The sequence below is a fragment of the Micropterus salmoides genome, unplaced genomic scaffold, assembly GCF_014851395.1.
Source record: "Micropterus salmoides isolate LMB-PRFRI ecotype aquatic unplaced genomic scaffold, ASM1485139v1 Ms_hic_scaffold_2, whole genome shotgun sequence".
NCBI lineage: Eukaryota > Metazoa > Chordata > Actinopteri > Centrarchiformes > Centrarchidae > Micropterus > Micropterus salmoides.
In genome coordinates, this window is record NW_024041150.1 from 36608386 (window position 1) to 36660099 (window position 51714).

General features: G+C 41.6%; 3 protein-coding genes across 4 annotated transcripts; 2 read left to right on the plus strand and 1 right to left on the minus strand.

The window, feature by feature from the left end:
* Window positions 1-4145: 4145 nt before the first annotated feature.
* On the plus strand, window positions 4146-27704 carry LOC119913218 (OTU domain-containing protein 4-like). The gene is given in 22 exon segments (XM_038732585.1): window positions 4146-4585; window positions 4997-5080; window positions 6627-6677; window positions 6797-6843; window positions 9374-9446; window positions 9946-10027; window positions 10219-10381; window positions 12378-12417; window positions 12542-12644; window positions 13135-13199; window positions 13302-13402; window positions 14921-15015; window positions 15114-15276; window positions 15437-15569; window positions 16731-16805; window positions 18040-18769; window positions 19709-20605; window positions 21277-21317; window positions 23466-23925; window positions 23928-24128; window positions 24286-24365; window positions 25877-27704. Coding segments are annotated over 22 exon segments (4242 nt in total). The 5' UTR covers window positions 4146-4444; the 3' UTR covers window positions 26294-27704.
* Window positions 27705-29114: 1410 nt separating this feature from the next.
* abce1 (ATP-binding cassette, sub-family E (OABP), member 1) lies at window positions 29115-44990 on the minus strand. Its single transcript, XM_038732600.1, has 19 exons — window positions 44850-44990; window positions 43471-43612; window positions 43300-43385; window positions 42966-43063; window positions 42278-42395; window positions 38935-39072; window positions 38775-38844; window positions 37415-37511; window positions 37237-37326; window positions 35944-36065; window positions 35119-35243; window positions 34117-34213; window positions 32827-32886; window positions 32693-32751; window positions 32010-32120; window positions 31346-31488; window positions 31064-31186; window positions 30875-30986; window positions 29115-29507 (listed from the first exon to the last, which is right to left on the minus strand). The coding sequence occupies exons 2-19, from the start codon at window positions 43571-43573 to the stop codon at window positions 29460-29462; spliced, it is 1800 nt and encodes a 599-aa protein (XP_038588528.1). The 5' UTR covers window positions 43574-43612; window positions 44850-44990; the 3' UTR covers window positions 29115-29459.
* Window positions 44991-45056: 66 nt separating this feature from the next.
* On the plus strand, window positions 45057-47395 carry LOC119913244 (anaphase-promoting complex subunit 10). 2 transcript variants are annotated; one of them, XM_038732639.1, is made up of 6 exons: window positions 45057-45168; window positions 45715-45830; window positions 45927-46017; window positions 46213-46333; window positions 46462-46515; window positions 46944-47395. In XM_038732639.1, exons 2-6 carry the CDS (start codon window positions 45716-45718, stop codon window positions 47121-47123), a joined length of 561 nt encoding a protein of 186 aa, XP_038588567.1. In that variant the 5' UTR covers window positions 45057-45168; window position 45715; the 3' UTR covers window positions 47124-47395. The 2 variants fall into 2 exon arrangements, with proteins under 2 accessions (XP_038588567.1, XP_038588568.1); XM_038732640.1 differs by having other exon boundaries at window positions 45083-45162.
* The last annotated feature ends 4319 nt before the right edge of the window (window positions 47396-51714 follow it).

The following is a 51714-nucleotide window of genomic DNA, read 5'->3' on the forward strand; positions in this document are numbered from 1 at the left end:
TTATTTAAAGGTTCAGTGTGTAAGTTTTAGTGACATCTAGTGGTGAGGGCTGCGAATTGCAACCAGTGGCTCACGGTGCATTCACGTGCTTCTCGGATGGTCCCATTTCCCGAGTTGTGAAGTTGGTTTTTCCGACTTCAGTGTGTGTTCATGTGCTCTTAAGTTGGAATGTGGAATCCACGTGGACGCTACTACAAAGATGTGTTGGATTAGCATTATCAGAGTGTACAAACAAGTCCAGAGTGGACATCACATTGGGGGGTGGTGGAGCAGTGGGTAAGGCACATGGCTTTGGTGTGAGAGACCGGGGTTTAATCCCCACTATGACACATCCACCAATGTGTCCCTGAGCAAAACACTTAAACACCCTTAGTTGCTAGAGGCGTGCGACCTCTGACATATATAGCAATTGTAAGTCGCTTTGGATAAAAGCGTTAGATAAATGAAATCTAGTTTATCCTTTATAACCACATTACAAATGACATGTTTGCAAAATATGTACATGCAATACATAATTTTGCACTAATCTAAGTTCTGTATACTTCTTTATGTCCCATGTGCACATTATTTCTCTTTTTGGAATCAAGATTTAAGGAGGAAAAAAAACCCTCGTCCATGTGGTCAACACGCTCTATTGATTCTTGTGCTAAATAATACGTGTGGGCCTCCATTTGCCCAAATTTCTCATCTTTTCTTAATTCTAAACCAGACGATTATAACTACTACTACAACTTGTTGTTGTTGTTGTTCTTCTTCTTCTTCTCCTTCGTACGTACTCCTAAATATTACACACTGGACCTTTAAGTGAAGGATCTGAATACTTACTCCCCATTCAGATATCCATCCAAGACTTCAACCTCTTATTTACATTGTTTCACTCTCCTCCTGTATTTTCTCCATCCTTCTGTAGTTAGGCTAAACTCTTCCTCCTACTCTCTTCTCCTCTCCTCCCTTTCTCTCCTGTTTCCGGCTTTCTGTGGTTGCTCCATCTCGTCCTGTCACACACAGCAGTATTGATTTTCAGTCCTGCAGAGTGCAAAGAGGCAAAGAGAGATTGGGTGTTGGCCACTGATCTGGATTCAGCTCGTCCTCTTCATCTAGTGGACTTCTGATATTCATTTCAGTGTGATATTAAAAATTAGCACATCCAATCCAAACCAAAAAGGCCTCAATACTGTAGGTGAACACAAAGAAACTTCACCAGCAGGTGGCGCCACATCTCTAAATGTTTGAGCTTCAACATAACTTTTAGCTACGCCAGCGATGTGGGATGTTTAAATATTTCAAAAACTGTTGGATGGATTGCCTTTAAACTTTATACAGACACTTGTGTTCCCCTCGGGATCAATTATAATAACATTGGTGATCTTTAGTGACCATGAGGCTATCTGTTTCCCCTTGTTTACAGTTTTCATGCTTAGCTAAGCTAACTGGCTGCTAGCTATAGCTTCATAATAATCTGATCATCTACTCTCACCAAGACAGTGAATAAGGAGATTTAATAATAAGTATTACTACTATTATTATTATTATTACCATTATTTTATGTAAAAGTACTAATACCTCACTTTTAAAATAAAATACTCTAGTACAAGTCCTGCAGTGTTACTTAAGTAAGTAAGCATCAACAGGAAAATGTACTTTAAAGTATTAAAAGTAAAATACTCAATGCAGAAAAACATCCCATTTGAGTTTTGTCATGGAATAAATCTGCTGGGTCTTGATCAACCTATTTACTGTTTGGTTTGTAAAACTTAAGCTAAAGGGAGTAATGTGTCACAGTTATCCAGACTCAAATAAAATATATAAAATACACTGCTCAAAAAAATAAAGGGAACACTAAAATAACACATCCTAGATCTGAATGAATGAAATAATCTCATTAAATACTCCTTTTACATAGTTGAATGTGCTGACATGATGTCCCAGATGTGCTCAATTGGATTCAGGTCTGGGGAACGGGCGGGCCAGTCCATAGCATCAATGCCTTCCTCCTGCAGGAACTGCTGACACACTCCAGCCACATGAGGTCTAGCATTGTGTTGCATTAGGAGGAACCCAGGGCCAACCGCACCAGCATATGTTCTCACAAGGGGTCTGAGGATCTCATCTCGGTACCTAATGGCAGTCAGGCTACCTCTGGTTCTGGGCTGTGCGGCCCCCCACTCCTCTGTCTGGAGTTGCCACATGTGCTCAGTGTGAACCTGCTTTCATCTGTGAAGAGCACAGGGCGCCAGTGGCGAATTTGCCAATCTTGGTGTTCTCTGGCAAATGCCAAACGTCCTGCACAGTGTTGGGCTATAAGCACAACCCCCACCTGTGGACGTCGGGCCCTCATACCACCCTCATGGAGTCTGTTTCTGACCGTTTGGGCAGACACATGCACATTTGTGGCCTGCTGGAGGTCATTTTGCAGGGCTCTGGCAGTGCTCCTCCTGATCCTCCTTGCACAAAGGCGGAGGTAGCGGTCCTGCTGCTGGGTTGTTGCTCTCCTATGGCAATATATATATATTATATAATAAATATATAATAAAAAATCTCAAATCTACTGAGATAAATGTAGTGGAGTAGGCTACAAAGTGATGTAGAAAGTGTCATGAATGGAAATACTCAAGTAAAGTACAGATACTTAAAATGTGTACTTAGGTACAGTACTTGAGTAAATGTACTTATGACGTTCTTCCTCTGAATGAGCTTTAAAATGTCCGGGGCCCGAGGGCTCACTTTTTTTCATTCCTGATTCTTTAACAAACTAGATTTTACTAATGCCAAGTCCGATCTTATGTAATTTGGTGACAGTATTTTGTGTGATGTCTGTGGAGAGGCGTTTCCGTGTGGATCTGTAGTGCCAGGAAACTTTGGGAAACTTTCATCTCCAGCGAGTACTAAAGTGCAGGATCTGTTTTCCACAAAGCTCATGTTAACCTGAAGAACTACCACAGAAGAAAGATGGAAAAGTGCCCAAGGGCCCATTGTCTCATAATCTCTTACGAATCCACTCGTTCTTCAAAATTTAACCTGGACTGAAACATGAATTACAGTTCAGACGCTCAGTTACATTTAAAATACTTGTGATAATATTTGAGAGAAACCAGTATTTTACTCCTGCGTTCATTTAGCAAAAGGTGGAAGTGTGTAATTTTAGAGGTGATGCCTTACTGATCCTTGTATGCTGTGTTATATATATATATATATATATATATATATATATATATATATATATATATATATATATAAAATAAGTTTCCTAAAGGGTTTCCAGGAAACAAGAATGCAATTTTGCACTTAATATATGGAAAATGGTTTTCGTCTATTATTGGAAACTGTAGCTTTCATATAGGTTGAGCTGCATAATTACCTGTAGACAAAACAGTGTACAGATTTATGATGTCTCTTTTTTCCCTCATATTTAGTACTAAAGTCTGTATATTTGTGTGTCTGTCTAGAACACGTCCAAGGCATTATTGGGGATAGATTATTCTATTTCAGTATGCAACATTTTATTCTGTATTCAGTCCATTCAATTTCTGTTCCTCTGCCCCATTTGTTTTTCATGAATGCCTGTTTCCGGTGCAGCTTGACCCAGCCCACAGTGGGCGGTGTCCTGCCGTGTGATGACCACATGGTTATTTCGTCTGACCCACCACGTGGGGCTTAGGATTTCGCGGGACTTCTCCCGCATGTGACAGTCCTGTACCGCAAGTCAAACACACCATGAAAAACAAACAGATTGTAGTTGTGGTTTCATTCAATTCACGTGTTACTTTTAAAATGCATGCTTTATTAAGTTATCCTTATGTGTGTGTGAAGTATTACAAGTAGGCAAAGCTTTTATTTTGATAGCATATTCCGGGGGTCTTGTGACATCTGACAGAGAGGGTTTTATTTTGAAAAGTGTGACAGTTTTTTGTATTAAATAAAATTCAGTAAGTCATTCATCTTCTCTATTTATGTTGTTTTCATATTTAAGGTCTTGACCATTAATTGTATTGTATTCTGTTTGATGGTAAACGTCTTTATTTTGAAACACACAAATCACAGTTTTAAATTTTATTTTGTTTAGACTTTTATTTTGGTAGATTAACAGGAAATACTAGACGCGTAGCTGTCTACTTGACACCGTAGAGGAAGAAGGGGGTGTGTTGCTAGCTGTTAGCCTGCCTGCTAACTGCCAGCTAAAGTTAACTGCACTAGTTTCACTTTCTGACAATCAGGAATACAGTCTCTGGCATGAGCAGGGATTCCTGGAAAACGAAACTAGAAACTGGTGTTGTATTTGACACTCGTTAGACCTTAGATGTAGAAATTTAAACTCACTCGGGGCGATATTGACAACTTGTAGCCGGTGGCGTCTAAAAGATTTAATCGCTAACGTTAACCGTCAAACACGCAGGTATTAGCAAACCAGCTAGCTTTAGCGGCTAGCTGCTAGCCCCCCGCTAGCATGGACGGCGGCGGAAGCATGCAAAGTAATGAGGAGAGAGGAGCAGAGAAATTAATGGATGACTACTTGAAATCAATCGGTTTGCATCGGAAGAAAATTGCCAAAGACGGGTCGTGCTTGTTTCGGGCTGTCGCCGAGCAGGTAAAGTGGTACAACTGAAGAAAAACAGCTAGCGTTAACTTTCCAACTAGCTTACTGAACACAGGTGAAAAGCAGGGCTTGGTCTGTTTGTTGTGCTGGTGCAGGCTAGCAACTGTCTTAATGTTAGCCGGATAAAAGTTAACCTTAGTAGCAAGGTTTTAGGCGGTGTTTCAAAGCCAACTGTTAACATTTATGAACTTACGCTGTAAAATATTTACATTTGTCACTTTCTAGAATTGAGTTCTTAATGTAGTGTGGTTAAAGGAGCGTGAGCTCAGGCAGCAAGTGATACAAGTTTTAAAAACTTGGTTAACAAATCATGGAAATTATATATGTACATGTCTGCATGTTGACCGTGTGACCTTAATTGTTAATGTGCGTTTGACACTGTTGACCTTTGACCCCGTCTAGGTGCTGCATTGCCAAAGCCTTCATACTGAAGTCCGGGCCAAATGTGTGGAGTTCCTGAAGCAGAACAGAGAGAGCTATGAGGCGGTATGTGCACCATAAGTGACCCAGTCAGAGCATTAAACCTAACCAACTGTCATTAAAGTTGTTTTATTTAGGTTTGGGGAGGGTTGTTTTTTCTCTTCATAGCATGACTAAATGAAATAATATTGTTGTTTGTAGTCTGCAGTGGGATGTGATAATATGACAAAACATAGATATTGAGAATTTCTCTAAATGAGTTATTTTTGTCACAAATTCAAAGTCTTTAGTGGTAGCTGCTGAGTACATTAAGCTTCTCTCTATGAATCTGCAGCGTTACAAGTAGCTGAAAATGAGATGCAAATCTTGCCGTAAATTGTAATCGATCCAGGATTACAGAGAAATGTAAAAAAACAGAAATGATTGTGAACCTGTGGGATGAGACAGCAGGTTTTGTGTCTGTGTTTTTGTGGATCTGAACCGAAAGCTTCATAACTGAAGCTGAATGACAGGAGGAGGAACTGAAAGCAAAAGTTAGTGTTTTTATGACAGTGAAATAGTCATGACGCCTAAACTACAGCAGGGCTTTCGGACATCTCCCAGAATGTTGGATAAAGGTGACTGTTTTCAAACATGAGGTGTCATTATGAGGTCTTTGTCTGAAGACCTGCACGCTGCTGCATTGTGGTCTTTTTTTGAGCTCTCGCAGGTTTAGAAATGGATCGTTTAATTTGCCTCTTTTCCAATTTAATTAAACCCCCCCCCCGTTTGACTCCTCCTTTCACCTTGACACTCTTAAAGTTTCGAGTTAATGCGGCTACCTTGAAAATCTGTCGCCTGGTAATGTGGTTCCAGCAGATCGAGGGTTTACCAAGTATTTTCTGAAGTCAGACTTCACTGAAGCTACTTGTAAAATGATCTGGATGTGTTGTCCATATCATAGCAGTTATCCACAGGAAGGAGAAACAAACAACAAATAAATAAACTAGAGCCAGAAATACAAAGTAATGTAGCAGCAGATGATTGATGTTTGATTCTATAAAAGATCAGTTTGGTTGTGTTCAGTAAGACCAAAACCAACAATGTGTTTATCCGCATCTCAGTACTTTCTGATTGCCACTTCAAGCTCATTGGTTCTTGCTGAAGGCCGGTATCTTTAAAAAACAGGTCATTATTTCTTAAAACAGCTGAACACCGTAGTTTTTAGCAATCGGTACTCAAACATATAGAACATCACCAGAATTTTCCTCCTTCATCCATTGGTCACAGTGGCTGATATGAGCCAAAGCAGACTATTGTAGCAGCCAACTAGACAATCACAACAGACCAAAGTGTGCGTGAATGAGCGTGAGGTTAAAAGAGGCATCATAAATCATGAAGATCGAGGTGCGCTTGACACAAACCCGACTGTCCGAACACGTCGAAAGCTGAAGGTGGGATGAAAAACCTGCCCTTCATAGAGGCAACGCTAGCCTCCGATTCAAAACGCAACGTTTAAGACTTGTAGTTGATGTGAGACGTCAAAGCCGAGACTTGAGACTAACTTCTGAGTTAAAACAAGAACTTTTTCTTGTTTGACTGTGTTGTTTCACTCGTGTCTCCTTCGTTGCAGTTCATTGAAGGCGATTTTGAGGATTATCTGTACAAGCTTCAGGACCCACAGGTACGACTGTTTTAATGATTCGTGGACCCCTTTTTTATTTTGGTGAAATATTTGATGCTGTCTTGTTTGCTCTCTGTGCTGTGATGACAGTGAGATTAATGGTACTGTCTGTTTTCCAGCAATGGGTCGGAGAGGTGGAGATCAACGCGCTGGCTGTCATGTACAAGTAAGAGACGTCTTAAATGTGCAATTCTTCTATGTAACAAGTTTCCACATGAAACAGGATGTTGAGGTGTTATTTTGAAAATCAGTGGTCACAGAATAAATTTGACTCACAGTTTGTAGCGATCGTATTTACTGTCTTCTCGGAAGTGATTGTGATTTGAGCCACATGAACAGGAATGAAACCTGACCTGCATGTTAAAATGATGGGATACAATCTGCAGTGTCCTCTATACACCATATATGTTAGGTACTTTGAACAGAGTTCCTACACGGTATGGACTTTGATTTTAGTCATTTCAAGGACTGGATAAGTATGGAAAAATATTGTTTCCAGACTGTTCTGTTTTCTAAATGAGTCTTGATACCGAGTACCTATCTGTTACCAGTGTAAAATGGGTGGTGATGAAACAGTGGATAAGACACCTGCCTTTGGTGTGAGAGACCTGTGTGAGTGAGGGCGAGCCAGGGTGAGCTTGACGTCAACAGCGAGGCTAGAAGCACGGCGTGTGACTGAACGTGCCTGTACGTCACAGCCTTATATCTGTATTAAATCCAGACATCACGAGCAAAGTCATTTGAAAGAAACTGCAGCAATATCTTTGAATTTAATACATACAGCGTTTTTCCTATGTAGAGGAATTTATGGCAAAGAGCCAGAGCTTTTACCCAGCACCGAAATGATACAAGTTCCTTCCAGCAGTCAGCTGCTGTATTTTACACAACAGCTGAGCTGCTGAATGCTCCTGGTGTTAATGGGAGACAAGACCTGCTGGGATTTCTCATAAAAGCCGCAACTCTGTTAAAACCGACCAGGTTACGTCGATGTCTCTCTCCTCTGCTCTCTGTCGGCCTCGTGGACGTTTTAAGAGCTGCAGGTCTGTGTACTCCTTCCCACACGGGTGTGAGGAGGTGCGGCTGCAAAACAATTAGAAAATAACATTTTATTTCTCTGATTCACGTCTTTGTTCTCACTCACACCGCTCCCTCTCTTCATTCAGTCTCTCTCTCTCTCTCTCCGTTTAGAAACAGCAGCCTTCAAATCCTGCTCATTCTGCCTTTCAAGACCAACTCAGTTAATCCCATGAAACACTTTTATGGAAACTGAGCATTTAATTTGAATGTCACAACAGATATTCAAAGCTTCATTCTACCGATCATGCTTACTGTTGTGTGTAGTCTTCCCCACAGGCCTGTTCTGGGCCAGGAAAAACCCTGACACAGCATCACAAATAACCAAACAGAGCTTATCAGAACAGTTATGAGTTAGAAAAGTAAACGGACTATCTTTTCCGCATGAGGAAACCTTTATGGCTGCGTTCATGCTGTGGAAATGAAATTTCTTTTTTCCTACTCATTTTTGGGTTTTATTTATAAAATATGGGGAGAACACTAATTTATAACTAATTTATTCAATATGTTAAGGGGAATTAACGAGCAGGTAGTTTACATCCGGTTTGGGCAGAGATGTTTGACTTTTCTCTCTGCTCAGGAGAGTGGACTGAACCCAAAATGGTTTGGTGTGTAATTTGTAGGAGCTGCAGTACAATTTTCTGGCAATTATTAAACAAAATATGAGCAAAAATTGACTAAGCATTAATTTACATAATAAACATCCACATATTTGTAGCTGTGGTATTTTGAGTCTGGAAAATGTGCAGGACCCCTTGTAGACAGAGCACAACACCTGCGCGCTATCCACACCTAACACTCCAACTTTTAAGATAAGTTACTGAATAAAAAGTTACGTTTTCATAGTAATGTAATATTAATGTGATATAATAGTTTAGGTAGTGAAAAACATTCACACTACTGTTTACTGCTGCATTACACATTTATTTAATGAGATGTTTTGAACACGACACGTACATGCTGTGCTATAAAGTTAAAAACATACAGTATACCTTTTTTATTTTATTTGAGCCCTGCCCTCTGACCCACCTGTCACTCTTTCAGATGTGTTGAGATATTTTTTTTCTGTTATTTAATGATATAAAAATACATTTTTGGACGTTCAGCGGCATCTAGTGGTAACAATATGGAAAGACTGAAACGTCCCAATTCTCTCAAATAACAGATGATTTTATACCACAGGAGAGTTTAAACTGAACATGAACGTCTCTTACCTTTTGCGAGGAAGCTGAGATGAAAACATTGTAATCACTGAGCTGTAGAGTCAGCAGCTGCTCCGTTGATTGGTTGGTTGGTTAGTTAGGACCTTTTATTGTAGATTTTGGGGTTGTGGAAAATTATGTATTTGGCTTCACCACACAGCGTTAAAACAACACAGGACGATGAGGACAGACAGCAGGGACACATTAACAACAAACAACATGAGGTAAAAGTACTGGGAGAGTTGTGAACCTGCTGAGTTACTCATCAAACCTTCCTAAAATACTACAACTAGTATTTCTAGGGATAGCCATCGCAATATCTGGCAGAAAAATTCCCAAATCGTTTAGTCCTAATTATTTATAAAATATAGAAACATCACTTCATGCAGTGTTTGTCTCGGGCTTTTTGTGTTTCTGCAGGAGGGATTTTCAGATCTTCCAGGAGCCCTGCAAACCACCTGTCAACATCACAGACAACAACTTCAAGGACAAGGTGTGACTGCAGCCCTGTGTGTGTTCCCACCACTGCATCTCTCTTTCATCTGTTATGCAGCTCTGTTTTCTTTAAACTCTTTAATATTTCCTGAAACTGTTGGCCCGTATCATTTTCTCGATTGATCATTTGGTCTATGAAATATAAGAAAATATTTACCAACGATAGTCTGTTTTCTATAATACAAAACAAACAGCAAATACTCAAAACTGAGAAGCTGGATGAAGTGAGTTTTTGCTTAAAACATGACATGATGAACTTATTTGTTTCAGCTTAACCTGCAGTAAATCACATCACTGTGAAGCCTGTAATGCTGACTTTTAGTTCTCAAGTATTTGGTAATTTTTGAGGTGTTGATTTATAGACTGTTCTGTTTCCAGTTTTATTTCTAGTAAAAAGTAGTCAAAATAATTGTGTGAGCAAGTCGTTAAAGTTTAAGCGCCTCAATTCCCGACAGAAACTATTTCACACTGATCTCTTTCTTTAAATTTTTTTGCAGGTGCGGTTGTGTTTTCTGAACGGGAATCACTACGACAGCGTTTATCCCGTCAGCCACATTAAGAGCGCCGCCCTCTGCCAGTGTGAGTGTTGGTGGTTACATTCATCAGGTCAAATGTTTCCTAAGTCTCTGGACCTAAAGTAAGGCACAGCTCGAGTCAGGATGGCAGAATGATTTATTCTCCATGTCGTCCTCTCCTATGAGTCGTGTAGTTCAGTGTGTTAGGAAACTCCCAGCAGCTCGTTAGTCACTCTCTCTCTGTGTCTCTTGCAGCCATCCTGTACGAGCTGCTGTATGACGATGTGTTCAATGTCGACCGGAACTTTCTGGGTCTGTGCCAGAGGCCTGCCCGACCCTCTGATTTGCTGAGTGACGACAACATGCCCGCCTGCGGTAGCAGTGACGAGTCTGACTTTGACACTGGCGAGCCGCTCTGGTAGGAAACGTTTCAGCTTCCTCAAAACTAAATCAATTATTTACATGCATACATCATAAACTATATAGTGAACAGAATCTAAGCTCTGACGTCGTCATTCATTTACCACACATTGTAACCAAAAGGTCAAGAGTGAACATCCACACACAGATACATAATCGAACTATCATTATACTCAGCGAAATACATTTACTGTATGTAGTTGTTGCTTGGCTTACCTACTTATTTTTTTTATTTATCTATTTATTTGATCGTTTGTAAACTATTTTTATTATTTATTTAATTACTTACGTTCTTTTCAACCGCAAACAATTCTACATTTATACTTAGGCTAATTGAAGCATCAGCTAAAGCGACACAGCAACGTGAAAGTCTGGCCGCTACTGCCAGTGATGGTTGGACTCATCGGGAGAGAGTGGCGTTATATCATCCAGTAATAAGTAGAGTAGCTAATATTACTTTTTAAGGAGTATATGCTAAGTAACTAGTAGGTAACGACTATTATTTCTGAGTAACTCTCCCAAAACTGAGTTGACAATAAGGATCGGATAAATTGGGTATGTTTTGATTATTACTTGTTATAGGCTATCTCTAATGTTTACTTTGACGTTGATGTTGATTGATCACTCATATAGCCTGTATACACTTTGCTGTATGAATGGTTGCTTTTTAAATCTTTATGTCCTTATGTTAAAGGTTTTGGCACGTTATAAATTAATTTCTTGTGAATGGTTGTGACAGGTTTTATATAAGGCCTTGTCATACGGCTTGGATCCCCGGGGTCGCTCTGCGCTCCTCACTGACAGACAGGCAAACAAGCGCTCCCCGAGGTAACCATGGCAATGGCTTCTGTGTAACTGGCGGGAACTCGTGAAACTGTCGCGGTCGTTCTTGTCTTACGGACGCGCCTGCTGCCAGAGTTGAAATGTCAAACTTTTTCCTACAGTTTATCAATAGACAGAAACTTATCTGCTGTTTGATCTGAGTTTCCTGAATAATATAAATGTTTCTTTAACAGTCAGGCCACCAGGTCTTAAACAGGCAACAACCTTTGCTGCTGTCTCTTATTCATTAAAAATAATCTAACTTCTACTAAACAAATTTGAAAGTTTGTAGTTATATTATTTAGTTATAGAATCAATTATTTCATGTTGCACATTTAGCTGTTGAAGTTTGGTAAAAAATTAATACAAAATAATAATTACTATAGAGGGGTGGCGATGATTGATTTCCACTGCAACACATCCACCAAATGAGTTATTTTCATGGGTCCTGCTTTACCATCCATGTTATAATAGAGCCGCTGCCAGTTTTATCAGGGTGTGAGGGGGGGTCTCAGTATATTTTCCTGCCTTTTTGCCCTTTGCCAATCACATGCCTGTTTTTTCAATTTCACTCAGGAACAAAAATCAGCACTTAAACCCGAAAGAAATAACGATTTGATACTTATCGTGATAATTATCAGTATCGAATGATATGAAACTTTTTATTGTGCCATATTGACCAGCCCTAAGCTTTTAGTTACTTTTCAAATTCCAAATATTGATGTCCAGTGAGAACCATTCGTCTCCAGATGTGGTGATTTTGAATGAGTTCCTTTTAAAGGTTGAGAAAATTTTCCTACTTCACAAATAAATTAAATAAAATGTATTTATATAGCACTATAAGAGAAGTTATCACACTGCTCAGTGGTAATGATACAAATATCTTCCAGAGCACCTGCAGATAGCAGGAGGAGAGAGGAGAGGGACGAGAAAGCACAAAACTACACGGGAGGGAAGAAGTCGTGTTAGTAACATAAATTAATGGGATCAGAATGCATAAAAATGGATAGGGACAGGAGGAGAGGAATTTTACTTGTAGCGGATTATTTCCACAGTGTGGTGTTAGTACTTTGACTTCATTAAAGGATCTGAATACTTCCACACTAAAGAAAACACTGGAAAACTTTACAACAACATATACAATGTCATGATGTGTTTGTTTTATGATGCAGGGTAGAAAATGGAACAAACACGACGGCTCCGAGACACAGGGTAACTCACACACACTCTCAGTCCAACAAATGTTATCAAACCACGTACACACCTGCTGAACTGCCTTAGTTGTTGAACACTATATCGGACAATGGATAACTGTGTGGGTGTGTGTGTGTGTCAGGGCCGCGGGCGTGGTCGGCAGTTGCCTGAGAGGGTGAGACGTTCACTGAACCCGACTCTGTTCAGAAACATAGAGTACGACGTCTGGCACAAGACCAAGAGAGGTGACACAAAGGAAACACACCGAATGGTTGTTATTAAAATATGCGCTGCTGATCAGTCCGTTGATGATGTGTGATATGTTGTAGACATTTCAACTTTTATTGATCTCCAGAGAGGAAATTCAGATGTTACACCAGCACAGAGAAGTATAGCACGTAATAAGTATAGAAAGTAAAACTACACAACAAAAATAAACTTAAAATTACAAGGCAAGAAGTGGTGTGATTAGTAGCTGCAGCAAAGTTGTGTGTACGTAAACGATGTGTAGTATGATTAAGTAATGATACTTAATAGAAATTATACGTAATGTAATGTAATGAAACACTGTAACATTAACATAGTATGGAATATAAGCTAGTATAAGGTGTGTGTATGTAAAAAAAAAAAAAACTGTTATTCATTAATCTCAAAGATAGTTGATTTAAAATGAGCACAAGTTGTGGAAAAAAGGGATTTTGAAGTTGTTGATTTTTTTTTTTTTTTTGCTTTCAGCACAACAGAAGATGGATTACCGTATCGCTGCCGGGATGCAGTTCACTGTCGGAGACCGCTGCCAGGTGCGTGTGATGTGTTCAGTGTCTGGATTTAAGCTCTACTTCCTCACCTGCTTTTTTCCCATTATGCGTGTGTGTGTGTGCTTGTGCTTGCATCACCTGCAGGTTCGCCTTGATAGTGGTGGGCGGAGCTACAATGCAACCATCAAGGAGGTGCCACCCAACAACGGTCCAGTGACCGTTCACATAGAAGAGCTGGGCAGGAGGTAGGGTGCACACACACACACTCACACACTATATTGTACGTTAGTGCAGTGGTGGACAAAGTTTTCCACTACAAGTAAAGGTCCTGCGTTGAAAATGTTACGTGAGGAACGGTATTTAAGCCCTAAGCAGCTCTCCATTCAAACTGTTTTGTTGTTTTTGGATAATTTATAATAACAGTTTTACAAAAGGGTTGCGCAGATGAGTTTCTTTAGGATAATTGCAGAACAACTTCCAGTGTCACTGCTTGGGTCCGTTGGTAGAGCACAGGACTCACAGTCAACGGGTTGTGAGTTCGATCCCCACTTCTTTTTTTTACTTTCTTCTTCAACAAAGTTCTTATGAAGAGATTCAGGTGAATCCAATCGCACATTTCCCGACAGCTATTTCAGAGGTGTGTCATGAAAGCCACAGACTCTTCTGAATGACTTTCAGAACTTTTCAAAGGTGTTTAACACACCTCCGAAATAGCTGCCAGGAAATGTGATTGGATTACCCTGAATGAGAAGCGCAGGAATTTCCTCTGCCTGGAGATGACGGGGAAATGAAAAGTATATAGGTTGGTGGATGTGGACCAATCGCCAGGAAGCACACACTCCTGCACATGCTTTATTGTGAGCACGTGAAACTCTTCACTTTGTTGAGGATGATAGTAAAAAAGATGGAAAAGAACCAAGTGAGCCAAGACGTGACACTGCAAGTTATTCTGAAATTATCCTAACTCACCTGCCGACTCCTGTATTAGACTATTGTTTTATTATCTCGTCATCACGGGGAAACGGTAAATAAAAAAGTTTGAATGGATGGGCGCTGGAGGATTCCACATTTAAGACTTAAAGTATTTTAAAGTAAAAGTGCTCAGTGTATAAAAATGTCCCCTGTTATTGCCACATATTATATCGTGAGATGATTATATTATTGTAAAAGCAGGATTTTACTGCTGTAGTCTTTGAGGTGGAGCTCATTTTGAACTGTTCAGTATCTGATGATGATTTTCATTAAGGATTAATCTTCTACTTAATTTATCTATTGATCGATTTGTGTGTTTGGTTTGTAAAACTGGAAACTGTAACATTATAAAATAAATTATAAAAAGGGAGAAATATCGTCACCTTAGCAACGCCCGTTTTGTCCAACAAACAAAAATAATTCAAATGAAAAGCAGAAAATCACGTGTTGGAATCTGGAACCATCAAATGTTTTACATGAAAATTGCTGTAAATGATTATCAATTTATTTTCTGTCAATGGATCAATTTATTAACTAATTGTTTCAGCTGTATAAACTGTTGGGTACAAAACATAATTTTTTATAAGCTCTTCATGTTTTTTCATGTTATTTGTAATGTAGCTGGTAACTAAAGCTGTCAGATAAATGTAGGGAAGTAGGAGAGAAAAATACTGAAGTAAAGTATCTCAAATTTGCATTTAAGTACAGTATGTGAGTAAATGTACTTCCACCACTGAGTGTGCAGACGCTGACAGGTGTGTGTGGGGGTGTGTGTGGGTGTGTGTGTGTAGACAGGTCCCTCTGTGGAGTCTGCGTGCTTCCAAGGATGAGAACAGCTGGAGCACCGTGGTCAACCGAGAGAAAAGGCTCAGCAACGGACATGGAGGTGGTGAACACACACACACACACACACACACACACCACGTCACATTAACACACATTTATAAACTCTTAAAGTGAAACTGAGCCGTCTCTCCCCCTCAGAGTGGGAGGAGAGGGGTAAAGGCAGAGGCAGGGGGAAGCAGGTCCCTGCGTCCTCCTCTGTTTCCCCAACAACCGCACCGGGCCCCAGTGGGCGCGTGCATAAGCAGCACTCCTGGCCCCCGCAGGCCACCGTAGAGGAGCAGGGAGGCGTGAAAGCCAACAGGTCAGTACATCTCCCAGAGACCGTCTGTCATCACCACTTCATCTATCACATGTTTTTATTTGAACATTCAAGCATGAGGCTAAAATATTCTTGCTATCAAGACACCATCTCAGTGAAGGAGGCACACCAGTAAACTTTGTGTTACTTATTTTATTTATAGGAAATCTGTGAGCTCGGTGGATTCTGCCTTCGGTATATCAGAGAAGGAGCGTTTGGCCAGGGAGGAGGAGGAGAGGAAAGGGGTGTTGCTGGAGATCCAGCTCCGAGACGAGCACAGCTTCCCCGCCCTCGGGGTGAGTTCAGAGTCACTGATCATGTGGTCAGAAAGATCTCTACTTCACCGGATGTGGAAAAACCAAGGCGAACATACTTGTTACATCATCCTCACACAGGATGAGATGACAGCATTAAGGCTGGCTCCCACCTGAAGACCCAAAGATACACATGATGGATTAATTCACATTATTTAAATATTAATAAGACATATATACTGTGTTTGATTATCAGTGTGTACAAAGCTGCATCTGTCCTCCTGAAACTGGTTCACAGCAGAATCAGAATCACTTTTAATGGTACACATATGAGGAATTTACTCTGGTCTTACATTACCCTCAGTGAAAATACACAGAACAAACAAACAGGACAACAAGGTAAACAAGGACACACAAACTGCAGTTTACAGTAAACACAACCAAAACAACAACATTATTTGTCCTCCTTAATGAGAGACAACAGGTGAAAGCAGTAAAAATGATCTTACATTAAGACAATATATATATATATTTTTTAATAAAAGGATCTATTGACAGAACTGCAATATAATATCCATAACTATGTCTTCAGTGGTGTATAAACACCTTACATAAGGAACCATTATGTTTTTAATACCTTAGAATGAGCCACTTCTGTCTACGTACACCGCAGGTCCTCTTACATGGACGTCGCCATGTTTCTACAGTAGCCCAAACTAGGGCTTCAACTAATGACTATTTTTGTAGTCGACTGATTAAAGATACTATTTATTATGAAATTCTATACATTTTGCAAGACACTATGTGAATGAGGTTAACTAATGGATATCACCATAAAATTTACCCCAGTAATAATTACTTGTATTACGATAAATAATCATTGTCTAAATATGCACATGAGGCAGCATCTAATGCTACCTCTTGGTGAATTCAGGAGAAATCTCCAAACACAAATGGACAAAGTGCAGTAAAATAAAGACCTAAATATGTATTTTTGGCAGTTTTTCCCCCTCTAGTCGTAAAGAAAACATGATATCATGACAGCAAATTAGCCCAAAATCTCAAAATTGACCTGTGCTTGAAAAAAGTCTTTGCCTGTAGTGTCTCTTATTTAAAAGCTTTTGTAAGGATGTTTTAGTCTCTTTAGTAACTAAGTAGTAAGTAAGTATGTTGTTTTTATTTTTTTTTTGCCCCTCCCCTCAGGCCCAGTCTGGGATGCAGGGTGAAGTAGGGAGGAAGAAGGGAGGAGAGAAGAGACGATCCCAAAGGAACAAGACAGTAAGTTTGGTTATTAGTCATGAACATGATAACTTAGACGGTGATGAATGACCACTAAAGAGCCAGATCAACATGTGATTTCACTAAAGCACAAGTTCTCCAACTGATGCAGCTGCTGGCCCTCAGAATGACGCACATGAGTCACATCTGGTGACTCTACAGGCGTTCATATTTTTTATCTGTCAGGATATTTGTTATCATCAGTTAATCTTTAAATTATTTTTTGTAAATAGCCTGTGAAAGGTTTTACTGCTCGTGGCGCTGTTTAATGAGCTGCTCCTCATTTTGTTGGTTGCGAGGTTGAGCAAGAAACGCAGACGTGTGTCAGGAAAGAATTTTATACTGTTAGCCGAATGATCAATGAATACGTATCAATCAGCGTATCACAGACAGTTTGAGAGTGATGCTACAGTTTGTAGCTTGGTGATAATGTGCTGAACATGTTGAGGAGTAATAGCTTTTCGGCCAGCAGGGGGGGCGACTCCTCTGGTTGCAAAAAGAAATCCGGCTCCATTAGAAATAATGGTAAAATGACCCTAATCCTCAGCTCATTTATTACCTCAGTAAACACATATTAATGAGTTTATAGTCTGTCGCTGGTTTCAAGTCTTCTGCAGTGCAACATGATATTGATTTAGTAATCTATGGTCCCATTTAGAGGAAAATAGACCATAAAGCAAAGTATGCTTCAGGGTGGGATTATCTATTATTGACAAGCCGTTACCATGGACTCGTACCCACGGCACTGTGTAAATTTAACCGGTGCCGTTGGAAAAAGGAGTCAGCTGTTCACATTCCCTGTTGAATACATTTAGTTTTAAGACTGTTGTTCACTAAACAAAGTTGTGAGTCCTGTTAAAATGACAGTGAATTAACGTGAATTACAGATGCACCTAGCTAAGCAAGCTTGCTAGCTCCACACACAGCCGTTAGCTCCACCGTCTCGTCCAAATATGGTCACGTCCGGTGCCGCTGATTGCAAAAAAATTAACATGGCTGCGGCTTATCGGCCAAACTTCAAACTTAAAAACGGTAGTCCACAAACCAACGGGTGACGTCACGAGAGACGGAGATATAGATCTATAACAACAAATAAGATGTGTTTTTTAAACATAACAAGTCACGTTGGGAGAGAGGAGCCCTGGAAAGTTTTTAAGGGGAAGGAAATGTTTTAAGTTCATGCAGGTGAAAATACTCTTATTATAATATTACTTCTATGCTTTAATTTTTTAAGGGTGCCGCTGAAGACATCAGGGCACCGTCTCCCTCTGCTGGTGAAAGACCCAAATCCTCCACCCCGCCTCTTGCAGCCGCCGCGGCTGCTACTACGAATACTACTACACCCACCAACCCCACCCTTCATGCTTCCAAACCTTCTGCGGCTCCGTCTGCAAACTCCGAATCCAATCCTGTTTGGCTGAGCTCGATCAAGGCTGCAGCATCCAGCCTGCCACCCGCCTGTGGTGCCCCGGCAGCTAAAACAAACACACCGTCTTACGCTGTAGCTTCGGCTACGCCAAGTTCTCCTGCTGCTGCTGCCGCCCCGAACACTAAAGCCTCTGTAACGGGCGGCGCCGCGCCTCACTCTGTCTCACCCTTCCCCTTCCTCACCCCTAATCTCCCCGCTGCTTCATCAACCACAGCTTCCCATGTCCTCCCCTCGTCTTCTCTTCCCCCCTCTTCTTCCTCTCAACATGGCACCTCCACTTCTTCCTCTCTTCCTCCTAAATCATCTGCCTCGCCTCCTGCTTCTTCGCTGCCCCCTCTCACTTTCATCGCTCCCATTGCTCCCTCTCCTGCGGCTGCGCAGGGCTTCCTCTCGACCTCCTCCCTCCCCCGTTCCTCCCCGCCTGTGTCCTCCCTCCCCCACTCCCCCAGTCCTCCGACCTTCTCCTCCTCTTCCACTCCTATCCATCAGGCAGCTCAAGTCCACGAGGCTCCAAAAGTTTCAGCACAAACTCCAAGTAAGAAATCAAATATTTTTTGTTTTTTTTAAAGTGGTGTGAGGTTTCAATTTCTTTAAATCTTTCAAATTCACTTTAAATCACCATTTCTGTCAGTTTTCACGTATACTACGTCAAGCAGTGTCTGGAAGTGCGCTCTGTTTGAATGAGCTGTGGTGGTCTGTTGGTCTGGTATTAAATTTGATTACTGTTCTGAATTCTTTTTTTAAATAACATGCTTTTTAAAAGGCAATTATTTTGTAATAAAAAACCAATATGATAAAGAACAGAACTAATAAATAGTATCAATAAAATCCTAACAATGTAAAATAAATAAATATAAATGGCAGCCTTTATGATGATTTATCACTCATAGTAACAAGTCCATCTCTGGGATGGATCTCTAATTTTGATATTTATAAAGATTAAACATGACAATGAACTTTAATATTGTTATTTTTAACAAAGTTTTGTGTTGGAGTTTGTGTTATTCTAAATTTTGACACCAAGATTAAAAATTTCAAAGCAAATTTATCTCTCTTCCAAATATCGGTCTAATTGGTCAGTATCGGGATCGACCTGGAAAAAAAACATTTTGGTCGATCCCTATTCTTTAGATCAGAAGGCTTCAGGCCACAGGAAAAACATTGGGCATCGGACTACAGGTTGTTTTAGGCATCTGTCTTTCAAACTTAATTACACTTTGGACTGAAGCCTTTTAGTTTGAGGAAAGATGCCGTTTTTTTCTGGTGTCTGAAACCGACAGTTCGATCTGAGGATGTCTGTAAATGTGTACCGACCTCCTGCCACCGCTGCACGCCACGATAGGTTTTGGTTAAATAAAAGGTTTGGTGTCACAGCAGGAATTATTCTGGCTCCTTCATGTGAGACGGTGTTAAGACTCTGTGTACGTACTGGATCTGCTCCGGGTCTGACTCCATGTCTGTTCTTCTTCTTCAGATTGTTTGCCAAACATTGGACCTCAGACCTTCCAGAGCCAGGCCTCGCTGCCCCCGATTCATCCTCAGGTGTGTCTGCCCCAAAACCACGGCCAGATCTCTGTGTCCCAGACCCAAACCCAGACCTCGTTAACCCAGAGTGATAACCAAACTCTGCCTCCTCTGCCCCAAAACCAAATCTTGATGCCCCAGATGCAGACCGAGGCCCATGCCACTCTCCCTCAGTCCTGTCCTCCTCAGATCCAGCACCAACCTCAGTCCCACACTGAAGTGGCCTCTCTGCCACAGACCCAGATCCAGCCGTCTGTCCTACAGACCTCCCTCCCTCAGTCCCAGGCCTCTGTCTCCCACCTCCCGCCCCACTCTCAGGCTCAGTACCTCCCACAGTCCCAGTGTGAGGTGGCCCAGGTCCAGTCCTCTCACCCAGCTCCAGGAGCTTCCTACCCCCACGCCTCAATTCCCGTCTCTGCCTCTGTGCAGCCCCAGCCATCTGCCACCAATCCTCACCTCCATGTCCAACCGGCCCAGCCTCCTCACCCCTCCCAAGTCCCGCATCCCTCCCACACTCTCTCCGCCTCCCCGACCAATCCCTCTCTCCAATCCCAGACCCCCAACACCCAGAATCCAACAGAGGTCCCACTCACTCCCACCCAGCCTCAGCCTGAGTCTCCGGCTCATGTCCCTTCCCAGCAGGCGCACCTTCCTCACCCCCCTCATCATCCCCAGTCTGCACATCCCCCACCCCCCCACCAGTCCATCCCAGGAGCCGTCCCCCTGCAGCAGTTGTCCCAGCTCTACCAGGACCCCCTGTACCCCGGATTCCCCCAGGGGGAGAAGGGCGACGTGGCTCCGAATCCACCCTACTCCTCCAGCAAGTCAGGGGACGACCTGCCCCAAGGTGAGCTGGACCAAAGAGATTTCAAAATAACTAGGGCTGCAACTAACGAGTATTTTATTATTAATTTATCTGACCATTGTTTTGTCGATTTGAAAGATTTATTTTAGTTTATCATCACGGAAGAGAAATAAAAGCATGAAAAAGCTGGAAGCAGAGGATTTTCTGCATTTTTGCTTAAAAAATGATTTAAATGTTTTCATTTCAAATTTATGTTGAACAGTGTTTCTAATCGAAGGTGGTTGTCATAGTGATTTACAGAGTGACAGAGGGGGGAGAGAGAGGTTTAAAACACAGAAAGATTATTTGTATTTGATTTAATCGTTTTTTCTAAACAATGTGAAAAAAGTGTGAGAGATGCCATTTTAAAGTTCCCAGAGCGCAAGTTGATGCCTTTTTATATTAACGTGCAATTCAAAAGTATAATAAAAACTGTCCGTCACCAGAGATGTCCAGAGGCAGGATCGTTTATTTACAGCACGTTCTTCAGCTGTCGCAACACACTGTTTTCTAACTCGGGAACCGCACAGCGTCATATGATAAATGTCAGATTGGATTCATTGTTGGTGTTGGCTCACATTCGTTAAATTAAAGAATTTCATGTTTATTTTTGAGATTGTATCTTTTTTATCTGGCAATTTTGACCAAACTGTTGGCTTGATTTGTCTCTGCAGATATCAACATCTTGAGATTTTTCTTCAACCTTGGTGTCAAGGTAAGAAACCAAACGGTGCCTGAGAGCACAGAAACGTGTCAAGATGAAAACGTTTCAGCTCTTTGTTTGTAGAAGGAAAACCCAAAACAAAGCAGCTTCCACTTCAGTGCATCACTTGATGTACAGCCAGAACGTGATGTTTGAGGCTTATGACAATAGAGACATTTGAGAGTTGAAAAAAATCAGATATCTAATGTAAGCACGTAGATAACTTTGTTCGGATTGGACAGATTTTTGAGATGTTTTACAGTGAATTTGTTCAATAAAATAATGGTTTGCGAAATGTGCTCATTCACATTCTAGGAGAGTCGTGCTGGCTGCACGCTACAGCAGCAGGTCGGCAAATAAGTCTGGCATCGGGCCAAATTATTTTCACTTCATTAGATGGCAATTATCATTAATGTGTCATTTATTGTGTGCTTTTTAGCTCAGTCAGTAGTGCACAGGACTCCTGTTTGAAGGGTTGTGGGTTCAATCCCCACTTGCGGTTAGGGTTGGGCGATGTCTACAAAATTTCCATCGTGCAATGTCTACAGTGAAACATCAGCAGTTGCCTTATGTGCATGTGTTCTCGCACAGACTTCACTCGGTGAAAAAATTCGTAGACTGTTAACGTACCAGGTAAAGCAGCATTGAACACACAGGGTGCAGATGTTGGTTTCAGTTGATTGAAAGGCTGCGTCATTAATAAGCCGACGTGCGGCTCACCTGCTGCTGTGATAACGGATTGCGGGTGGACAGAAAAAAAGACGAGTTCTCAGTCTTTTAGGTAACTTTATAAAACGTACTGCTCTGTGTTTACTTGAGGTGTGTGGGGAGAAGAGAATTCTGAGGTGTAACAAAACAATAATAATGTTTGTGGTCATTTAAAACCTACTTTCACAGGATGTTATAATGTGATGTCTGTCAGCCATGGATGATGGCATCGTCTGTCAGCCCAACCCTACAGTTATTTTTCTCCCTTTTCAACAAATTGATTATGAAGAGGTCGTTTTACACGTGTGTGGTTTAGTGTGCGCCTCCCGGCACCCTATGGACGCTTATGTTTGTGTCCGCAGTATCTCCAGGCAGAGGAAATTCCTGCGTTTCTCATGCAGGGGAATCCGACGGCCTTTTCACTCTTTTGAATTTCCTTCAGAACTTTTCAAAGTAAAAGCTCTCAATTAAACATGACATGAAGTATTGCTGCAAAGATGTTCTTGCGCTTTTATTTTGTAGGCACAATCACTTAAAAGAAGGTGATTATGTGAGTAACTTGTTGCTGTCATGACTGAGATCTATTTCAGCACCAGCCGCTAGACGCTAAAGCCGATGATACATAGAGCAACTTTTAGAGCAATCGTGCAGGGCAACGTTGCAGTCAATGGTAATGAGTAAAGAATACTACAGTAATCCCCTTCCCCCACCACTCCACAACCCGCCCTGCACCGCCGCTATGCGTTCAAAACATAGTCGGACTTGCCACTAGCAAGACTGCCCAGCAACATTGCTCAAAAAGTTGCCCCATGTATCATCAGCTTTATAGTAACTTGGCCACGGGCCAGATATTATAGCTTATCTTTGGCCCGCAGGCTGCTTCTTGCTGACCACTGCACCAGAGGATACCTGGGAGGATTTTTGGGTCCGATTTGCTCTTTCTAACAATCACGGAGATGGCGGTTTCTGATTTGAGGCTGGTTGAAACAGATTATTGACCCAAATGATCCTGTTGTGTGAGGAGTTTCACCGACTGGATTGGAGGTTCCCTGATTTTAAATCGCGGTGCCTCTGATCAGTAACCTGCAACAGCGAATGAGAGCAAGCTGACCGGGAAGCGTCACCAATGTGTTGTGTATTTGCCAGACACAGGTGCAAATCGCTGATGACCACTGTCACGTTTGATGATGTGAATTCCTGTGAGATCCCAAGTTCCTGGAACCGCCAGTATGTGGTCCTGGGTTTTGACTGAACCGTCTGGTGTGTGCGTTGTTAGGATTAAAATATTAAAATCCGGTTTATTCTGTCGTTATGTCTGTGGTAGGCTGTGTTTCTAAAATTGAAAATCCTCTAGTGTGCACCAGGTGTTAGACGGATCCTTTTCTCATGTCTGTACTTAGTGTGAAGCTAGCAGCTAGCTAACTGACATTGACCCTGCTCTCTTCTCTCCAGGCCTACTCCATGCCCTTGTACCCCCCTTACATATACCTCCTGCCCCTCCAGCAGGCCCACACAGTTCACCCCAAGCTCCCCTCCCGCTCGCCCTCCCCTACCCCCCCCTACCCTCCCTCCAACCCCCCTACCAGGCACCAGGAGGCGTACCAACACCCCCATTACCCTCCGACTTCAGCATCAATGGCGCCTCAGTACGACCACCAAGCCCCACTCACCGAGCCCCCCCATCCCAGTGACCCCTCCTTCAGCCAGGCCGGGTACCCCGTCACCCAGCCTCCGCCCCACAGGATGTCGCTGTCATGGCAACAGCACCAGATGCCCCAACATAGAAGCCCAAGCTACCCAGTCGGGTATCCCGCCTCAAATCAACCATATTCGGTCCCCCAACCCTTGTCTCAGGGCTACCACCCAGGTCAAAGCCCGGGACACACGCTGTACCCTCAGAGCGTGCCTCCGTACCCCCCCCCTCCTCGCTGGGATATCACTCTTCATCCACCCCTGAAGAGATTCAGGTGAGCCAGGCGCCAATGGAGCACCGTCAGCCCGCCAACGGGGACACAATGCCTGGCCAAGGGCCCGGCCGAGTCCCTGGTCCTCTGGAAAGTCCTGCTGCTAACATGGCTAATGCTAACAATAGAACAGCGATGGTACCTGGTTTTGGTACGTACAACGTTTTTATTATACAAGTCAAAGTAAAATCACCAAGGATTTCTGGGCAATGAACACCTTACATGTCAAGCTGTTTTTTGCCACCAGGGGGAGCCAAACTACCAAATGTCTCAGCGAGTCCCTCTAACAGGACGTTTTTCTTTCCCAGCAGCCCTGAAGAAGGAGCAGGGAGAGAGTCTGTCCGGAACAGTGCTGCTGGTGGACCCGCCACTCAACAACAACCCCATAGTACGACACACACACACGCGATGTATTCACCACAGCTTTGGAGAATCACAGGGATCAAATGCCCAATACATAAAATGTTTTAGGACTAAGTGTTGTAGTAAGAGTAACAGTCATAGAAATAGAAGTGTGGTAGGAGGAATGTTTATGAAATTAGTATTATTATGGTGAATTAGTACTAACATTAATACCATTGCTGTACGATCTACTAGTTTTTACAGTGGTTGTCTTTATTATGTTAGTGTTAGTAATGGCAGTTTTAATGGTATTTAACAGGAGTAGTATTTACAGTCCCGCGACCATGTATGCAGGATAAGTGTTTGACGATAGATGGATGGAGTATTTACAGTGGTATATTATTAGTAATAGTAGCAGCACTTCTTAAAGCAGTGGTATTAACAGTAGTACTTGTAGTTCTTACTGTGAATTCAGACCAAACGCGAATTTAATCCTCTCAATGCTTCTCTTGCAGGGGTTTTATTGCTGGGCAACTGCCAAGTGTTGTATGAACCCAAAGTAAACATTTTGCTGTCATTAAATGGCAATAAACGGATTGAACTGATGCTGAAATAACTACAGTATGATGCAGATTTGTTAAACATATGAATTCATGCTTTTTCAGGTCTGTCAGCAGGACAACAATTTTTAAAATGTTTGTTTTCTGAATGGAGTTTGGATCGATCAGGGCTATGCTATGCTAACTTGTTCACAGTAAAGTACAACGATGGCTGGAATAAGCTTACATACACATGTTTTCTGAACTCAGCAGGTAGTTCAACCTCTTCGCTTTCTTTTTTCCCAGCAATGTCCAGTTTTGTCCGGTTTGTACATAAATATGAAGTCGTAGTCCAACAGAACTGTACGTGCCAAACGACGCTAACAACAATAGTGGAACTGGATGTGCACTAGCTGCTGAGAAGCGTGAGTGAAGATAAATCAACGTTGTAATCCCAAAAACTAAATCTAATTTAATAAAAGCAGTTTACTTGGAGCTCCTAAAGCGAGTAAACGGCGTAGTTGTCGGAGCAGAATCCAGACCGACTACAGGTGTTTATTTGTCCAAAAGCTGCAGCGCTGCTCCCGGCTCTGTTACACTTCTTCGTACTTGAGCAGCTCTCTGTCGGCCAGCGGCGTTTCAATTCCCGGCTCTGCCTGGTCCTCTCCACACAACGCTCTGAAGCAGTCGGTGACGTACTGACAATTTTAACACTGATAGGCTATTGCGACTCAGCTTCATGCTACTTTCTTGCTGGTTTGAAAATTTTTTAACCCATGCGAAGGCTTTTGCTTCGCCCCCTCTGCACCACCCGACAGAGAATCGCGTCTGTCCGCGTCTTTGCATTGACATTTTATGTAAATGCTCCGCCCCCAACGCTCACTTCGCTTTTGGTCTGAAAGCACCATTACAGTGGTATTTTTTTACAGAAGTAGTTTTTACAGTGGTATTAATAGTAGTAGTAGTTGTATTTGTTGTTGTATTAAATCATAATAAAACATCTCTCTCTCGTTTTCAGCTGGTTTCAAACCATACCATCAAGGATGTCTCCGCCTCCATGACCTCCATGAAGCCCGGCAGCACGCCCGGCTCTCCTTTACCTTATGACCTTATCTCAAAGACGGCCGTCTCCGGTGACGCCAACCCCTCCCGTGGCTATCGAAACCACCGAAAACCGATGAACCCCCCCCAACCAGTACGTGCCACTGGGGTCACCGGAGCCCAGCCAGGTGAGCTACCTGTCGCCCGTGGGCATGGCGGAGCCCCTGTTGTCTGTCGGTTGCAGCACAGAGGACGACTGGGAGGAGCCGATGGGATTCAAACCGCCGGCCTTGAACCCCAGAGGGATGAGGAGGAGCCACAGAGGAGCGGGAGGGAGAGGGAGGGGAGGCTACGATCAAGGGAGGGGGGCAAACAGGAGGAGAGATGGAGGTGAGCCAGGGGTGGGGCCTAACTATGTCCAATTTAACAGGGGGCGGGGCCGTGAGAGAAGATACTAGTTCTCAGCCAATGAGATGAAAGGACACAGGAAGGTGTTTTATTTTTTTCTTTTCTTTGGTTTCTCCTCTTTCTGCCTGCCTCTTTTTGTTTTTCTCTCACCAATCATTTCTCGTCACCATCTGGATCATCTGATTGATTCCACACATTGAAAATGGATGCCAGAACCAATCGGGATCGATCAGTCGTCTCCACACACACATCGTCGGGGTAAAACCTGAGACTCCATTTGTGTATTTAGATGCGTTAAGATGCTCCAAGCTCGTTGCGGAAACACGAACACTATCTGATGTTCTTTCTTCATCATTAGCTAGCTCATTAGCGTAGCATGTCAGCAAGTGCAAGTATACATCTCGTCGTGCATTTCTCAGCAGTTAAACCACAAACACACGATGGATTTAAAGATTCAAGCGTAAGGTGTGTTTTGAGCACTACGAAACATGTTCAGTGTAGAGCTGCGTTGAGTTTGCCGCCATGTTGATGTGACGTTTGGGGAGAAAATAACTTAAGAGCTTGAGTTTTATACTTTGCATTTGTCTTTATAGGAATAGTTGGGACATTTTGGGAAATTTCTTGCCAAGAGAAAATTGATTTCACTCAAATTTCAGTATGCTACATGTGTAGCTATGGCTGCTTAGCATAAAGACTGTAAACGATAGGAAACGTCTAGCTTGGCTTTGTAACAGACTCCATCTCTAAACCACAAACTTTAGTATAAAACCAACAGTTTGTGGTTTTACTGGGCGTTATGTGCCAGCTCTTCCCCCTGTTTCCAGATTTTGTGCTATGCTAAGCTAACCATTTTCTAGCTATAGCTTCATATTTAATGCATAAACATCAGAGCGGTATCAATCTTCTCATCTAGCAATACTTCAAATAAAAATGTAGAAGTGTTCATTTAACCGGACGTCAAATTTCAGACACTCTAGTGTCTCTTGAACGCAGCATTACTGAGAGCTTAGCATGTCCATAAAGCATCAGACATTTAAACATATTTTGAGCGAGCTTTCAGAGTTGTGCTGCTGCAGCCGCTGCCATAAAACTACAGCAATATTTAAAGGACGCTGGTTTGTGTGTGGACTAAATGTTCGTCTGTCCTGTTGCCCTGCGAGTCTCGTGTCCTTTTCCTGTTGTAAAATTGTCTCGTTTTTCTTCTTGCTGGGTTAATTTTTCTTTCTCTCATCGACTCGGAAAAACACTTAGAGATTCAGTGCCTTACGTTTGCTACTTTTTACTGCCTCATTTCTTTTTCTTCTTAGTTTGAGATGCACTGCTGTACAGAACAATTGCTGTTATTGTTTGTGTTGGATTTTTCTATGTGGTTGAATAAATAAAACTTTGGTTCCGACGCTGCTGCTTTTGTAGCCGGTTCATTCTGGTTAAATCAGAACATCCAGCTGGACGACGTTCATCTTGTATTATTACTTATTATTGTTGCTGGGCAATCTTGCTAGTGGCAATAATAATATTATTGTATTATTACAAATTTGACTTAAACATAAATCCAGTACCATTATTTTGAAGGTTTTCCCACAATCATGACTCTTCTAAGCATCAGGACTAAATATTTAGTTGTAAAGGTTTTAATCTGATCGTTTGAGATTCAGTTCTCCAAACCCAGCTGAAAAAGAATGATCTTGTGTATCTTGTACAAGACAAAACATGTATATTGTGTATGTAAAAAACTTAAAATAGATGGAAAAACCAGGGGTGGAAGCAGTACTCTGATCAAAAATACGGTGTAAAAAATACTTAGTTACAAGTAAAAGAATTCAAACTATTACTAAAGTATTATCATTAAAATAAAACTATGCTCATTTCAGAATATTATTGGATTAGTTATTGATGTGTTTGTCTCTTTAATGTTGCAGCGGGTAAAGGTGAAGCTCATTTTGACTTACTACTTGTACTGCCGTGTGGCTCGAATTTCCCACGTGGAGACGAGTAGCTTTATTAATTATATTTTAAAATATATATTTTAGAGCTGGGCGATACGGACAAATGTTATCACGTTAAAAAATTTCACATCATTCAGTACGATAAATGTCAAGTCATTGTTTCTTTCAATTTTAAAGGCAGATTTTTTCTTCTGAGGTAAAGTTGAAGAAACCAGATGGTTAATTGTGGTGTTGAACTTTTCTTCATGGTCAGAACAAACACTTGATGCCAAACAGTAGATTACTTTACAAAATGCGAGGTGGATCATTCAAAGAAATGATGATCAAACCTTTTCTCACTCCCTTTTTACCTCAACAAATCTTACTAGAAAAATGAAGTATTAATTTGTTTGTGATTAAAATATAATTAAATCAAACACATTGAACATTTGTTATGTTAGTGAGGAATATTAACACGATAATTGTTTTATTGCCCAGCCCTAATGATATTTAGTATTAATCTGAATCTGCAGTGAAAATGAAATAATTGTAATTAGGAAGGCGAATGAGAAGCAGCTCATTTGTATTTAGCCTCAGCTGTTCTTGTTTAACATTAAAGTACTTGTTTAGCAACTGTACCAAAACAATTTCCGCTCGAATCAAAGTATTTGATTCTGATTAATGCATCAATACTTACAAATAATATTCTGAAATACATTCTGCATGAGTACTTCTTCTACCACAAGTGAATGTTAGTACGTTGTAGAAATGGTCATCCTGTGAGCTTCAGAGGGCTGCTGTACTGGTGTGTTTACGCAATATTTCAACATTAGCTGCTACTACAATCACTCAAGACAGGAAATGAAGGGAAACAGTTCTTGGATCAGGTGGCATCAGTTTATTTTCATTTGTTGTAAATGCATGAGTGTTAAAATATGCTGCTTAATGTTCCACAATGTCGCTGGCTCGTGAATTCAGCCCAGTATGTTCAGGCTGACTGACACAGAATGCAATGCACTTTTAATTTTTAAACGTTTCACAACATTGCTGGCTATTGAATGCAGCCCACAGTACATAGAGGCTGATGGGTTATTTTCTTTCATATGATTTAAACATATCTGCTGTTGAACGCAGCCTGGTTGTACTTGTAAATGTCAAGGCTGCAATCCGACTTTGAACGTAACCTCCTCGCATGGGGCGTCGCAGTTGGTCACACAAGAAGTCATCTTAGTCGTCCAGGAAGAAATAGTTCCCGCTCTTCTTCTGTTCTGTGTCCTGGTAGAAAGAGAGGGCAGTGTGTCTCTTTAAATACAACTTTATTGGTAAGCTGAGGCAGTGATGACGACAATGCTAGGACGTAAACACTACAGGTCATCAGAAGACAGTACTAATACAACATCACCACCAATGTTACTCAAAGAGAGCAAACATTCAAGATGCCCACAGAAAAGCTCATTACTGCAACTAACTGGTTTTGAACTTTATCTTTTAAATTTTTTTTATGCTCCAAAGGGTAAGTTTGGTATTTTTCAACCATGTTTTTGTGTCTGTCACTAATTGGGACGACATTAATTGAAACTGGTCCAGTTTTGAGCGAGTGCGGCAGCAGGTAGCAACAATATCCTTGAGGGAAATTGTGCCCTGTCAAAGAACATCCACTGAAGTCGACACTGACAGGCTCAGATTGTTATTAAAAGTCTGTAATTATGGAAAGGATTCCCACAAAGAGTAAGAGTAAGTTGCTATATTGCCAGACTCACTTGACAAAAATAGTAATTTCACTTCTCTGGTCTACCTACTAGATTGTTTAGTTATTGAGTGACTTTGGTATTTTAAAAGGGTTAAAAGCACCAAAGGGCCTAATTGACCCTTCTTTAAGCCACGCCCCCGTAGTTACTGTTGCTATGTCAGACAAACTGACCTTTATCACGGTGCTGCCACTGTTTATTACTGCGATCTCTGAAAGAAGCAGACAGTTCTGCAGTTGCATTTGAAGGTTGCATTCAGGCTGTCAAACTGACGTGAAAAAACAAAGACAGAAGCTAAAGCCTTACCGATCACAGAGTAACTTAAAGGTGAACCAGCGCATTACCCGACTAGTGAGGAAGAGGACAACGAAATTAAGGATCAACAGTGTTCCTGTACAGCTCTATTCACCATCACTAGAGCGTTATAACGTTACATTCAGTAGCAACAATCCACAGCTGACATTTTTCTGGAGAATAAATCGTACTTCTCCTTTCAGCCTCTCTGGGTAGCGACTGTAACTATTACAAGTGCCCCAGGAACAGCGTTTTGGAAAAATATGAAAAAAGAAAGCTAGAAAACGACTCCTTGTGCTTACGAGCCAATGAAGCACAGCCTTAAAAGTGTCGGACCTCAGTTAGAGAGAGTTCTATACTGTGATTGGCCTGCTGCGTATTTGGGGCGTGGCTTAGCGAAGGGTCAATTGCCCACAAGGACCATGTTTTCTGCTGCCGGCTGCAACGCTCTCGCTTAAATACTGGACCAAAAAATCTTGTTCTAGTTAGTCACAAAGACAGAAAAACTTTGGGAAATAAGGTTGGAAAATACAGAAGTTAACTGTTAACAACAATACACAGCTGTGTTTAACGTCAGCGGACCAGACGGGGTGTTTGTACCTTGATGGAGTTGAGCTTGTTGATGCGCGGCCTGAAGTTGTTCGGGTCTCTTCTGAACGTGATTTCCAACAGGGAGAGAAACCGGTTCATTCCGGCTAACAGACTCTGAGGACTGAGATGAAATTCAGTCGTCAGCATCACAGCGAGCGTTCGAGTTCATGTTGTGCGTGTTTTAAAAGAAAACCTTACGTGTTAGCCATGGTCTTCTTGGAGGGAATACCGTCGAACACGATGACTCTGTCAGCCAGGTAGGTCGCCATGATGAAGTCGTGTTCCACCACAAACGCCGTCTTCTTCGCATGGAGGATGTACCTGCACAGAAACGCACACCGGAGTCAGGCAGGCAGCAGGTGGGGAAGAGCAAGGACAGAGGAGAAGAGAGTGAGGAGGTGTGGAGCTGGAGGAAAGTATTAAAGGAGTGAGGGAAAGGTGAAGGGGAAACGGTAGGGAGTAAATAAAAGTGTTGGCGACCTCTTGATGACCCTGGCGGCCATCAATCTCTGCTCAGAGTCCAGGTAGGCCGAAGGTTCATCAATCAGGTAAACATCAGCTGGTTTTCCCAGACACAGAGTGAGAGCGACTCTCTGCAGCTCACCACCAGACAAGTTCTGCACCTGAGGGGGCAGGAGGGGGGTCAGTCAGTCACTCTGTCCTCGTTACGTCTCCGACAGACAGGAAGTGTCTTCAGCTGTAACGAGCTGTAACCAGCTTCAGAGTTTTCAAATGACAAAAATGATCTCAATACAGAATAAAGCATCAGATCAGATGAAGCGGATGCATTTCCAGGAGATTTTGTGCCGACATAAAATAAAAGCCTCCCCAGTAAAAAAAAACAGTGAAATAACATTAATTGGTGACTATTAAATTTCTGTTATTGTGACATCTCTAGTTTGTTGTTCAGGAACTATTACAAGCACCAACATTCATGTGGATGGATAAACACAGTAATTACGACGGCACTTGAAGGCACCACCAGTGACTGACAGCTGAGTCTGTGGTTGCTTAGCAGCAGCAAAACAGCACTCATCTAAATAAAGTGTTCAAACTTCACAGCCGACAGTGAACTTCCTGTGTGATGTGACACCGGACAGCTCGTGAAAGAGACTGGAGATGAGTGTGTATGTGTGTGTCTTACATCCTGGTCTATGATGCTCTCTATCTGCATCGGCTTCATGACGTCGGTGATGAACTGCGGGTGGGTGTAGGCATCTCTGATCTTCTCGTGCAGCAGAGCGCGGACGCTTCCCTGCAGACACACAAACACAAACAAACACTCTTCGTGTCTTCAAAATATTCACATGGCCGTCACATTAAGAGTTTGAAGCTCTTTGATGGACTGAACTCACATCAGTGACGCACAGAGAAAACTAGAGCTGCAACAAGGAATTAATCTGCCAACAAATTTGATACTCTTATTTATTTAAGCAAATTTTATTTTAGAAGAAATTACAAAGAACTCCCATTATAACCTCTCAATTGTGAATATTTTCTGATAGTAATCTCTTTCAAGACACCACATCAGACTTAAGTTTTTAATTTGCTGTCGTTTGACCATAAATTAATTAATCTGTTAACAGAGAAGATAATCACTTTTCGCAGCCTTACACAAAATATTTCTTCGTGTTTCCAATCATACATCAGCCTGCTCTCAGCATAAGCTGCTTTTCATACAGAAGAATTCAAGAAAACTGCACTGACGACTGACTGTGCAGAAAAACTGCGAGGGAACTCTGGTTGCTGACTTTAAAAAACAGCAGAATGAACCTTTAATAGTCAGCCTGCTGGTACAAACTGAAAAACATCGTTTTACTGACTGACCTTGAACTTGGGGCTGATTGTCTGAGGCTTGTAGCTGACGTTCAGGATGGGGACCTCACCTGAAAGAGAGAGCGCAGGTGAGTGTGTGTGTGTGAGTGAGTGAGTGAGTGAGTGAGTGTGTGTTTGACACTCACCTCCCCCGTCAGATTTAAGCCCTCCAGCCAACATCCTGATGAAGGTCGTCTTCCCTGTGCCTGCAGACACAAACATAAATCCATTACACACAAACAAAGAAAATTATTTATATATTTATTATTTATATTCAGGGCTCTGTATCATTATGGATGAAAACGTCGGTCGGTCCACCACTTTGGTCCAGACTGAAACATCTACAGCTTCTGGATGGATGGCAGCGGTGGGATAAAACAATGCTAAGGGCTGCGTCGGCGGGGGCGTGATGTTTAAGGAACCGGTGAGAGAATGAAATCTGATCCAGACGGTCCAGTTTAAAAGTAATACATTAATTATCAGACACCAAAACACCTCCCAGACATTTATAATAATAAACATAGATTTTCATAGTCTGGAAATTATCACAAGGTAGAAATACGGTGTCCACGTTGTAAAGTAATCTACCAGGAATGAGTCTTGCCAGATGAATCAAAGGGCTGTGTTTTTTTCATGCAGGGCTGCTGTCGGTCTGAAGAATATTTAAAGTAATTTTAGGGACCAAACTGCAGCGCAGTAAATGCTGAAACGCCTGACTTGTGCAGCAACATGACTGAAAACAAGCCAGCAGAGAGCGGTCAAGAGGGGTTCAGAAAACAAGGAGAGCAGCTGAGGAAGAATTCAGAAACGCAGTGACGTCGGAAACACCGTCACCATATTCAGTGTCAACACCCACCTTACTACAAGAGGTGACTCAGCTGAAACTTTCAGAAGAGGCTAAAGGTCTTAGAAGTTAAACGTACGAGATTTCTGACGGCATAAATGTTGATTTAAATCAGGACCCACCTACTGTACTAGAAAGTTTATTACTCTGTTACGACTGATTTCAGTCCCACCCAAAACATTTAAAAAGGGATTTAAAACCCAGCCTGAACCTCAATAAATACATTTACATTTATTCATTTAGCTGACGCTTTTATCCAAAGCGACTTAAAATTGCTATATATGTAAGAGGTCACACGCCTCTGGAGCAACTAGGGGTTAAGTGTCTTGCTCAGGGACACATTGGTGGATGATGACAGTGGGGAGTTGAACCCGGGTTTCTCACACCAAAGGCATGTGTCTTATCCACTGCGCCGTCACCACCCCTTTGCAGTTGGTCCGCTGGGCCAAAACCCCTCAATAAGTCCCACCTCAAGCCTCAAAAAGGACCAAACAGTCGGATCTACAGTTTCTTCAAAGCAACCTTCATGCCGGCAGGATTTCCTGCAGCACTGTTGAGTCACACTGGATTAGTTTTACTGTTTACAGCTTACCGTTCTCTCCCAGCATCACCATGATCTCAGAGTCAGTAAATTCTCCTGCTTTGATGTCCAGCGTGAACTCGCCCAACGTCTTCCCCATTTCTGGATACTGAACAACAACAAGAAGTCAAACTGCAGGCTCAAGCTCAGAGGACACAATCCTAACTTCTGTTTATTATAGAAAACTTCCCCTCACTTAACACAAGATGACGACGATGATGAGGCAGGCAGTGTGGAAGGAAGGGTGAAAGGAAGAAACGGTGTTTCTAAAACGCAAGAATGTAAAGAACAGACTTGTGTTCTTGGGGAGAAATTTTTCTTTTTTCTTGGAAGAATGAACTCTGTGCTGACAGTTTCAGACGATGCGCTCTTGCTGGTATAATAACACGAACCCTCAGCACAGAGGCCGCCTGCAGCGCTGCAAAACAACAGCCAGGCTTTATCATGGAGATATTGCGAAGTTTTGACTTAAAAGAAATATGTTCTGTTAAAAATATATAAAAATGATAGCAAATAAAAAAGTCCTGTAACCACACAGTTTATAATAAAGCAACGACACTCTCCTTTCATACACCTTCTGTTGTTTGTTTGTCAAAGTATTTAAAAATATTTTATATCTACGCAGCTGATTTCTGCCTCAAAGCGCCTCAGTAATTTTTTGGGGATGAAACAGCAAACGAAAACTGCACTGAACGTTCTGTTGTCGGCCTTTGTGAGATGTGTGTTGAAATGAATGCTGGGATTTTTGTGCGGTCAAGTTCATACAAGTTACCGGCCGATGCATCCCGGGTAAAATGAGCGTGGGAGCAATACCTCTGGAACTGTAACTGTTCTTGGCGAAATGTGAGCTTGTGAATTTGGACCTGGGCCTCAAAAAACGACGTTTCAGGACAGGAGAAGAGACGAAGAGAGAAGAACGTGTCCGAGGTGTTGGAAAGAAAAAGGAGGAAGTGAAGAGTACAGACAGGGAAGATGTAGCGACTGAAATAAAAAAAACAGGTGAGCTGAACCGACCTGGTAGTGCCTGAGTCTCTTCACCTCCTCCTCATTGGCCGTCTCAGCCACCTTGAAGACCAACGAGGTCTCACGAAACCTGAGATTCTCCGTGGGAACGTAACCGTCCAGGAAGATGTTGATACCTGAAGGAAGGAGGCGGAAATTAAGACGTTACAGAGAGACTCGGGATAAAATGTGTTTGAAACCCCGCTTGTTTCCGTTCCTATGAAACAAATAACTACGTATTTACAGTAACTTAAAGTCTTATTGATCCAACTGTAGCCAGAAGGTTTTGCCAGTTGACGGCTGCTCGTCATGTTAGCCTTGCTTAAAACTATAATACAAACTAATCACAGTAAACTCAGCACATTAACATAAGAAAAGACGGATAAAACAGATAAAAACTGTGCGTTAACAGGTCAGTAACAGGATGAGAATATCTTTCCAACAGATACATGCGGTAAATAAATCACCTGTGGTCCACTTTAACATCTTAATGTTGAACATCAGACAAACTTCTGCATCCATGGAAAAAAACAAGAACTTAATGGACTACTTCTCTTATGATTCTTAGATATTAATTTTAATACCTCAAATTAAATACAAGACTTTTTGATACCAAATAAAAGGCAATTTAATTCCTGCTGCATGGTTGTACCAGGTAGAGAATGATGGGAAACCAGTGGGGACAACAACAATAACTCCCAAGCTTCAACAAACTGTATCTGTTGTTTCCCTGCTGAGGCGGAAACATGCGGGCCCTGTGACAAAACATTCATTTTGCTCCTGTAACGTATTTCTAGTGTGTCACGTTTATCTGTGCGTGTTTTGTTTGAGTTTTACCCTCTCGGACGCTGAAGGGCATGGTGACGACTCCGTAGGCGCTGGGGACTCCGTACAGACAGCAGATGAAGTCGGACAGGTAGTCCAGCACACTCAGGTCGTGCTCCACCACAATGATGTACCTTGAACATAAATGAGTACATGAATCGTTTTGAAGCTTTGGGGGCTTTAAACGCAGCAGAACAGTCTCATCTGGTGGTTTGTACAGCAGCTTATACAGCAGTGGGCGGCCCGCGCGCCAGAGTGCTTTGATAGCAGAAAAGTAAAAAATAAATAAATTGATAGCGGCTGGTGCTGAAACAGATCTCAGTCATAACGGCTTCAGTTGCTCACATAATCACTTCCTCTTAAGTGATTGTGCCTCCAAAATAAAAGCGAAATGTTTTTTGCAGCAATGCTTCATGTTGAGTTAATTGAGAGCTTTTACTTTGAAATGTTCTGAAGCACATTCGAAAGAGTCTCTGACCTGCTTGACACACCTCTGAGAAAGCCGTCAGTAAACGTGTGATTGGATTCCCCTCAATTTCCTCAGGGAAATGAAAATAAGAGTCCATAGGTTTATGAATGCGCAAAATTTGTTTAACAAGGGAGAAAAATGTCTGACGTATGTTGGGATCGATCATACAAGCCTCCCGACGGGAGTCCTGCTCCTACCCACTGAGGATTTGAAATAATCTGACTTTGTTCTGGCCCGTCATATAACGGCTTGAAAAACATTTGGCTCGATGCCAGACTTATTTGCAGACTCCTGTTATAAAGACTGGAACCAAAACACCACCACGCCTCACTAATTAATTAATAATTTTACTTTCATATGTGTATTAAAAGTCCATTCAAAGAATCCTGCGTGTAATTACTGAATCTGTAATCCTTTTGTTTGCCTTGATATAAATATTTTTACTGACTTAATTTACCTTATTGGTGTAGACCTGACATTGATTAAATTACTTTTATTACTTGGTATCAGGAGGAATGTAATGTACAACGCCACATTTCTCAGCTACTCTCTATGTATCTCTCTAAATTTGCCAATTTGGAGGCGGGCGATATGGCCTTAAAATAACATAACGATATTTCAGGTTGTTCCTGGCATAAAGACATTCTTGAAGAACTCACATTAGCTGTTGAGCTCTCCTGTTTGCTGCATTGGCCCCCGTTTGGTGTTAAAACTCTTTTTGCACTTCTTTCATATTAATCTGATCTTTTTGTAACTAAACCGCTTCCACACGACTGAAGTCGCTCCTCTTTGTGGAGCCAACTCCTCCATCGTGGACCTGGTAGTATCGTGTTTACCTGTCCGGGGTGATGAGCGAGCGGATGGTGATGGCAGCCTTCAGCCTCTGTTTCACATCCAGATAACTGGACGGCTCGTCGAACATAAAACTGCAGCAGAGAAACAGAAAAGAAGCCGTAAGTCGGAGGTTAAAGGTCAAATAGTAACGGTGGAATCGGCGGTAGATCGTTTCCTCACATGTCGGCCTTCTGGATGCAGACGACGGCGCAGGCGAACCTCTGCAGCTCTCCTCCGGACAGATCCTCCACGTTCCTCTCTCGCAGGTGGCTCAGATCTGTTCGGGAACAACCAATCACAACGCAGACATGGATAGTTTAGAGCTAACGGCAGAAACAACGCAAACAGTAAAGTTTTGTCTGCCTGTTGTGAGGATTTTTCAAAATTATTATATTAACTTTACAATGAACCACAGCTGAAATCGATCCTGTCAGTTGGTTTTATTAAATGTCATTACAAGAGGAAAAAGTAATAATTAACACTTCGGTACAAATATTTGACTTGTTACTCCACAGAGAAGAGTCACACAACCTGTTCCACTACTTTTGTGATAGAGCCTATAACATTTAAATTAGGGCGGTGAGGGCCTGCAATAAAATAGTGAAAACTGTCATCCGCAGGCCCAAATGTGACGGCTTCAAATTGGTTATTTTTGTCCAAAAAATTCACTTTACTTTGATATAAAACAGAGAAAAGAAGCCAATGGTCACATTTGAGGAGCTGGAGACGTTCACCCTCTGAACAAATTGTTTTATGAATTCACCTGTTCATTTGTCAGAGGAAATCATGTTTGTTTTTTTATAAAAGTAAACGTGCAGCATAGTGGTTGAACAAACACTTTGCCACCACAAAACAAACACAGAGAGAGTGGCACATGGGGGACGATCTCAGAAAGAAGCAGACAGTTTTGCATTTTTGATGGTTGTATTCAGGCTGTCAAACTGATGTGAAAACAATGAAAGATAGATGCTAATGCCTAGTGATCACAGAGTAAAAGTGAACCACCGCATCACCTGACGACTGAGACAAAAGACAACGATATTAAAGATCAACACCGTTCCTTCCTATTCATTATTACAATCATTAAAATGTAAATGCAGTAGGTTTATATAACGTTAAATTCAGTGGTTAGTTAGCTAACTAACATTACATTAGGAACAATCCACAGCTGACATCTTTCTGGATTTATTTTAGGTTTTGGAAAGAAAATAAAATCGTACTTCACGACTCCTCTTACATTAGAGTGAATGAAGCGCAGCCATGAAAGTGTCGGACCTCAGTTAGACCTATACTGCGCTGCGATTGGCCAGCTATTTAGCAAAGGGTCAATTGCACAAAAATCGCCACCCCAAAGCATCAAAATTTTCATTGCAGTTTTTTAGAACAGGAGGCATTTTAGACCGTGAAATCCTGGAGGGACTGACATGTAGTCGAGCGGACTGAGGGTGGAGCTGGGGAGGGACACGTATGGCCACGACCCGACAAGTGTTTGTTTAATTGTGTGTATACGTGCTGTGTGTGTGTGTGTGTGTGCGTTTACCGAGCTGTTTACAGACGATGGTCTGTGTGTCTGTGTCGTCTTTCCTGCTGAGGATGGACCCTACGGACCCCTGGAGGCAGATGTGAAGAATTAAATTACTACATAAACACTGAAACCAACCTTTGATCAAAGCAGCACCGGACGTGTTTCACTCGTTTACCTTGACGGTCTTTGGGATCTGGTCCACGTACTGCGGTTTGACGATGGCCCGCAGGTCGTCCTCCAGGATTTTGGTGAAATAGTTCTGCAGCTCAGAGCCTCTAAAGTAGGTCAAGATCTCCTGCCAGTCTGGAGGATTCTGGGATAGAAACACACAGTCACAAATACAATAAAGACGTGAAACAGAAGTAAAGGAAGTGACATTGACACTTCCAAAAATAACTGTTTAATTTGGTCCGTCAGCAGCTGGATATTAACGCAGTGTTTCCCATTAATTAACGAGACTATGGCGGCCCGGCACAGTCAATTTTGTTCAGCCATAGTTTCAACATGAAGCGACTCGAGACAACCACTTTTCTTTTGAGGTAATTATGTTAACGTTAAGGGTTTGAACTGCGTTGAGTGTTTCCACTGTCACTCGTTTATGAGAACGCGGTCAAGCTTGCCGCTACATTTGGAGTGCACACGTATTAGAGCCTTTATGGTAAATGCAGTTAAAAGGAGCAATGTCAGACTTTATTCTGTTTCAGTACGAGTGTGTCACCTGAAGAGAGGCGATGAAGTCTTAATTGGACGCAATACGAGCGCACAGCATACAATCTAATTTATGTTGGTGAGTTGGTGAGTGTAGCACGAGGATACACATGTGACAAAGTCCGGTTTTCAAAATAAGGTGTTAACACAACGTATACAGTAAGGAAATAAGATTAATTTGTATTTTAGCATTATTGTATCTTTTTATATTTTTTTGTATACTTTACTAATTTTTTTTGATCTCCTTACTTTTTATATAATTATATTACTATTTATGTCTTATGCGTACTGTAAGCACCAATTCATACCAAGGCAAATTCCTCGTATGTGAAAATGTACCTGGCAATAAACACGATTCTGATTGGATTATATTTACAGGAAGTATAAAACATATTGTGTGTTATGTGTTCATTAAAAGTAAAATACAATGTTTGGGAAATTACTTGATTTAGGGTTACGGGAAAAACACTAAATAAATGAGTTGACTTTTTAACTGTTTCATCACCATTTATATCTGTACAATGTGTTTATTATCAAATTGTTTACTAGGCCACAAATTTTTTAACAGGAGTTCTTCATAGATCATAGACGTACTTCATGCCCCCGGACCGCCCTGGAGGGTCGAAGTCCACCCACCATAGTCTCACAAAATCCTGTGGGAAACACTGAGATGATTAAAGTAAAGTTGTTTTTTTTAAAATAAATTATTGTTTCTGTAAAGCTCATTAACTCTCTGCGTCATGTGACCTGAAAACCATCTTCAGTAACAGTACACACTGTTAAATAAGAGGCCGCACTGTAAATAATCCTGATTTAACTGCTGTAGAAGAAGCTTCGATAGTTAACCCAGTTAAGAGTCACGTTTTAAACATGACATTACAGTGATCATCCACTTAAATGGATCAGAAAGCTTGGGACAGAATCATTTTAACTTTAATTTGAACCCTTTCAGGCTTGAAATATTAAATCACAAGTTATTTTTGTGTGTGTATTTTTACTTTTAAACAAGTGAAAAACTGAGCCTTTTCTTTCCTGATATATTTTGATATGCACTGCAGTGGACACCGAGCATCAACGGCATCAAAAGTGATTCAGTGGAATTCAATAAAAAGGTCCATAAAACTATAATAAAAAAAATAAAGCAAGTGGTATTAAAATAAATTATATATTAATATAAATAAAAACCTACAACCTAAGGCAGAATCTCATTGGCAGAATATTCCCTTTGGTGCACTAAGTGGACAAATGTATTTTCAGCCACAGAACAAAATGTAAAAGAAATATATAAATAAAACCAAGATAAAAGTATTTCTAACATCCTATTAAGTTGGAATAGGTTTTTCTACGGGTATACTTTTCTGAGAATTAAAATGAATTTATAGCTATTGCTGAGGTGCATCTCTACTTCCCTCCCTTTTATGAATTTATGATGCAGTATACCACTATAACAGATGTAAAAGATAATCAAACAGAATATCAGACGACCCTTTGTGGGTTCGTACCGTGGTGGTTGGGATATGGTACTAAAATTTAAATGGTTTCCAAATATCTGTCCACTGTAATGGACATCATGCATGAATTAAGCACTTTTCAAGGTACCTAAATAATAAATTTCCAGACTCTGGAAGCCTTGATCGTCACATCTAAATTGTTAATATAAATGCAATTGTAAAACAATAAAGTTTCCACAGTAATCAACATAACGTTTATTGTCACTTTGTCTATTTTACCAGCTGTTCATCTGCACGTTGACTGCATGTTTTGATCATGATTATTCCGAGGATGACGAGTGAACAAGAATAGATTTTGTTAAAGATGAAGTATTTACCTTGAAAACATAACTGCTAAAATTTCAAGACTTTGTACAAACCTTGTCCAAAACAGCGGTCTAAATAACTTGCTCACAGTGATCAAGTCGTCTGGTTACAGTCTTCATTTCTTGCAAGCTCTCATGTTCTTCAGCTCTCTTCTAAATTATCTGTACAAGGTTCTGGCTCAGTGAGTTATTTTGCCCTCCTGTTCCCGCTCTGCTGGCGTTTTGGGGATGTTTACAGCACATAAATATCGTCCCCCGAAGCAAAGTGAGTAAAATGTGTGACGCTTTCATCCGGACCCTTCAGACAGGGCTTAAAGCACAAGTTTGAAATCAGTAGATATCCAATCTGTCTGTTTTATTACTTTACATTCGCGTATAAAAATGCAAATTAGAAGGTCATCTGCATGAGAAACAAAGAAAATCACCAGTAATAATAATCAAAAACTCAAGCGATCAATTTGTGTTTTTCCAGTTATCACACCTGAAGGTGCAGGAATATATTTACTAGAACTGCAACAATTAGTTGATTCAAATAAATGAAAATTACAAGTCAATTATTTTGATAATCGATTAATTGTTTAAGTCATATTTCAAGCAACATCTGCTGATTACGCCTTCTTAACAGTAGATTTTGCTGCTTTTATTTGTTATTTATGACAGTAAATGAAGAGTTTGGGGTGTTTGGACTGTTGGTTGGACAAAAGAAGCAATTTGAAGACGTCACTCTGGGAAATTGTGACATTTTATAGATAATCTTACAAATACTTTGCCTATGAATCGATTATGGAAGTAATCGTATAGTTGGAGAAAATTAAAGTCTCGCCTTCTAGTTGACGGCTGGTCAGAGGACAAAATGGCAGCTGTGAGCAGCTACACCCGCTTTATCTCATCAGCACAGCACCGCTTTGTACTGTGTGCTTTCAAACCCCAGCAGCGTTACCGCCTCGCTCTTGTGTTCTGTGGGGGGGAGACAGCAGGAAGTTTTAAGACTCACATCAAACTTGCCAAGGTTGGGTTTCTGTTTTCCAGCCAGGATCTTCAGAGCTGTGGACTTGCCGATACCGTTGGTCCCCACCAGCCCCAGCACCTCACCGGGCCTGGGGATAGGCAACCTGCGCACACACACAAACAAATAAATGATTACACCACAATGACACTATAAACATCATCACATGTGAACTGCCGTTAAGGTCTCAGTATGCTTCTAACAAACAAGGCTGTACAAAGTAAGTAGTAACAGTCCTGTATTTAAAATCCTACTTTAGCAAAAGTACTTGTTAATATTGATGCATCAATGTTTGAGCAGCATTTTACTGCTGGAGCTGCTTTATATTAGAGCTGGGCGATGTCTACAGAACCGGCCTCGGACGATGTGAAACATCAGGATGGACGATGTCATAAACCAGACGGCATGCAGCGCACCTGCTGCTGTGGCAACGGCTGATGGAAAAAAAAAAAAGACGAGAAAAACATACTGCTGATGGAGAAAGTTAGAGAAGCAGACAGTGAGAGCAGCGGGTCCAGCCGGCGTATTTGTAGTGAGAGTTCTCACTTTCTTCCAGCTGTACTCAACATTATAAAAAAAAAAAAAAAATCAATAAACAAAGCGTGCTCCAAGGATCAGAGTATGTTCAGGCTCGAGTGCCACATGAAAACAGCGTGGAGGAGTTAAAGCAGCGTACCGATGCAGTTTGAAGGAGTTGGCGCAGTATCTGTGTGTGGTTTCCTTCTCCAGGTTGCTGGGCAGGTTGACGATCGACAAGGCTCCGAACGGACATTTCTATAACGGCAAGACAAGACAAAGCATCAGAACACTCAGACCTCAACAAAAAAAACAGCTGCTGTGGTTCTGTAAAAACATTTTGTGATCACAGTTACTAATAATTTCCTATTTGTCTTTACTCAAGGACAAATCTGTTCTTGATTATAAAATTCAAGGATTACTGACTGTTGCACAGCACAGATAATTTATATTTTCTTAACAAAATATGGTTTGAAATCTTCAGGTGTAAATACCTTGATGCAGATGCCGCAGCCTATACACAGAGACTCTGAGATCCAGACAATCTTACTCTGTGGAGTCACCTCGATACACAGCTTACCTGCAAACACACACATTTAAACACAAGTTAGTTTTTGGTGTCTACCCTCTGTCTGGATATGAGAACCAACTAAATGATCCCTCACCCATGCGGACAACTGGGCAGCTCTTCTTGCACTCCTGGCGGCATTTCTTAGGTTTGCATTTGTCATGGTTGACGATGGCAATCCTGGTGTTTTTATCCGCCATGATGGAGGGCTGGAATGACGGACGCTAGCACCTGTGGAGCTGAACGAAAGCGGGGACACGTTGATGAAATTTGGAGGTGTAAAGAAGTTCAAAGAGAAACTTATTTGAGAGTGAAGCTGTTTTCAACCGACACACACATACACATTAAATTCACTTGTTTGGAAACATGTATGCACAGGTATTTACTGATATTCAGGTACCAAAGCCACGTTAGATATCTAAATGTTGGGGATAGTGGTCAGGCTCGAACCTGTGTCCACAGGCACACTGTCAGTCTGCTGAAGCAACACATTCAATTCTAACAAAAATGCACAGCCTTTGCCTCTAACAAAGGGCTGCCAGGGATCTGCTATCACAGCCCGAAACCAGCTTCTACCTGTTTTCGACTGGAACCAAAATGAATGCGTTCTGGCTTTAATGCAGGTTCTGGATTAATGGATTTTCATTTCAGGCCCCAGGAGGACGAATTGACGTAAATGAAGCTGCTGCAAAACCACACCAGTTAGGGCATCGCGAGTCACACCAGACTCCATGAAAAAGTCTGGCCTTTTATCGTTGCCTTACCACAGAACGTGTTATATGCCTGGTACAACGTGAGTTAAGCCCTTTAACTATTCAGTGGTATCCGGCCTTTTCAACGCGACATACAGCTAGCACATGAAGTAAAACATATGAATAAAAATTAAGATTTTATATTCGGTTAGTCTGTTATACTCCTTACTAACTAACGTTACAGCCCAACACCGACACGCAACGGGCGGTGGCGAGCAGCACCAATAATGGATTTGTCCTCAAATAACCTGCTGATCTGTGAGTTATTCATATGCCGAATTCATCAACCAATCGTGGAAAATGACAAGACATCTTCAATCGTGCCCTTGTATTGGTACGCTTGTGTTACTGAGCATGAAACCCTTTAATTGGCAAATAATTGTATTAAATTTGGAGTATAATCATTTGGGTAACGTTCTAGGAGAAAACATAATATTTTCGCCAGCAACAACAGCTGTGTTTAAAACTACACTGTCGAGCTATCGACCAACTCTACTCGTGTACACATATGAATACCTCGTCGATTTAAAACAGCAACACTGGAAACTATAACGCAGCTACCGTTACGTACTAACTGTTAGCCAACGTTAGCTTTAAATTAGCATCACTTTAGCGGCGCAGGCCCCGCACTTTGACAGCTGCTCGGTGGGGAACAGCTCTCGTTTTTGTGGCAATACAACCATAAAAGAGGCACAAAATCCGGAGCGGTAAGTTATAAACTCACCCCTCTTCGGCTCCTGTTCCCCTGCTTTGACGAAAATACACGCGTTGCTACGTTTAGACACAAATAATTGGGAGTGAAACTTATTTTTTTTCCAGCAACGTGTTCTTCTCCTGGACGCCGGCTGGAAAGATGGCGGGAGAGACGCACACAGCATGCGACGGCGTTGATGTGACGTCAGTAAGAAGCGACCTGGATTCACAAAAGTGGGAGATTCGAAGTGGCTGCGGCAAAACAAAGCGGATTTAAACACATTTGTGTCTAAAAGCGTCACCTAAAGCACTGACACAAACATTTGGCAACTTTTACTAACCGTGTATGTGTAAGTTTACTTATATTTCTATCGTAAACTAAGTTTTGGAGGCTTTGAGACAGTCTACAGTAGAGAAATATTAACTTAGCTGCTAGCAGCTAGCTGGAGCGCCCCAATGCAACGTTTGTTTACCTGTTTATTTGCACTGTATGCATTTCAGAAAATAATGAACGACTTATGGAAACGTTATGGTCAGATTTTATATTAAATTGAAAAGATTAATATGTTTGACATTCACACATGAGTTTACTTGAGTTATCACACCAATTAAAGCAACGATGACATTAGCCACCAATTTGGCACTTACTAAGTAACTGTTAGCTGAATGAGATGATACTGGAATTGTCACTTATATGCCGAATTTCTCCTAAGGAGATATGAATTCACATAAGTGCTTAAATCAGATTATGTCATTAATTTACATCTTTAAAAATAAAAGCCAAATTAAAAATGTTAGAAATTTGAAGGAAGTTTGGCGTTACATTTTTGACTTATGAGAAAAGGAACAGCTAGTGTTTACTGAACTTGTGTCTCTTTCTTTCTCCATGGTTAAAGGATGGCCACCCCGAGCAAGACACCACCCGGCGCAGACCCGAAGCAGCTGGAGCGGACCGGGACGGTCCGGGAGATCGGCTCCCAGGCTGTGTGGTCCCTATCCTCCTGTAAACCAGGTTAGCCCCAAACTTTATGTACTGTCTGCCGTGTGTATAGAGAGGGACTAATCTAGTCTGGTGTAATTTGAACTCCGTTTCTCCACCCATGTCCAGGTTTCGGAGTGGATCAGCTGAGGGACGACAACCTGGAGACCTACTGGCAGTCAGACGGATCCCAACCTCACTTAGTCAACATACAGTTCAGGTAACATGGAGTTGTGTTCCTTCAGTACTGGGATTTCTGGGATATTTGCTGTACTCTCTTAGACACTTAGGACGGATTTTTAGGCCAACAGGTTCTTGTTTCTGGGGGGAAGAATCCAGTTAGCATGTATTTTTTTTCGTTTGTAACTGGGTGTCTGTGTTTATTGTCACTGTTGTTTGTATCTGTTTTGTTCAGGAGGAGAACGACAGTGAAGATGCTGTGTATTTACGCTGACTATAAGTCAGATGAGAGCTACACACCCAGTAAGATCTCAGTCAGAGTGGGCAACAACTTCCACAACTTACAGGAAATCAGGGTAACAGCTCTTTATAATATTGTTGTCTGTCCTCTCCTAAATGTTCAGCCTGAATTTTATTACAGACTTTCACACTCAAATGATCTACTTTCTTCTCACCGTGCTCTTCCTCGTCTTCCTCTCTGCAGCAGTTGGAGATGGTGGAGCCCAGTGGATGGATTCACATCTCTCTGATGAATCAGGTAAGAAACTAATGTCTTTTTTTCACTTTTGAAACAGTGAAGCTTTTAGTGGTCAAAAACTCTACAGAGAAGCTTTTCAAAGTGTGTGTCTCCATGATTCAAGACCTTTTTATGTATGATTCTTTATTATATTTTGTTATCTACTACATTCTTTACAGTTTCAGTGGAAAGTGTAAGAGTTTGTGTTTGGTGACATTATTCTTTATGGTTTTTAATTTGAACATTGAAAGACTTTTTTGGTACTGACTAAAATGTGTCTGTGGCACAGAGAGTATCGAGCTGTCAAGTACGAGTGCAGAAAGTTGAAAAGGTGTTCTTGCCAGTACTGAACTTGAATTGTATCGGTCCTAGAATAAAATAAATAAAAATCATACCTGCCCTGTTTTACAATGAACATTGTGTGTGTGTGTGTGTGTGTGTGTGTTAAGCGGACAAACGAACCGATCAGCACCTTCATGATCCAGATCGCAGTGCTGGCCAACCACCAGAACGGCAGAGACACGCACATGCGGCAGATCAAAGTCTACACGCCTGTGGAGGAGAGCTCCGTTGGAAAGTTCCCACGATGCACCACGGTGGACTTCATGATGTACCGCACAATCAGGTGACCGCCTGACCATCAGTGTGCCCCTGGAAAGTTTGGGAATCATGTAAGATGTCCAGCAAAGAGCGAAAATGGCACAGACTGAAATATGGAGCTGCTGCTCATATAAACATCAGATTCTGACATGATGGGGATTGATTGATTCCAGAATTGATTAATCTCGAACTGCATATCATTAAGGTTTTTTTAAATGTGACTTCTTTTTAAAAAAAATAAAGTACTAATATTTAAAGGTAAGCTGCCAATATTAAAGATAACCACATTTAATACTGAAAATGGGGCAGTATTTATATGTTGTGATGTTTGAAGACTTAGAGAACAAACTCCTACTTTGACACGTTTCCACACGCAGGCTGATCTGGCCAGTAAACAATGAATGATTTGATTATTTTCACCAGGACAGGAGTCAGAGTTCATAAAGACGCCAGAATGTAGATATTTGGTGTCAGTTCAGAGTTTTTAAACTGTTTTGTTCAGTATCAGAATCTCAAAACTGCTGTGCCTACAGACTGCCCCCTGTGGTGGTTTTTGTTTTAACTTAACGTTGAATTAAATGTCTTTCAAAGCAACATGGCTGCCAGAACGTGACCGTATCGATGAATGAAAAACAAAAAACAAAGTTTACAGAGCTGCAGGGAATGTCACAAGAAACAATATAGACAAAACACAAGTAAAGAGAAAAAAACCCACTGAATTAAAGTTTAGATACTCTGATATATGAAACTGGCAATAGTGACAAAGTGAAATAAGTTAAACTATTAGCTAAACAACTGTTACCAAAATGAAAAAAAGGAAACTTGAAAGGAGTCTTTTAAGCATCACAGGACAGGTTCCAGACTATTCCAGGGGTCCTGGAGTTGCACAGACTTCTTGGGGTCACATACATACAGAGGTTCTTGTAGAGAAACTTCCAAGGCTGGATGATGATGCTCCAGGTGTTTCCATGATGATTCAGGGTTTTCCAGGTGATAGGACGTAAGTTGCAACAAACCTCCATGAGCAGTGTTCGAGGATTCCCAGGGCTCCTCAAGGTAAGCTCTTCGGGTTACTCCACTAGACAGATGCTCAGGGACTTCCAGGGTCCTTTTAGGATGACTTATCCAGGTAAGCTTCAGTTTACATTCACAGTAATCATCATGACAAACAGGCGTCAGGATCAGGGGATTTATAATCTCTACATTCACCATATTATTCAAAGACACTAAATAGTGATATGATATTTACAAACACACAAGCTACAATAACGTCTGTTAAAGCGCAGGAGACTAAAGGAGCACGTTGAGCACTGGACACTGAACTTGGACTGAAGCCTCAGACCGGTGCAGTTCAGCAGTTTGACCACCAGAGGGAGCCACAGATAGAGAGCTCTCTTCACTGATGCAGTATACTGTAAATAGGGGTGGAGGGATTACTCACATATTTTACTGAAGTAAAAGTAGCAATACCAGAGAGAACAAATAAGTTAGTAAAGTACAAAAGTATCAGCATTAAAATGTATTTAGAGTACAAAAAGTTCTCAGTATGTATTTTAGAATATCTTTTCTAATATATGTATTTCTTTTCCATAACCTGTAAAACATGTAAAGCACATCACATCAAGCTGATGTACACCTGGCTGACTCTTGTAGTTCAACAATAAGCATTTTATAAGAACCAATTAACATTAATAAGACGTTAAAGATGAATGAACGAAGGCCACATTCAGGTGGTGGAAGAACCGAGATCATCTACTTAAAGTTTAGATAAATCATGAGGATTAGTCGAATGATATATTTTTCTTCCAATCAACAAATCCCATGAAAATGAATGAAGCCAATCGATTTCCTAAATTGCAGACACACAAACCAACTCAACCGTGTAATAATGGATCGATTGTAATCTATCGTTTCTGAAGACAAGATAATCACTCTCTCAGAGGGAAATGATGCCAGTAATCCCTCTATTTCGTCTCGTTTCTCTGGTTGTGCACTACTGAGCACTTCAGACTCCATTTAACAGACTCAGAGGATAAATGAGTGACATTCAGTTGTTATCAAACTGCATGAATTACAAAGCAAATTTAAACCAATTTGTAATTAATGGATTGAATTGAAGTGGTTCACTGCAGAATATCTATTTGGTTGTTATGACCAGATGCATTGATCATTGACTAAGCTTCATGTCCTTAGCTACTTTAACGATTGTCAATCCTCTTCTCTCGGGGTACACATGATGTTTACTCTGAGGAATGAAGCAGACTTATAAGTCCCTGCAGAGGAGCATATGGAAGCTTTTTAGCTGTAAATTCACCCTCACATCCAGAGACCAGAGGTAGACTCCATTGTTAGAAAGCAGAGTTTAAAAGGACCTCAGAAAAAAGTCACTTACAAGATCGTCTTTACTTCATGTAAGTCATCTGATAAACAAACTGCTCAAAAATAATAATAAAGGGAACACCTTTGTTTTTGCAGAAAACAAAAATAGTGATTTCAAAAGGATTACAAAATGCCTGTAAAAAGAAATATACACTTTATAGAGAATTTATTAAACACTGAACTATAGAAGAAGAAAATAAAAATGAGAAATACACTGCTCAAAAAAATAAAGACATCTTAGATCTGAATGAATGAAATAATCTACTCCTTTCTTTACATAGTTGAATGTGCTGACAACAAAATCACACAAAAATGATCAATGTAAATCAAACCCATGGAGGTCTGGATTTGGACTCACTCAAAATCAAAGTGGAAAACCACACTACAGGCCGAGACTTTGATGTAATGTCCTTAAAACAAGTCAAAATGAGGCTCAGTATTGTGTGTGTGGCCTCCACGTGCCTGTATGATCTCCCTACAACACCTGGGCATGGTCTCCTGAGGGATCTCCTCCCAGACCTGGACTAAAGCATCCGCCAACTCCTGGACAGTCTGTGGTGCAACGTGGCGTTGGTGGATGATGCGAGACATGATGTCCCAGATGTGCTCAATTGGATTCAGGTCTGGGGAACGGGCGGGCCAGTCCATAGCATCAATGCCTTCCTCTTGCAGGAACTGCTGACACACTCCAGCCACATGAGGTCTAGCATTGTGTTGCATTAGGAGGAACCCAGGGCCAACCGCACCAGCATATGGTCTCACAAGGGGTCTGAGGATCTCATCTCGGTACCTAATGGCAGTCAGGCTACCTGACGAGCACACGGAGGGCTGAGTGGCCCCCCAAAGAAATGCCACCCCACACCATTACTGACCCACAGCCAAACCGGTCATGCTGAAAGATGTTTCAGGCAGCAGAACATTCTCCACGGCGTCTCCAGACTCTGTCACGTCTGTCACATGTGCTCATTGTGAACCTGCTTTCATCTGTGAAGAGCACAGGGCAAATTTGCCAATCTTGGTGTTCTCTGGCAAATACCAAATGTGTTGGACTGTAAGCACAACCCCCACCTGTGGACGTCGGGCCCTCATACCAGCCTCATGGAGTCTGTTTCTGACCGTTTGAGCAGACACATGCACATTTGTGGCCTGCTGGAGGTCATTCTGCAGGGCTCTGGCAGTGCTGCTCCTGCTCCTCCTTGCACAAAGGCGGAGGTAGCGGTCCTGCTGCTGGGTTGTTGCCCTCCTACGGCCTCCTCCACGTCTCCTGATGTACTGGCCTGTCTCCTGGTAGCGCCTCCATGCTCTGGACACTACGCTGACAGACACAGCAAACCTTCTTGCCACAGCTCGCATTGATGTGCCATCCTGGATGAACTACCTGAGCCACTTGTGTGGGTTGTAGACTCCGTCTCATGCTGCCACTAGAGTGAAAGCACCGCCGGCATTCAAAAGTGACCAAAACATTAGCCAGGAAGCATAGGAGCTGAGAAGTGGTCTGTGGTCACCACCTGCAGAGCCACTCCTTTATTAGGGGTGTCTTGCTTATTGCCTATAATTTCCACCATGTGAAATTGATTGTCAGTCAGTGTTGCTTCCTAAGTGGACAGTTTGATTTCACAAGAGTGTGATTGACTTGGAGTTACATTGTGTTTAAGTGATCCCTTTATCTTTTTGAGCAGTGTATTGTCGGGTCGAAAATAAGGACTGGCCAGGCCAGTGGAAGACCTGGTCCTTACCCTAACCAATGTAATAAACTCAATAAAATTACTCTATTAGATCTCTTCTTTGGTCAAAAACTGCGTGGTCAAAAACTTCACTGGAGACGGTCAAGAGTCGGTGCAAAAGAGCTGCCATCTAGTGGCCTTTTTCCTCATAGTGTTTTACCAAATTAACCCTTTCATTAATGTTACAATTTCCACTTTTTAGCTATTATTACATGTAATTATTGTTACCATTTATCTTTCTTTATATTTTTGACATTACTGGATTAGAAATTCACCAATATGTTTCAACTTCAGTCTCACCGTATTTTTTTAAAAAGTTATACAGCCATAGTTTGACACCATTAAAACTCAAACACTTACAATTGTATTTTTTAAAAGAATTAATAAGGAATAACATTTAATACATGCATAACATGATTCAATGAATAAATACGTGATTCAACAATGCCAACCATGAGAGTGCTGTGTCTCATACAAGTTTAGTTTCGGCAGTGCAAAGCTTGGTTTCATGCAGTAC

What these genes read in the sequence shown, in the direction of transcription:
- abce1 (XM_038732600.1), bottom strand. Translation starts at nt 43,573, where the DNA reads ATGGCGGATAAAAACACCAGGATTGCCATCGTCAACCATGACAAATGC. An exon ending in TGCATCCAGAAGGCCGACAT is followed by an intron (nt 37,327 to 37,414) that starts GTGAGGAAACGA and finishes TCTCTGCTGCAG; the next exon opens with TTTTATGTTCGACGAGCCGT. An exon ending in GCCGCCAGGGTCATCAAGAG is followed by an intron (nt 31,187 to 31,345) that starts GTCGCCAACACT and finishes GTTTCTGTGCAG; the next exon opens with GTACATCCTCCATGCGAAGA.
- LOC119913244 (XM_038732639.1), top strand. Translation starts at nt 45,716, where the DNA reads ATGGCCACCCCGAGCAAGACACCACCCGGCGCAGACCCGAAGCAGCTG. An exon ending in TTAGTCAACATACAGTTCAG is followed by an intron (nt 46,018 to 46,212) that starts GTAACATGGAGT and finishes TGTTTTGTTCAG; the next exon opens with GAGGAGAACGACAGTGAAGA. An exon ending in ACATCTCTCTGATGAATCAG is followed by an intron (nt 46,516 to 46,943) that starts GTAAGAAACTAA and finishes GTGTGTGTTAAG; the next exon opens with CGGACAAACGAACCGATCAG.